A 72,089-nucleotide genomic window follows, 5' to 3' on the forward strand; every position below is an offset into this window, starting at 1 on the left:
ATCCTGCCAACTACAGGCCGATTTGCTTTATCGACGTAGTGCAGAAAGTGGTTGGCAGGGTCCTCCTTACGAGATTGAGGTCTTGAATAGACGAGGATGAGGTTCTGTCTCATTTCCAGGCAGGATTCAGGCAGGGGGTGGGCACGATGGACCAGGTCTCCAGATTTTTCATGATTTACTGGAAATCTGTAACAATCGAGAAAGGCAGCCTTTATTTGGCATTTATTGACTTAAGAACAGCCTTCAACCTGGTCCCTCGTGTCTGGCTCTGGCAGGTTCTGTCTGCCTTGGGCATCCAACCTGATCTTGGATCTGATTGTACACCTTCACGAGGGGAACTATGCAAGAGTGAGGTGGGGCCAACAGGAACACCTGACCGAGAGAGTAGCGGTAGAGAGAGGGGTTCGCCAGGCTTGTGTTCTGGCCCCGAATTTGTTCTCCCTCTTTGTCAACGGGTGGTGGAGCACCTGAGGGAGGACCCTGCCGATGCACCAACCCTGGCAGGGGAAAAATCGCCCAAGCTGCTCTTTGCAGAAGATACCCTTCTGATCTCTAAAAGCCCGATGGGTCTCCAAAAACGGTTGGATCGGTTCATCCAGTTTTGCGAGTCCAGAGGCTTGTGCATAAATACAACTAAAAGCTAATGGCTCTGGCCCCATCTAAGCATTTTAGAAACACCATCAAGTTGGATGACTCCCCTTTAGAATTAGTCAAAGCTTTTGACTATTTGGGTGTACGGGTCAACAACTTGATGAAATGGAACTCCCATCTGTCAAAGATGCTACTAAACCACAAACGTGTGTCGGGGCTATTGCAAGACACCAGCGCCTCTCCCATAGCCAACCTGTTGCCCCGCCATTAAGGTCTATGAGTGGAAAGCCTTGCCCTTGTCCCTGTACAGGGTGGAACTGTGGGGTTTTGAGAACATCATGGAGCTAGTGAGATTGGAGAACAAGTTTTGCAGGGACCTGGTCTCGCTTCCTCCATCTACCCTTCTGGTCCCTCTCCGTCATGACCGTGGGAAACATTCAATAAGGGACATAGCAAGGTTGCGCCCTCTTCTATTCTGGGTAAGCCTTAGAAGGACCCCAGAACTGTGCAACTATGCCTCCGGCCTGACTGAATTGGTCCGCCTAGATACAGGCCATAAGATATCCTGGGTATCCAAATTGAAACAGTTGGTGGGGGCCATCGGTCTAGCAGATGCCTGGGAAAGCCAGACCCCGTAACCAAAGCAAGTAGTCAAGAAGGCCTATGGGAGTGGGTGTCTAACGAAGTCACACACAATTTGAAACATGGCTCTCTGACGGTGAAGTTTCTAGACTTCAAACCTACCCCCAAATTGGAACCCTTCCTAGATTTTATTGAATCCCCGAGAGACAGGGTACTGTATCTGAAGTTGAGATCTGGCACACACCCTCTAAACGACTTTACAGTGGGGTGGAAACACACGAGGTAGAGGGTAAGTGGGTGACCTGGCTGTGCTTCTCCCACGGAATCCATCCCCCATTTTCTCTTTGTCTGTCCAGGGTACAGACAGGCGAGAAGAAGATGGCTGAAACCTGTGTGTTCCAATCTGGGGTCTATGAACTACAGGGGGCATTGCGTATTCTCACAATGAACACCTCTGTCCCCAGTGTAATCTGTGGGACAGGAAAATATTTGGGATGTGCCTGGCTAATTAGATCTAAGCTCCTCTGGGTGAACAATTTGTAGATTATGGAGCTCCAGCAATGTCCCTTTTATTGTTGTGGTTTTTATTGTACATAATTGTTCTTAAATTCCGTGCAACTTTTTAACTGACTGTTTATATTTTCTATACCCTATTTTTAATTCCATTGTACTGTATGTATAGCTAAACAATACTCTTTCTTTTTATAACCTTGATGTCTTTCTAAATTGATGAATGGCTTGTGTACACTTTTATGATATTTGTATCGAATGTAGTCATACAACAACAACGAAATATGTGCGTCCAGGGTGTAAATGTGGGGACAACTGGTCTGCCAACTCCACAATCAGTGGTCTGGGGAAGCCCTATCGTCTGATGCTATCCCGTTCTTCCATGTTCTGGAGTTCGGGGAAGGGTCTGTGGACAGCTGGTCTCCTGCGGTACCTAGTTTACAAGTGAAAACATATTGAGGACACTTTCCAATGTACTAAGGAACATGCAATTACACACATACAACATTAAATCAAGACACAATGGAGTCAGATGCGTAAGGTTGAGCCTAGACACAGAGCACAGCTATATGACCCTTACCAGATATATCATTTTAATATGGTTAGGCACCAATTGCAGTGCTGTACTGTAACCAGTCACTGGTGTCTGTCACAGTCCATGTGATCAAACCTCACATACTCAACACACATCTAACAAAGTATCCAAGATATACGTCCGAGACAACTATCACATGCTTGAAAGGTACACAGAACAGGATCATGTAATGCTAGCTATGTGGGACACTAGAAACAGACCGCCTGTCATCATGCACACCACTGTCACTGTGTGGACACTCTCATGAAGTCATGCCTGTCAAACGTACTATCACATACATGTATGCCTGTGATACACAGACACAACAGCAACTCACATGGCAAAAACAAGCTGATGTGGCAGCAAAATATCATTTTAAAGTGACTAATAAAGTGTCTGCGTTGTACAATACTCAGAAACTGTTCATTTACAAACATGAAATTACCACAATGCACTTTTTAACACACAGTCCAACAAAGCAGTAATTGTGTGGACATTACATGTCTTAACAAACTGATCCCCTGGGACTGTGTCAAAGCCTAGAAGGGTGATCTGTTAAGTGGTCAATCAATGTTGTGATGTGCCTCAAAAAACAGTGTGTTGTATGCCCATCAAGCGTGGATATTCATGGGAGTGTGAGCTATCAAGTACTATGTCCAATAGGACATGTTAATCACTGTCAGCACAACTGTAATGCAGCACAACATCAAGATTTGCTATACTGTCTGCCCTGCTGACTGATTAGTGTAGAGTGCGTGAGCCGCATCCGAAACGTGTGGTTCTCGTTCTTTGGTTGTATACTGTAATGGTGAACGACGCAGTTGAGTATTGAATGGATACGTGAGCCACATCCAAACCGAGCCAGATGCATCCTTTGGCTATTTACTGTAAAGGTGAACAATGCGGGTGAGTATTGAATGGATGCATGAGATGCATCCGAACTAAGCAGGACGCATCCTTTGGCTGTTTCCTGTAATGGTGAAAAACGCCGGTGAGTATTACATGGGCGCTTGAGCAGCATCCAAACAGAGCTGGAAGCATCCTTTAGTTGCTTACTGTAATGATGAAAAAAACTGTTGAATAGTAAATGGACGAGTGAACCGCATCCAAACCGAGCCGGATGCAGCCTTTGGCTTTTGGTCGTCACGGTGAACGTAGCTGTGAGTATTCAAAGTACGCGTTAACCGCACACAAACTGAGCCAGAAGCACACATTGGCTGTTGGTCGTCATGGTGACAGACGCTTGTTTTGTTTCTTCTACGAATCGTGTGCAATCCGAATCAATTCGCTTACAACACCAATGTATCAAACTCAATATTGTTCGGATGCCTATATTTTGAACATCGCTGTATTCATGTACGATATGTGCAATGTTATGGATTGGACAAATTCAGATAATGTGAACGACTCAGACCTATCGCTTTGGCTGCATGGAACAAAGTCCGCCTCTGCTGCACAGATGTATGTCTGTCTTTTCCCAACAGACTTCACTTGCCTACACTACATGCAACTTCACTACAATTCAACATCTCTCTGCTGCTGTCTCTGCGTCCTCTGGGAGCTACCATGACATGTACTGTGGTGAGAGCACCTGCTTTCACAGAAGAGGAAAACAAGGCCCTGCTGGAAAGCCTCCTTCCACAGTACAGCCAACTGTATAACCAGGGGAGCAGGTGAGAGGTGAATACACTGCCTTTTTATTGGCTGTGTGTAAAAACATGCACTACTAGCATTAGGATATCCAAGGGCAAGCATGCAAACATAGTTAATGTAAGTCTTACAGTGTGTAGATGTTAGTACTGGACAGGTGCAGTGATGTAGATGAGTGTATACTGGGTTTGACTTTTCTGCACCTTTCACATGTTTTTGAGGGAGAATTGCACCGGACAACAGCCCATGTTGATACTTGCCTACCCCTTAAACATCACCTGCAATTCTAACCATGACCTATATGTACAAGTGTGTGGTCCATAAACATGTAGCATGTGGAGTAATGGTGTGCCACCATGTCATCCTTACAGGTTGATGCCCATCAGAAGGCTGAAATATGGCAGACCATCATCCGGGCAGTAAGATCCGTGGGGATCTTCAACCACCGTGCCTGTCACTGCCAGAAAAGGTGGGAGAACCTCCATGGCTGGACACAGACAATTGCATGCATTCAGCTGACACTGTCACCGCCTCACAAAAGCGGCACACAGTGGACCCTGACCCCCACATGCTCTGGATACTGACGGTGGTCTACCCTGACCTGGATGGGGAGTTGAAGGTCAGACAGCAGCAAGGAGGGGGTGAGTATGTGTCATGTTGCAGAACTATGTTTAACATGCATGTTGCACTCCCTCAGCTGCTACCCCTCTCACAGGTCGTCTGTCTGCTAAGACATAGCTTCTGTGGTATAATGTAACTATGCCCCATTAACATCTGATGCCCAAGTGTGTCCCTTTCCATCTGTGAAATGTGTGTCACTTAGGTCCTGTGTATTGGCTATAGTCCAATGTTCATGTGATCAGCACTATATACAACATGTGCATGGAGTTGACCATCATGAGTGATGTAATTGTCTGACATGTGTCAGCACATTGACTGATGTATGACCTGTACTCAGTGTGGTACATACATACATGTGCAAAATGGTGCTATTGGTGCACACAGGTGTGCTTAAACAGTGCTACACATCCGTGCAGCAGGTGAGACTAATGTCGTTCCCTCAGACAAATCATATTGATTTGTGTTCAAAATAACCCTGAGCGGCCAACTACGCTACGCACGCGAAGTTTGCGTGGTTTGTGCTACTTCGCACTATGCAAATTGCACGTAGCACAGTGCAAAATTGTGTAGTGTAGCCTAGTTGGCATTTTTGCTCGCTCGCAGTCCTCAACATCAAGTTGGCGACCGCGGGCGAGCAAAATGATATCCCGGCGAGACTTTTTCCTCGTTCGCGATCAGCAACATCGAATGGCGATCGCGAACAAGGAAAATAAACCTCCCGGCGAGATTCTCAACACGGGCAGGTCAGGTTTCTCATTGCGAGTGGTCGCGTATGTTCGCGACCGCTCGCAATGAAAAAACTACCAGTCCGAGTTGAGAAAGCTGGCGCTCGAGTAAAAATCTATTGGAGCGGCAGAAAACGACAGCTCGCACTGTGCAAGTTGCCGTTTTCAATGATTGCACAGTGAGGACAAGCATCCAGCACAGTGCAATCATCGTGGGACAGGGGGACAGGGAGGATCCTGCCAACTACAGGCCGATTAGCTTTATCAACGTAGTGCAGAAAGTGGTTGGCAGGGTCCTCCTTACAAGATTGAGGTCTTGGATAGACGAGGATGAGGTTCTGTCTCATTTCCAGGCAGGATTCAGGCAGGGGGTGGGCACGATGGACCAGGTCTTCAGATTTTCATGATTTACTGGAAATCTGTAACAATCGAGAAAGGCAGCCTTTATTTGGCATTTATTGACTTAAGAACAGCCTTCAACCTGGTCCCTCGTGCCTGGCTCTGGCAGGTTCTGTCTGCCTTGGGCATCCAACCTGATCTTGGATCTGATTGTACACCTTCACGAGGGGAACTATGCCGGAGTGAGGTGGGGCCAACAGGAACACCTGACCGAGAGAGTAGCGGTAGAGAGAGGGGTTCGCCAGGCTTGTGTTCTGGCCCCGAATTTGTTCTCCCTCTTTGTCAACGGGTGGTGGAGCACCTGAGGGAGGACCCTGCCGATGCACCAACCCTGGCAGGGGAAAAATCGCCCAAGCTGCTCTTTGCAGAAGATACCCTTCTGATCTCTAAAAGCCCGATGGGTCTCCAAAAACGGTTGGATTGGTTCATCCAGTTTTGCGAGTCCAGAGGCTTGTGCATAAATACAACTAAAAGCTAATGGCTCTGGCCCCATCTAAGCATTTTAGAAACACCATCAAGTTGGATGACTCCCCTTTAGAATTAGTCAAAGCTTTTGACTATTTGGGTGTACGGGTCAACAACTTGATGAAATGGAACTCCCATCTGTCAAAGATGCTACTAAACCACAAACGTGTGTCGGGGCTATTGCAAGACACCAGCGCCTCTCCCATAGCCGACCTGTTGCCCCGCCATTAAGGTCTATGAGTGGAAAGCCTTGCCCTTGTCCCTGTACAGGGTGGAACTGTGGGGTTTTGAGAACATCATGGAGCTAGTGAGATTGGAGAACAAGTTTTGCAGGGACCTGGTCTCGCTTCCTCCATCTACCCTTCTGGTCCCTCTCCGTCATGACCTTGGGAAACATTCAATAAGGGACATAGCAAGGTTGCGCCCTCTTCTATTCGGGGTAAGCCTTAGAAGGACCCCAGAACTGTGCAACTATGCCTCCGGCCTGACTGAATTGGTCCGCCTAGATACAGGCCATAAGATATCCTGGGTATCCAAATTGAAACAGTTGGTGGGGGCCATCGGTCTAGCAGATGCCTGGGAAAGCCAGACCCCGTAACCAAAGCAAGTAGTCAAGAAGGCCTATGGGAGTGGGTGTCTAACGAAGTCACACACAATTTGAAACATGGCTCTCTGACGGTGAAGTTTCTAGACTTCAAACCTACCCCCAAATTGGAACCCCTTCTAGATTTTATTGAATCCCCGAGAGACAGGGTACTGTATCTGAAGTTGAGATCTGGCACACTCCCTCTGAACGACTTTACAGTGGGGTGGAAACACACGAGGTAGAGGGTAAGTGGGTGACCTGGCTGTGCTTCTCCCACGGAATCCATCCCCCATTTTCTCTTTGTCTGTCCAGGGTACAGACAGGCGAGAAGAAGATGGCTGAAACCTGTGTGTTCCAATCTGGGGTCTATGAACTACAGGGGGGCATTGCGTATTCTCACAACGAACACCTCTGTCCCCAGTGTAATCTGTGGGACAGGAAAATATTTGGGATGTGCCTGGCTAATTAGATCTAAGCTCCTCTGGGTGAACAATTTGTAGATTATGGAGCTCCAGCAATGTCCCTTTTATTGTTGTGGTTTTTATTGTACATAATTGTTCTTAAATTTCGTGCAACTTTTTAACTGACTGTTTATATTTTCTATACCCTATTTTTAATTCCATTGTACGGTATGTATGGCTAAACAATACTCTTTCTTTTTATAACATTGATGTCTTTCTAAATTGATGAATGGCTTGTGTACACTTTTATGATATTTGTATCGAATATAGTCATACAACAACAACGATATATGTGCGTCCAGGTTGTAAATGTGGGGACAACTGGTCTGCCATCTCCACAATCAGTGGTCTGGGGAAGCCCTATCGTCTGATGCTATCCCGTTCTTCCATGTTCTGGAGTTCGGGGAAGGGTCTGTGGACAGCTGGTCTCCTGCGGTACCTAATTTACAAGTGAAAACATATTGAGGACACTTTCCAATGTACTAAGGAACATGCAATTACACACATACAACATTAAATCAAGACACAATGAAGTCAGATGCGTAGGGTTGAGCCTAGACACAGAGCACAGCTATATGACCCTTACTAGATATATCATTTTAATATGGTTAGGCACCAATTGCAGTGCTGTACTGTAACCAGTCACTGGTGTATGTCACAGTCCATGTGATCAAACCTCACATACTCAACACACATCTAACTAAGTATCCAAGATATACGTCCGAGACAACTATCACATGCTTGAAAGGTACACAGATTAGGATCATGTAATGCTAGCTATGTGGGACACTCGAAACAGACCGCCTGTCATCATGCACACCACTGTCACTGTGTGGACACTGTCATGAAGTCATGCCTGTCAATCGTACTATCACATACATGTATGCCTGTGATACACAGACACAACAGCAACTCACATGGCAAAAACTGCAGCAAAATATCATTTTAAAGTGACTAATAAAGTGTCTGCGTTGTACAATACTCAGAAACTGTTCATTTACAAACATGAAATTACCACAATGCACTTTTTAACACACAGTCCAACAAAGCAGTAATTGTGTGGACATTACATGTCTTAACAAACTGATCCCCTGGGACTGTGTCAAAGCCTAGAAGGGTAATCTGTTAAGTGGTCAATCAATGTTGTGATGTGCCTCAAAAACAGTGTGTTGTATGCCCATCAAGCGTGGATATTCATGGGAGTGTGAGCTATCAAGTACTATGTCCAATAGGACATGTTAATCACTGTCAGCACAACTGTAATGCAGCACAACATCAAGATTTGCTATACTGTCTGCCCTGCTGACTGATTAGTGTAGAGTGCGTGAGCCGCATCCGAAACGTGTGGTTCTCTTTCTTTGGTTGTATACTGTAATGGTGAACGACGCAGTTGAGTATTGAATGGACACGTGAGCCACATCCAAACCGAGCCAGATGCATCCTTTGGCTATTTACTGTAATGGTGAACAATGCGGGTGAGTATTGAATGGATGCATGAGATGCATCCGAAATAAGCAGGACGCATCCTTTGGCTGTTTCCTGTAATGGTGAAAAACGCCGGTGAGTATTACATGGGCGCTTGAGCAGCATCCAAACAGAGCTGGACGCATCCTTTAGTTGCTTACTGTAATGATGAAAAAAACTGTTGAATAGTAAATGGACGAGTGAACCGCATCCAAACCGAGCCGGATGCAGCCTTTGGCTTTTGGTCGTCACGGTGAACATAGCTGTGAGTATTCAAAGTACGCGTTAGCCGCACACAAACTGAGCCAGACGCACACATTGGCTGTTGGGCGTCATGGTGACAGACGCTTGTTTTGTTTCTTCTACGAATCGTGTGCAATCCGAATAAATTCGCTTACAACACCAATGTATCAAACTCAAATTGTTCGGATGCCTATATTTTGAACATCGCTGTATTCATGTACGATATGTGCAATGTTATGGATTGGACAAATTCAGATAATGTGAACGACTCAGACCTATCGCTTTGGCTGCATGGAACAAAGTCCGCCTCTGCTGCACAGATGTATGTCTGTCTTTTCCCAACAGACTTCACTTGCCTACACCACATGCAACTTCACTACAATTCAACATCTCTCTGCTGCTGTCTCTGCGTCCTCTGGGAGCTACCATGACATGTACTGTGGTGAGAGCACCTGCTTTCACAGAAGAGGAAAACAAGGCCCTGCTGGAAAGCCTCCTTCCACAGTACAGCCAACTGTATAACCAGGGGAGCAGGTGAGAGGTGATTACACTGCCTTTTTATTGGCTGTGTGTAAAAACATGCACTACTAGCATTAGGATATCCAAGGGCAAGCATGCAAACATAGTTAATGTAAGTCTTACAGTGTGTAGATGTTGGTACTGGACAGGTGCAGTGATGTAGACAAGTGTATACTGGGTTTGACTTTTCTGCACCTTTCACATGTTTTTTGAGGGAGAATTGCACCGGACAACAGCCCATGTTGATACTTGCCTACCCCTTAAACATCACCTGCAATTCTAACCATGACCTATATGTACAAGTGTGTGGTCCATAAACATGTAGCATGTGGAGTAATGGTGTGCCACCATGTCATCCTTACAGGTTGATGCCCATCAGAAGGCTGAAATATGGCAGACCATCATCCGGGCAGTAAGATCCGTGGGGATCTTCAACCACCGTGCCTGCCACTGCCAGAAAAGGTGGGAGAACCTCCATGGCTGGACACAGACAATTGCATGCATTCAGCTGACACTGTCACCGCCTCACAAAAGCGGCACACAGTGGACCCTGACCCCCACATGCTCTGGATACTGACGGTGGTCTACCCTGACCTGGATGGGCAGTTGAAGGTCAGACAGCAGCAAGGAGGGGGTGAGTATATGTCATGTTGCAGAACTATGTTTAACATGCATGTTGCACTCCCTCAGCTGCTACCCCTCTCACAGGTCGTCTGTCTGCCTAAGACATAGCTTCTGTGGTATAATGTAACTATGCCCCATTAACATCTGATGCCCAAGTGTGTACCTTTCCATCTGTGAAATGTGTGTCACTTAGGTCCTGTGTATTGGCTATAGTCCAATGTTCATGTGATCAGCACTATATACAACATGTGCATGGAGTTGACCATCATGAGTGATGTAATTGTCTGACATGTGTCAGCACATTTACTGATGTCTGACCTGTACTCAGTGTGGTACATACATACATGTGCAAAACGGTGCTATTGGTGCACACAGGTGTGCTTAAACAGTGCTACACATCCGTGCAGCAGGTGAGACTAATGTCGTTCCCTCAGACAAATCATATTGATTTGTGTTCAAAATAACCCTGAGCGGCCAACTACGCTACGCACGCGAAGTTTGCGTGGTTTGTGCTACTTCGCACTATGCAAATTGCACGTAGCACAGTGCAAAATCGTGTACGTAGCCTAGTTGGCATTTTTGCTCGCTCGCAGTCCTCAACATCAAGTTGGCGACCGCAGGCGAGCAAAATGATATCCCGGCGAGACTTTTTCCTCGTTCGCGATCAGCAACATCGAATGGCGATCGCGAACAAGGAAAATAAACCTCCCGGCGAGATTCTCAACACGGGGAGGTCAGGTTTCTCATTGCGAGTGGTCGCGTATGTTCGCGACCGCTCGCAATGAAAAAACTACCAGTCCGAGTTGAGAAAGCTGCCGCTCGAGTAAAAATCTATTGGAGCGGCAGAAAACGACAGCTCGCACTGTGCAAGTTGCCGTTTTCAATGATTGCACAGTGAGGACAAGCATCCAGCACTGTGCAATCATCGTGAACAGCGCACTACGCAGCTCGTGTAGCGCTACGCGTATCTTGTATAGTGCGAAGTGCACTTTACACAGCTACTAGTAGCGCAACTACGCAAACTACACCCAGGGTTGTACCATACATAGTGCTCTGTATAATCACATGTATCACATAGACCAAGGACAGGTATGCCAACTCAGGCCATCCGAGACACTGGCACATCAGATATTTTTTGTGTCACACAAGTCTTTCACCATTGTAATGTGAAAATCCTTGGGTCTGAATTAGTGACAGTGAATACATTTGCCAATCTTTGAAAGACACAGGTGGGAAATATAGAAAACATGGACAAATATCTAATGTATGGATGTTGGCGCACATGCACAAGACAAGACATGTGTGTATTATCACTTGACTGTGCATACTGGTGCATTGAGAGTTGTAAAATGGTCATGTAGACAGAAAATGTATTACACACAACACAGTGGCTAATAGAACAACGTGAGCTTGTCAAAGGGTAAAATTTGACTCTATGACATAGGGGACATGTATACTTGACACCTACAAATGTGGCTTGAAGCACTAAATACAGCATTGTGACAGTGCTGACTGTGCACTTGAGACGTACCTGTCCTGTAACAAGAGTGCGTATAGACTGTTCAGCCAGACAGGCCAGTGGCATAGTGCCACATGAATTTTTAAAAGAATGCAGTATTTGTACTTGGCATTTGTATTGCATTCAGACCATTAGAGCATTTATGTTAAAGACATAGGTGCACAACATGATGACTGGGGATGTGAGTATATTTACCACGTACAATTTAAATTGTGTGCATCCCATCCCACCATCACCACCATCTCTACCCTCACAGCTGCTCCCATTTTGAGTGTCAGTGGATCCTCCCATTTTAGGGAGCATGTCTCCTTCGGGCCAGGCACTGCACCCCCTGCATCTGTCATCACTTCTGCCCTGAGTGTGGAGGCAGTGGATTTTCTCAAACAGATCAATGTGGGGAAGACATCCATACTGAGTGTCACCCATGCACATATAAATCTTTTGACACAATTGGTGTCATACATGGAGGGTATCTCATCAGACATGTCTGCCCTTAAGCTAACTTATCAGACAATTTTGTGGACTTCTAACTCTCTCCACCAGCTTCTACCGCTAGCATGATGTACACAGCTGTTTGAGAAGCATGGCGTCCAATAACGTTTTTTGTATTGATTCATACATCGTGTGTGACCCTTAGATCAGGGGATCATCGAGAAAGTTTATTGTGAACATAAAGAATTGCATTTATTGTTCTTTTTCATTTAAGATTGTTTTGCTAAATATATCCCCACTATACGCCCTCACAGCACAACCCCCCCAACCTCCTCTCCCCCTCCCTCTGTACATATGGGCATTTAATTATAACAAATTGAAAAAGGTATCTGTTTTACTGTGTAGCCATTAAACATGGTTTCCAGTATATTGTGAATTAAAACATTGTACTTTAGATTTGTATTGTTTCTTTTATGTATGTACAATTTGTCTTTATTAATCGCTTTAATCTTTTTCCCTTTTTCCCAGTCTTGGACCCCTCTGTCTATAACGTTCAATTACCCAGGTCCCAGTGACATATATGGGTTAACCCTGTGTTTTATAAAGTTTTTGTGTTTGGCAGGTGTCTGACTTACCGTAACAAACATGTCAGCTATGGTTGTTTAATCAACCATAGACGTACAGTATAGGGATGACATGCACAATTGGATACATGGTTTCTTCATCTAGTATGCCGTGATCGTGTTGTGGCACGAATCAGAGCTGAAATACTGCTCTTCCGGATGCTCTGACATGCTGGAAGTGGCGACCTGTTCGGCGCATAGGAAGAATGCATCGTACTTGACTGGCCGGAATTTGATTGGGAAATGCCTCTGGATGACTCCATTCAGCATTTATTGAGCCTGCTCATACAGAAAATAATCAGAGCAGAATTGAAGACATTTGCGCATCATACTTCGTCACTTGAATGGACTGGCTCCCGGAACGAGGTGGTTGGAAGGTAATGCTATGGACGGCTCTTGGAGGGTCTTCCAGACAAGATTGGAATCGGGCTCTTAGTGTCCAACATCTTCTTCAAAAGTATATAACACTTTCCCCAGATTGGTTTAGTATGGAGTGAGTACAGTGAATACCACTCCTTTAGTGTCGGACATAGTCCTAAAATGGTCTATGTTGAAGTCTGAATATTTAATTTGATATTTTAGTCTGAAATCCTTTGTTTTAAATTTATCTGTATGTAGTAGAAATAGTTTGTGTTCATTCTTTTGCATTTTTAGTGTTTAGAAATATAATAAGAAATTGTTAATAGTATATCTATAAGTAATATTTATTAAATTTCTGTGTCAAATAAAGCACTGGAAAACATTTTTCACACTTTATTATTCTTGTTTGCAAAGTTTATTTAATGTTTATTTTTACATTTTAAATACATATTTTAAACAAAATGTACATTTATATTGTTAAATGAATAAAATAATGTTTTGTTTTCTTATTATTAAATAAAAAATTAAATTATATTTAAATACTACTTAAAATCAGCATTCGATTTCGACCAAGGGAGAAATGATGGGCTATTCTATTAGACCAGGGCATTCCTCCATGTCTTTGTCACAGTCTGAAAAGATTGCGCAAACATAACTTTGCTCAAATTAGATTTGGAAAGAACGGCACACTAACTGATCGTATTCCCATTGAGCAAGGTGTACGACAAGGGTGTGCTTTGGCTCCTACCCTCTTCTGTTTATTTATAAATGGTCTAATGGATGCTCTGATAGCGGGGGAAATAGATGCCCCTAGGTTGGCGAATCACAAGGTATCTGCCTTAATGTTCGCGGATAATACCCTCCTACTGTCTAGATCCCCTATGGGAATACAAAGGGTTTTGGACATCTTTCACTCCTTTTGCAAGATTAGGGGTTTGGCAATAAATACCCAGAAAACAAAACTCATGGAATTTAATGCATGGCATTCTACTCGCCCCAACCCCAATCTGGACAGAGTATTCCTGAACAAAGTCTTGGTCTTTGAATATCTGGGATTATCACTGACTGAGAAAATTAGAGTGGGGAATACAAACAAAGAAAGTTCATGTAAGATTAGCCCAGACCACGGGGGGTTAGCAAAGTTACAGAGGAAGTGCACAAGCAAGATGATTAGGCCAGGTCTGGAAGTGTATAAGACCCAAGCCAGAGGGGCAACTTTGTATGGGGCAGAAATCTAGGGGTTTTGGCCGTCGGACCATCTTTCTAACATTAAGAATTCTTTCATCAGATAACTCCTGGGTCTCCCGAATAGCTTGCCACTGACACCGCTCTGTATGGATTTAGGAGTAGGGCCGATTGCAGAAGAGGTTGCTCTTCGCCTTTTGTTATACTGGTGTCGCCTATGGATTACACCAGAATTATCAGTGTATAGAGAGGAACTGAGGGAAGTAGTCAACCTCTATGGAGCAAGCAAAATCCCATGGCTGGCTCACATGAGGACCTCTTTAAACTCCATGGGAAGGAGTAACCTATGGGATAGTGCTGAAGATAGCTGCCAGCTAACCCCCAGGAAGGTTCTGTCCAAGAGATATAGGGATCACAATGTAACCTTACTGCAAGGTTGCTCCAAGACGGGAACATTGACAACATCTTTTTTAGAAATAAAATCTCAATATTGGCTAGACCCTGTCATCCACGTCATACAGTTACCTCTCGATAAATGGCTGTATGTTCACTTTAGGCATGGTACCCTCCCCTTACGTGTTTTTGTTAGCAAGTGGGGGGGGGGGGCACCGCCACTAAGGGCTGCCTGACATGCATCCATATACCGGAGTCGGACCTACACGTGCTATTCTTCTGCCCCATTAATAAGAAAGTGAGATACTGATGGCTAGTACAGCTGTGTAAAAACCTCTGAGTATTCCAGTGTGCACAGGCCTTTAGGATTTTTAAATATGATACCAATATGCCTACAGCGTACTCTGTGTCCCGCTATCTGCTTGCAATGTGGTGCATACGCCGAGCTGTCAGCATACGTCGAACAGTCAGCACAGAGAAATTGCCCCACCCCCCACTGTGATTTTTTTTATATAGTTTGATTTTATTGTATTTTATGAGCTATAAATATGCATCTTAATTTTAATATATTTATAATTATTTCATTTATTTCTTGGGAAATTTGAGACTATTGTATATTTATTAACTTTGAACAATCCGACATTATCGGAATTGTATCTTATATGTTTTTATCTGTGATTTTATGTCCTAGTCAGGCCGAAATAAAGAAAGAAAAGAAAGAATACTACTGAATGTTGTGCATTGTCCAATTTTTTCCATTGGTGAACACTTTAACATTTCTTACATTTTTGATATACATATTTTCAACATTATTTTAACATCAGTTTTTTAGTATATAATACAGTATTCTCTATATTTTCATACTAATATTTATTGTATACTTTACAATCTTTAAAGTTTTTTTTACAAAATCTTTCCACATGTTTTATGTGTTTACGATTTTTTCATATTTTTTCATACACTCTTGCAGCATTTTCACACATTTTCCATTAAGTTCTAGGGGGGGATAACCTTCTTTATTTTCATTTTTCCACAACTTTCTATCATGTAGTGTTCAGTTTTATGGTACCAGGTCACAGTAAAATGTTGCTGTTCGTTGGAACATGTAAGCCCTTTTTAAAAAATATCAAGTGCTCAGTGGACATCATACATAATCAATTCAATAATGACCTTATAAACATTGTAGGAAAAAGTTGCAATACAATACAATACAATCAAGACATCCAAAATAATAGACTTGGAAGTTAGTTGCAAACACATCCTCAATCAGTATATTTGGGCCATTTCTCACCAATAACCTAAAGCTAAAATCCCCTGGTGTCAGTCATTTCCCTACAAATGCATTCCATTATCCCCTAGAAGCATTCCAGCTGCCCCAGATCTTCTCATAACTCTTTTTTTATTATTTTCATTAGGATTTTGAGTTTATACGGTTGATGGGGGATTCTAGAAAGCAGTTATAGTGCTGTTTGTTGGTTTGTTGTATATTTAGATGTATTAATAGCAGTAGTTTTCACGAGTTTGCAGGTTTAGGTTTTTGTTCATTGCTTTAGTAATGTATTGTACGGTTATGTTCCAGTGGGTTATGTTACTTATATTTTAATTATTAAGTATGATGTATATGGGTTTTTGGGATGGTACTAAGTTTTGTGGGTTGGATTTTTTATTAACTTTACAGGGTTTTGTCTACAAACATGTCGAATGGGCATAGGTAGTTTACATTTTTGTTGAAAGTAAATCAGTTTTACTTGATAATAAGCCAATGATATTTACCTTGATTTCCTTTTTTTGGGTTTCCGGGAACAATTCTTTTTTTGTAAACATTTGTTCATTTATAATTGTTACTACATACTTTGGATTACTTCAAGGGGTCATTATTGGATTAGTTTTAGTTAAAAAAAATGTTTTGGGCTGTTTGGATACTATTTTTGGTGGATTGGCTTTTTGAATACTAGGATATAGAAGAATATTTGCAGCTACTCAACAATAGGTCTTTTCTATTTAGGGGCTTATTATGATGTCAAGCAGGCTTGCGTCCACCCAACACCTTCTGGAAACTTGACCGGCCGACCTTGGGTCAGCGGTCCCAACTGCCTAATTACAATGCAACTGCACATGGTGCTGTTGCATACTCACATTTCCCCATGGGAGTATGTGCTATGGCCGTAAACCAGCCATAGATCAAGCTCCCACAGGGAAATGAGAGGCTGTGCTCATGCTTGCATCGCGTGACAGGTACCTCAGGGTGCCTGCCACACCGTGCAGGGATAAACAGGGGTGCACCATAGGTGCCCCCTCAGCCACCAACCGTAGGCCTCTGTTTGAAGGGGGAACTGCTAGGGGCCCTCAAATTCACTATGAGACAGTCGTTCCATGTTGGAAAGCCTGGCATGGAAAGCCTGCCGGAAACCAAGCATCATTATCCAGATGGAGTAAGACGTCATCCATATGGATTACATGCTGTTTCAGACTGGTTGAAGGACACCTTGAGGCCATCAGAAGCCAGCCGGTATGACCGGCCGTTTTCTCTTCTGAACAACTAAGACCCTCATTATGATGTCGGTTGGAAAGCATTGCGACTGCCTCTGTGTTAGAATCGTTTCCGCCCAACTCGGATTTGGGAAGTCTGACCAACCAATTACGATGCTTCTGAACACCGTTCGGTTGGACTCCCTTTGACTTCAATGGGAGCCTGTTTTCTGACCAAAAACACAGGCTCCCATTGAAAAATGAGGTAATTGCGGAAAACCTTGCACCCTGAGACAGGCACCCCATGGTTCCTGCCACCCTGTGCATGGTTGGAAAGAAGAGACTCATGGGTACCCCCACGGGCTTTGCACAGCTGTTCCATTTCAGACAAACTGAGTCAAAAGAATGTCTTAATCTGGCTTTGTAATTGCTCGGTCGGAAATGCGGTCCGTAGCACTGTACGAGTTGGCTCCGACCGACTCTGTTTTAACGAATGCCGCTTGGAACGGAGTCACTTACCTTTCATCGTAGTCATCATCGTAATCGGGCTATCAGAAATGTTGCAGTAGTCGGTTGGAAACATGGGTTCCAACACAGGTTCAGACAAACTGAATGTCATTCGGAGCCTTTCCGACCGACATCGTAATGAGCCCCAAAATTAGGCAGTTAGAAGTGAAAGCGACAATGTCGGTCAGAGGCTTTCCGACCGTATTGGTAAACGGCGCTTCATTTTCTTTTGGGTGGTAAATGTTACATTTTATTGTTTGTTTTAATAATATGTGATTGCTATTTGGAATTGTGTGGTTTATATGTTGTAATCATTTTTTGTGATGGCTTGATTTAGTTCTTTAGCTTTTTAGTTGGTGATGGTTACATTGTTTGTTAATTTATATAATGTGCTATTATCTCAGTCTTTATTAGCATTGGACTTTTATTTAATTTTTAGACTGATGTAATGACATAATATGATTTTTATGTTAGTTTAGATTTTGGCATAGCTTTTCTTGACTTGGGTAACTTATTACTTATTTTATAATATGCTTTTGGCTATAATTTGTAAGTAATCTATTCCTTTCTTATTCATGAAGATTGTGAGTTTAGATTGTAGCATAGCAAACATTCTTTCAATTTGTTTGCTAACTTTAGGGGCAATTTGGCTAACAGATGCTCCATTTATAGTTGTTGTTAGCTTTGTTTTTTGTAATGCTGCCATACGTTTATGTAGTTTAGATTGGGTTCTGCCTAGAAAGGATTGGAAGGCATTATGCCATCCTCCCACTGCACTGTGTATTTTGGCTTCCTGTGCCAAGGTGCTGTCATTGACATTCGAACATGGTATTGTGACTTTGGGTTAGCATCTGTGTCCTGAGCGATGCAGTCTGCCAACCCAATAGTCTACGAAATGGTCAATCAGGGGGCTTAGTTTGTCTTTGTTTTGTTCTGTAGAAGATGCTTTCTGTTAGTAAATTGTAGTGGTTAACTACATATATGAAAGGAGCTCAGGCTAATGCTATCATTTTTTTTATTTCAAAGGCAAGTTGACAACATTCTACGCTCAGTGACGATTGTTGAAGGTGACTCCATATACTTTGATTGAAGCAATAGTAACAGTAACTACGACACACATTACCATGCAGTAGGTTACAACGCGGACGTTACATCGTCCGCGTTGTTACCACGCATGGCTTTAGATCGCAAGTCGTTTCTACGACTTGCATTAGATGGCGCGCTGGATTTAGGAATAGTATAAATTACCATTCCTACTCCAGTTAGCGCAACAGTAGAAATGACTTGCGTTGTAAAGCCACGCATGGTAACAACACAGACAACGTAACGTCTGCGTTGTTACCTACCCGCTTGGTATTGACAGCATTATAAACATTGTTTCCCCTGTGTGGCGGTAAATTTTTAAAATGGTTTGAATCATGGCCTGCTCAATGCCTATGATTATATTTTGGGGGTAGTAGGTATTTGTTTTATATTTAATATGGTTTAAGAGGTTGTAGTGAGCGTCGCCATGTTTATTTGGAAGTAGGACATATATATAAGCAATATTTATGTAATCACCAGGTATGGTGTATATCTAAATGAATGCTTTAGGACACAGCTCCCATCCATCATCCAGGTTTTACATTGGCTTGGTTTTGGTAAGTTATTTGCTGTAGAGAATATTAGGATGTGTGTATCACTATTTAGGTTATCATGTACATGGAAAGGTTCCAACATATTGGGCCTTATTACCATGGGAGTAGGACGAGCATCGACCGCCATAGCAGCATGTTTGCAACAGCCTGACAATTAGTCGGTGGCCCCATCCGCCATATTATGATACGACTGCCATGTAGGTGGTTGTAAACATGCCTTTTCTATTGCTGTAGCCTGGAAAAAGGCAGCATCGCAAACCACAGTAGAAAAAGAGATGTTTTTAACATCCATGCTCCATGTGTCACACACCATGTGGTGCCTGGCACACATCGCATAAATGTTTAGGGGGGCAGCACATGTGTCCTCCCGGACACATAGCGTTGGCCAATGGGGGATAGGTGGCCTGCTATGGGCCCTAAAGTTCCTTTCTGACAGTCTTTCCATGGCAGTGGGCCCACAATGAAAAGGTTGTGGGAAATTGACAAAATACTCCTACAGTAGTGCATGCAGAGGCATCGCCTTCAGTGTTGTGATTACTATTACTATCTTTCCCCCTGCCCTCTGTGCTTCGGCTGCCAGTATTGCAATCCAGCGGTTGGACTGTTGCCCTAAATGTTGTGTGGACCGCCACCGATTGCCTGTCAGTAGCAACCCACCCAATATCATAATGAGGGCAAATGTGTTATTGTTAAATATTCAGGTATTTCTTTGCCTTAGTACCTTCTAGGGGCAGGAGGAATTTCACTGGTGGCTTTTCTTAGTTCATGCAATTACAAGTTTTAAAGTTGGTATAGGCAGTAGTTTGGCCTGTGAAGTATTTGGGGAATTTAGGCAGTATGTGTTTAAGGATTTGGGCTGTCAGTTCCTGGGAGGTAGTGCAATCCCTCCTTAACTTCTACTTCTGTCACATTTGGGGGGTGTTTGTGCTCTCTTGCATGAATTAAACCATCATCTTTTGTAGTTGCAATCCCACAGCATGCTTTAGAGTACCATATGCTACATTTACAATGTATATATTCTCTGTTGATGTACTTTTGTGGCTGCAGGTATTTTACATGTGATTTAGTAATTTCCTTTTTTAATAATATTTAGGTTGTTATCTAAGTGTTTGAAGCTAATCTTAATATATTTTTGGATTTCATTTTTGTTTTGATTTAAAGTATAGAATCTTTTAGGGTGAATGCTAAATATTTTGATGATGGTAATATATTTATATTTCATGTGTTTGAAACGTTTTAGGTGCAGTTCTAAAAATTGTTTTACGGAAAACTTTTTTATATTTATTAATGATGATCTAATTGTATTGGCATTATTAGTGTAGTCCATATTGAATTAATCAAAAATGTTGACATATGATATGCTTATTTAAACGTCAATATAATTGTTTCATATGTTTTTGTTTGAAATATAAATAAAATTCAATATTTTTAGCAACATTTGTGTTCTTGATATTTGTAGTATTACTAGTTAAGTATAAGAAGTCGATATTTTTATCAATTTTTTTCCATTATTTTTCTGTTTCAATATTGTATGCATCAATATTATATCAATGATCCCTAAGGACACAAACATTAGACCTATAACTTCAACTATCATGCCTGTTGAGGTGACACACTGAACATGTTTTTCTCACTGTGTTATTTAATCATATTCTCACTATCTTTACACTTAGACAAAGTGAGAGATACATAGACTGTTATCAGTTGACTTGGTTGGAGGGTTTACAAGGCTCTGACACCCATCTGGTGCCTGAGGTTAGCCCACTTGGCCACACAGACACTTTAGCAAGAGCACATATACTGAATGACAAATGGTCACTTGTTGTAAACACAGGAGCTGCAAGTGAGAAAACGTCAGATGGGATAAGCATATTTTAACCCTAATCACTTACATTTTAACTAAGTGATGAGGACAATTTGTTGCCATAAACAGACAAGATACATTTATGGCTAAAATTAAGTTTGACGATCAATGATAGAGACTTTTCAGGAGAGTGACTGCAACAGTGACAGTAGTTAGGCAAAGTTGGCTCGTTGCTAGAGATGCATTTTGATATCAGTCCTGGTTGTGGCTGTGCCACAATAGATTGTGTTGATGATATAGCTGTTGCCTATAATGCAGCAGGCAAGAGGATGTAGAATGTAAAGGATAGAGAAATTCAAGATTTGCACATTCAGTCTTCAGGCTATGAAGCTTTATGTGATGGGCGATTGATGCCTATATGTGAAGGGTCAGATGTCCGTTGTTTGAAGACAGTGTGACATGTGTGGTAAGTCAGAATCTAGTTGAATCATGGAAGTGTTTTATTCTTACCTATCTAGAAGCCAGGAATCACTGGAACAGGCAGGTCTAACAGGAGGCCAGAGTTCATGGTAGTGAGCTTGCGCTCATCTGGAAGGGTTGGAGTACTACTAATGTATGCATTAAGGTTAAAAATATTTACTTTACTATTGTATTTTGAGTTATATGTGTTCCCATCCTCTTATTTAGGGAGATTGTGTGCTGCTTAGATATTTTTGACTTATCTTGAATGCAATTTACAAAGTGTTGATATCTGTTTAGAGTGGTGAAACTGGTTAATGACATTGCGGAAGCTGAGGATTCTACAATGATACTGGACTGACTTCTGAGATCCAAAGAGTCGCCTAAGTAGATCTCTTCTCCTCTGCACCTCCTCAAGTATCCCTGTGATGACTACTGTGCTTATCCATACATTGGCAACACATATGACAGTCAAAAGAGAGTTGTCAGACTGTATTTGGTCCAGGTTCCTAACAATATTGCGTTTTATCAGGGTTAGAGGACACTTCCCATTGAGAATGTCTACCAGTAATTAATGAGCCACAGATACTCCAACCGGTCATGCGAGTGTAGAAAACAGACAAGTGTTCAAGATCCACGCCTTTTATATTATACATATGAAATCATGCTATCAGTTCCCCCAGAAATCAGAATGTTAAATATTTGGCTCCCCTTGGCCTTCCCCTAGCGTGCCACACAATTACGTGAGACATATTTTTCATATACTGTTGATCTTTATTATACACAAACCTAGTACACAACATCGTACCAAAGATCATAATAGCATTGGCAATAGAAACCTTAACTAAAGTATACAGAATGTAGAAATAAAGCATGAACGTTGTTTGTATACTTCCTGTGTGTCATTGTCCTAACTTTCCAAAGAAATATTCTACATTAATGAGAAGTGAGCTAGAGACTTGCAACACTGGGCCAGGCTGGGTACAGCCTTTAGTGTGCACCACCCACAAACAGACCTCAAACAATGCAAGGCAATTACTGTGCTGGACACCAGACATCCTTGGGGACACAGCTCACTGGAATTCTTTGGTCTTGCTCTCTCGGAATGTACAAAGAAGAGAGGCTTTTTTGTATTAGTTCTGATAAGATGTCTGAAAGTGTGTCCTTCATTTTTGTGACGTATGATGAGAACATTAGCCTGCACATTTGTAGTGAGAGTGTGCCTATTTGATCTGATTAATATATTTCTTGTATTTTCCTTGAAAGACTAAAGGCGAAAATATATCAGTAATGACTAATCACTACATAAATGCATTGTGTATACACAGAATACATGCAATGTAAGAGTACTATTATGTGTAACAGTAGCTAAAACATTGAAAAAGGCCTAGTCGTGCATCATTTTACAGGCCTTATTAAAAACCTTTTAGCCAGGACAAGATGTCACATGTTAGAACCAAGGTTATATGTCACATGTCATATGCCTTGTAAATCTTAAATGTTAGAAATCAATCAATCAATCAAAGCATTTATATAGCGCACTACTCACCCGGAGGGTCTCAAGACGCTAGGGGAGGGGGTCCGCTACTGCTCGAACAGCCAGGTCTTGAGCTGCTTCCTGAAGGCGAGGTGGTCCTGGGTCAGGCAGAGGTGGGTCGGAAGGGAGTTCCAAGTCTTGGCGGCCAGGTAGGAGAAGGACCTTCCCCCTGTGGTGGCTCTTTGGATGCGGGGGACGGCGGCGAGGGCGTGGACGGTCGATCGAAGCTGGCGTTTGGGAGCGTAGAAGTTGAGGCGGCTGTTGAGGTATCCTGGGCCTTGGTTGTGTAGGGCTTTGTGTGCGTGGGTGAGGAGCCGGAAGGTGATTCTCTTGTTGACCGGGAGCCAGTGCAGGTCTCTCAGGTGTCCGGAAATGTGGCTGTGACGGGGGATATCCAGGATGAGTCGTGCTGAGGCATTCTGGATCCGCTGGAGTCTCTTCTGGAGTTTGGCGGTGGTTCCGGCGTAGAGGGAGTTGCTGTAGTCCAGACGGCTGGTGACGAGGGCCTGGGTGACCGTCTTCCTGGTCTCGGTGGGGATCCATCGGAAGATCTTACGTAGCATGCGCAGGATGTTGAAGCACGACGAGGAGACGGCGTTGACTTGTCTGGTCATGGAGAGGGAGGAGTCCAGGATGAAGCCCAGGTTGCGTGCGTGGTCTGTTGGTTTGGGTGTGCTGCCCAGGGTGGGGGGCCACCAGGAGTCGTCCCAGGCGGAGGGTGAGGATCCCAGGATGAGGACCCCAGGATTAAATAATGGTGTGCTCAAGCAACTGACAAACTGGGTTAATTCTCTCAGTATGTTTGATTCACTTCCTCATTCCTGGTTTCAGGTTGCAATAATTCCCATTTAGAAACATGTGACAGAATGCTGCTGAACAATGATTGATTCCTATCCTAACTGGATGGAAGAGACACACTGTATGATATGGGTTCATGTAAAAAAGCTTAATGAGAAAATTGATACAAAAACGACTACTGTGGATTGTGAAGTGGGATTGAAATATCAATTGATACAATTTAACAGAGCATCAGGCTGATGCTGCTCATTGTGATATTGTGTAGTTCCTATTGAAAAAATACAGGATCTGCTCGTTTAGTCAACATACACTGTAGGATTGGTTTCAGACAATCTCTGATCATCCCCACCGGGTATGTTGGCCTTCTTGCACCAACTAGCTCACAGTGCCACTAGAATCTCCTCTTACCAAGGAGAGAATAGTTCTTGGCAACCATTGAACATGACAATCCTGACCTCTGAGGATTGTGGAAACACTCACTACCTTTCGCTCAGTCACTCGTGCTTACTTAGTCTGTCTCAGAGAGATACACTGAATAAAACAAGCTGGGCGTTTTCAATAATCATTTATTGAACAGTTGTTATTCTGGTATAGGGTAGATGTGCTGCAACAACTGTTAGAACGTATAAGATATACATGATCAACAGTACTATAAATGTAAAAGGATGGTATAGTTTTACCATCTTACTAAAATCTTGAATACATTTAAGTATATAAAACACATAATAAAAGATGCATACTCCTACGATGCCTCCCTAACTAGATGTACCTAAGTGTACCTAGCATGGGTGTAGGTATTGCACCAAGAATTCCTCAAGGATTTAGTCAACCCCATTAACTGAAGTGAGACTATGGGACCCCATCCTGGTCTCGAGCTGGTCACCCTGCGAGGGATGTTAGACCACTACGAGCTGGAGTGTCTGCATGCAGGAACCTCAGAGTCTCTGGTCAGTGTGTTGGCTGGGAAGTCTCAGTCTCCTCTAGGTAGCTTAGCAAGATGTGATGAATATATACCCATAGGTCTCCCCATAGGCCCTACCATGCTGCATTACTGAGTCGTCCTAAGGATGACGATGGGCATGAACTTTATACCCTTTATACATAGATTTTATACTGGGGGATGATAGTCCTGCTGTGCTTCCAAGAAGCCTCATGAATAATGTATGAGATTTCGAACTAGGGAAAACCTGTGTTCTGAATGCAGAGTCATATCTAGGTGAAAGGTCAGTCCCTGTAAACTGTGACAAGTGAAATGTAGGGAGATAATTTAGGGGAAGGATAACAAGTTTACAGAGGCCTATCTTATGGTACCTATATGGAATATAACACCCACTGAATGGATGACATAGTGAAATTCTAAAAGTACTACTAGGTGGACTAAATACTTGGACGCAAACATACAAAACATTACTTTCTTATTGTGTTAAAAACATTTGTTTAAAACATTATTCTAGAAAATCCACAAAAAAACAACTGATAAAGGAAAAATTATTAGAAATTGACAGTCTACTGCTCTAATATGTCCGTAGGTATGGTCCGAACTGCTCCAAGCATTTTGTAAGCCATACATGTGTAAAAGGAATGTCAATTTTGATATAGAGTTTTAATTTTCTGTTTTGTTTTTAAAAAGCCAAATTTCTTCCCAGCATACAAAGGGTGAATGAGTCAAATGTTTATGTGTACTGTCTGGGAGACGCAACATTCTCGTTGCTTGCTTCCACAGTTGGTGGTCCCTGTAACACCTTGCAGATTCTGTCTATTGAGCACAGATGATTTTCTGTACCGTCCGCAGCTGGTGCTGGGGCAGCCTGTGCAGACCTTGTGCCATCCAAGGCCTGGATGTCAGTGGAGGATCCGATGTCCATACCAAAAGGCCCTGATGTTACCTGCAGTGGCTCCAAGAATACCGACATCAACATGGGAATACGCTGGGGACACTGCAAAACATGGGCCGTTATCGGGTCCAGTAAACCTTCAATGTACGGTATGCGCACATGATGGGAGTGTCAGACAGTGATCCAACATACATTCTTCTCAGCAAAACAGGCATCGGAGGATAGGTAAGATGCAGTCAATCCAGACTGGTCTAAACAAGAAGAACCGAGAAGCACTTAGTTCCCTTAGGCGAGGTGTGCTCAGAAGTTGTACCATGCGATCACTGTATTTTCTCTCCAGGAGTGACTGGGACGTCCATTGCGTAGCAGTAACACGACAATCAGGATACCTGCTAATAGAAACAGGATCAGCGGCAGTCCCCCGAAAATGCTTCCAAATACGGAGTGTATAAAGTTTGGTATAACTCTGAGGACCGTCTGAAATGTGCTTAACAGTCCAGAGCCTATGTTCTTAAATAGGTGGACAATGCCTGTCATATCAGACATGTTAAAGATACGATTTACCAATTCTGCGAAATGGAAAGGCGAGTTTGTACATATAAGTGTCTGTATCTCTGCTGAAGACGTTGCTACTTGGAGATCAAAAGTCATGTTCATAGGTCACTTACATCTGGTTTTATCGATTACTATGATCATGCTCATATAAGAGGTGCCATGAGTGCCCAAAAAGGATTATTGGGTCTGATGAAGGCTACTTATTAATGTGCATACAAACAGTTTAGACACATTCACAAATGATCTCAATGAGAAAAATGCAGACTCATTTGAAGTGAACCAAAATCAATATTGCCATCAGTAATGTGACTTTTGCCACTTGAATGGCGTCTTGAGATGTCCCTAGAATCAGTGAATCCTTTGATTATCTCTCTCTTTTGAGTCCTTCTGCGTTGAGGAGAATTTGAAAATCAAAGTACAAGTGAAATGTATTTCTTTTGGCCAGGAATATTCTTATAAGGCTAGAATCTCTGCAAGAAATTGGAAAGTGCAAGTCCAAACAAATAAACTCAGTCTTGCTAACACAGTTCGAATTTTTTCTTATTTAAAGCTTCAGTATTCCTAGTTGTCATCGCTCTGCACCAATTTAAAACAATGGTGCTAAAGCTGTTATCCAGTTTATTTAATTGACAGTGATTACCAAGCCACTCCTTAATATCGTGGACCTAAAATCTATGAATATTTTCACATTCTATCCAAAGCACACATCACATACCCTTTAAAATCTGCATGATGACTTGAGTACGTTAATAATCATAATTCTTGGTATTCACATTTACCATAGTTTGGGCCTATTGACTCTACAAAAACGAATATACATTTTAGATAGGCCAAAACGTAGAGGACATTCTTTGATGCAAAAGTAGGTAGAGAGGATGGGAAAATCTAGAGTATTGCTGGACTTTCTCCAAACCAAAACAGATGCTAGCCTGTACCACAGACAGAAAGCACGAGTTATTAGACCATTGATGCCCCTCTTTAAGGACTAACACATAAAATAATTTTACTTGGGAGTGAGGAAATACTGTTCCATAATTATTGGACACAGATCTCTTCTGTTGCAAATCACAATAAAATGTCTAAGTTTGAGTGATGACCTATGATGGGATCTATTTGGATTTATTGTAGCGACAAATGCATAAACAACAAGGTGGTAGATGGAACGCTAAACTCAATCTCAGTCACTGGCAATCACTTGGGGCTGCATTTCAATCCATTGTTTTGCCTACCATGCCACCTCAGTTTGGACCCAGCCGTATGTTAATCAGTTTTGAACCTGTCCTTATGGGAAGAGTCAAGTTCGAACTGCCAGAGCAGGTCCTCCTTGAACTGGAACATAGCAACCAAGAGCCTAACTAGGTTTCACCCTAGTTAGGGCTCTTCAGACAGGTATAGCTTGGTTCCAGGGGCAGAGTGAGCCTGGAACTCAGGTCTGGGCCTACCTAGTACACTTAGAGCGTCACATGCAGAAACAACAAGATGATGGATGCAGTTCTTGAATTAATCTCGTTGGGTAGACCCAATTACATATGACCGAAAGTGTGTTGTTTTTCTTACACCTCTGTCAACCTGCTACCTCACGGCAGAGATGGTTCAGAAGAAATGATTTTTGTGTGGGTGTATATCGTGATCTAGCAACTAGTACCACATGAATTACAGAATTTATTTCTTGTAACTAGGTTGTGAGAAGTGGTATCTTGAAAGTAAAAACACTATAGTTTCGATTTTCAAGTCTTCCTTACCTAACACACATAAAACATTTAATGCTCATGGAAATTAAACATTCTGTGTGAGAAGAAAAGTCACAAGTTTGCCCAACTCATCGTTTCTGTACCAAATTGTCAAAATCAACAAATACAATTATTTTATAATAGTACTGTGGCGACAATTATTTACCTGGACATATTACAAAAAAAAGAAGCAGGTAATGGCAAACAGTCTTACATTTGAAAATAATTAAAGCAAATATTCCATGACATGCAACAAATGATAACACCTACTCTTTGAAGCAACATCTGCAACTTGACCAGATGGTCAGATTTAAATGTATGATCGCAAATAACCAGATTTACGAATATAAGTGAAGTTTTTATACAAAATTAGTAAAGCACTGTTATGGAAAGAACATTCTAGATGATGCCCAGGCACAAACAATTCAAATTGAGAATTACAATTACAGAAAATGGGAACTGCACATGTCTGCAATGTGCCAATATTATCATCATTACATAACGTTGAATAATATATATTCCAAACACAGGAGAAAACACCCTATCAAATTTTTTTTTACATTAGATTTTTGTTACGCTTTATGCAATTATTTACTCTGCTTTGCATACAGAATTTATAATATGGGGTAAAAGGATCGCAAATTAATGTTAAAATGGGCTCTAAATCGAGTTAAATGCAAACACTTAGTGAAAAAATTACCTTTCCAGGCACTTTAATAAGAGAACCCATCAAGTAAACCAAACGAGATTTAAAAGCCTTAAGAATGTACCAGGACTACCAAGCAGAGGGAATCGCAAAATAATTTGTTATCAGATTAACGCAGGCAGAAACTTAAAGAATTGAAACATTAGATAATTAGTACCCTTGAGAAGTAAATTAGTTTCATGATATGCCAGTTTTATATAAAGTCGTGTTTATGAGATTGAATTCCAAACAATGATAGTGACTTAATAATAATACTTGTAAAGAAAAAATTAAATGATGCAGCTTTCTAATATTAGCATAGAAAGTTAATCCATAATCAATGTAAAATACTGATGGAGTGCAAGACAAACACTTCCTATGCAGTTAATAGAAGATACTTGTGAATACAGTTTTAAAGCATTAAAGCATTAAACTAACTTTGGGGCATATTATCAAGAGGGTTTATCTCCGCTTTTTTGGCTTTAAAAGCCAAGAAAGCGAAGCTAAAATTATCTCCCTATTACCTAGCTGTCGCTAACACCAGTTAGCGACAGCTAGCAGGAGATAGCGACCATCTTGGGCCCCACTTTGCATGTCAGTGATATTTATCAATTATGACATGCAAAGTGTGCGTGCCAAGATGTTAGCGACTGGAAACAGTCGCTAACATCGCTATCTCCTTTTACCAACTTTTGGAGATATTTGCGCTAAGCGCGAATAACTCCAAAAGCTAACGCCTGCCCTGAGCAGTTCCTAGCCATGTTATCCAATGGGAGGCGGATAACATGTCTAAGAGCATTTGCTCGGTAATGCATGAATATTGCTGACTTTTCAGCGATATTCATGCATTTCGGACGATTTTTATCGCTTAGAAGATAAACCTTGATAATATCAAGGCTCCTAAGCGATAAAAATCGCCGCAGCTCGGTGATAAAAATATTGCCGCTAAGCCAACCTAGCGATAATTATCGCTAGTTGTTGGTAATATGCCCCATTGTGTTTTAACAATTCATTATTTATTTTTATTTTATTTTATTTTTTTTTTTTCCTCTAGAATAATGCTTTAGAAACAGACTACATAAATCTTGATGATAGTATAAACCAGGGGTCTCCAAACCGGTCATGGAGGGCCGGATCCATGCCAGATTTTTGGGATATCCCCATTGAGATACATGTAGTAATTTTAAAAATCTGGCATGGATCCGGCCCTCCAGGTCCGGTTTGGAGACCCCTGGTATAAACTATTCTAGAATGCTTTAAGAAAGTCTGATAACTAAGGGACTCATTTGACGTTTGGTGGAATGGAAGCTTCAAAAACACAAAAGGTGATGGGAGGAATATTTGCAGTTTGTCTAACCATTGGTGATCGCTCGGGGTATCATCCCAACCCATCATTCTTATGCTCACCATGCCACCTGAATTTGGACCCAGTCGTATACAAATATGTCTTGATCCTGCTCCTCATGGAAACAGTCCAGGCCGAACTGCCAAGCCAGGTAAAAGTAAAAAATATATAAAGCGCATGAATGCCGAGGCGTCTTGGCACTGAATTAACAAGTAAAATGTACTGTTTTGGGAGGGCAATGCTTCAATTCCCTATGTGGGGAATAGCTAGATCTGAAGCATATCCCTATACAGGGGTCTTGTAGGTTGAAACCTAGTGTGGTGACTGGCATTTCATTCCAGAGCATAGCCGCCCGATAGGAAAGCCTTCAACTCCCCCATCTGGCTGTCGGGGTTTTGGGGACCTGAACTAGTCCTATGTTGGTAGATCTAAGGTTCCGACGTGGGGATTGCCATCGGAAAAAAATCTGCATGTCCCACGACCCCCCCACCATATACTGCTTTATGCACCAGGCATAGAGCCTTAAATTCGAAGCATGCTTTTTTTTTTAAACCGTTTTTATTGGCATTTTCTCCAAACTGAACAGTGCAGTCATCTCTACAGTAAAGTGCATTATGCATTTCCCCCCGCTCCCGCCGCCCTCCCCCAATCATTACCCATAGTAAGGCATACAATTCACATACAAAGGTGTGCTCCAGATGGGTTCTCCACAACATCATCAGCATTTCAATTATCATAAAGTCTCCTTGTCCTCCAGTATAGACCTCTCGTAATGAACCCTTACAGTCCGGCATCAAGTCCGTGGTAATTTCGCCATTTCCCCCACACTTTTCCGGAATTCCTGGGACATCCCCTTGCCTTATATGTAACCCTCTCAGCCGCCATATACATATCTAGGCCTCCCCTCCATTCCTCTAGATGTGGTATTACTGGTGCCCCCCAGTATTTTGCAATGTCCCTCTTAGCCACTACTAAAGCCAGTATAAGGAAGGTCAGAAGAGGGCGCGGAAGGTCCACATCAATTGTCATGCCCAATAGAGCCAGCTTGGGGTCAACCTGTAATTGAATCTCTAGTACTGCAGACAGTTTCGTGAAAACATCCGACCAGTACCCCTGTATTTTAGGGCACGACGACAGGACATGAAAGAAATCCCCCCAGGGGTCCTGACATCGCAGACATTTGGCATCATCCGCCTTTCCTATCTTTTGAAGCCTCACCCAGTCGAAGTATGTTCTATGTAGCACGTTAAATTGGATAAGGCGGAGTCGAGATTTAACTGCCACCTCCCTAGGATGTGTTAAAACCAATTCCCAGTCAATGTCTTCCATGCCTCCCACGTCTCCGTCCCATTGTTGTCGTAGCCTGGCCAGATCCCCCAACATGTTATTCGTGAGGGTTGTATAGGTTAGAGATACCGCCTTCTGCTGGATATGTTCCTGTAGGAGCCTGCCTTCAAGCGGGGCAAATTCTGCCAGATCTACAGTTTCAATGTTCAGGGCTCCCCATGCATGTTGTAATCTAGTGTATTTGTATCGCTGTGTGGGGTGTAGGCCGAATTCCGTGGCCAGGGCCGTGAATGTTTTCAGTTGCCCTTTGGCAATGACATCTCCCAACGTGGAAATCCCTATGTTGCCCCACCTACTGTATCCCGTCAGTTTGCGGAGCTCCGTCAGCCACGTGCAGTGCCAGATTGGTGTTTGTTTTGTTGGCTTCCCGTCCCACCCCATGCGTTTCGTGGACGCCCTCCAGGCATGGATGGTGATTTCAATTGCCGGTAGAAGACGCTTCCGGCCATGTCCCCCATATAGATAGGAAACTATGTGTCTGGGTTCTAATTTGTGGCACTCTAGTGCATAGGAGGGGTGGTCCGCCTGCGCATGCAACCATTCGTTTATCGGGGCGAGGTGTTCCGCCCAGTAATATGCTTCTAGATTTGGGAGCGAGATCCCCCCGCTATATTGGTGCCTCTGCAGGGTGGTCAGAGCCACCCTAGGTTGTTTGCCCAGCCATATAAAGGCACAGAGGTCCGCATGTATCTTGGGGAAGACTTTTGGGGGAGGGGGTAGTACTCTTTTTGAAGGGCATATAGGTACTTGGGGAGAACAATCATTTTATACATGGCCGCTCGGCCTAGGAGGGTGAGCGGGAGCAGTCTCCAGCGGTCCATATCTGCAATGGAGTTCACCATGATACGCTCAATATTACGGGTGTAGGAGATATGTCTATCCAGGGTGAGGTAGACCCCTAAATACTGAAATCCCTCAGTCGTAGTGAGCAGCTGTCCTGGCAGATCCGACCACTCCTCTTTCCCTGCGGGGTCGTATAAGACCGACTTATGCCAATTTATTCTGTATCCGGCATGGTCACCGTACAGTTCCAATTCATGAAATAGCTGCGGAATCGACGTCTCCGGCAAAGTTACATACAGGAGGACGTCGTCAGCATATAGTGAGATCTTTTCCTCGTTTACTTCTTCTACGGTCCGCCGGAATCCTCTGATGGTCGGGTTCTGGCGAATTCTGGCCGCCAAGACCTCTATCGTTAGAGCGAATAAGAGTGGGGAGAGGGGGCACCCCTGTCTGGTCCCTCGTCGTATTTGGAATTCCCGCGAGAGGACTCCATTTACTCTCACCCTGGCCCTCGGTTCAGTGTACAGCAGCTCCACCCATTTCTGGAATTTCGGCCCAAAGCCGAATTTCTGTAGGACACCCTCCAGAAAAGGCCAGTGCACCGCATCAAAGGCTTTTTCCGCGTCCAGGGACAGGAACCAGTGCGGGTCCCCCCTGTCCCTGACCTCCTGTAGCCAATTGTGAGTGCGCCTAAGATTCAGTCTGGTAGCCCTGTCTGGTATGAACCCAGTCTGATCAGCTGCGATATCACCCGTCTCACTCTCATTGCCAGGCTAGTGGCCAATAGATTAGTTTCTGAATTCAATAAAGAAATTGGACGATAGGACTCGCAAAGCTCTTTCGGTTTGCCGTCCTTGTGGATAGGGACAATAGTGGCCATGGTCAGATCGGGAGGGAGCCTACCGTCCTGGAGGGCATCCTCATATAGGCCCTTCAGATGTTTTACTAGTAGGTCAGCCTTTCGTTTAAAGAATTCCGCTGGGAAGCCATTGGGGCCTGGCGATTTCCCCGGCCTCAGTTTGGCCAGTGCCTCTGATATGTCGTCGAGTGCAATGTCAGAGTCCAGCGCTTTCACGTCCTCTATGGACAAAGTAGGGAGGTCAGTTTGGTCCATATACTGTATCGCCTCATCTCTTGTCCCTAGGTCTCTAGACTCATAGAAGTGTTCATAGTGGTCTGTGAATGCCTCAGCTATATGTACATCTGAATGGTGTGTCGTTCCCTGAGGGTCTGTAATCTGCTCCACACATCTCTCCGCCCGTTCTTTTTTGCTGAGCCACGCCAGGAGCTTATCAGACTTATCCCCTACATCGTATAGGCGATGTAAGGTAGCCAGCGCCTGCGTTTTCGCCTCTCCTGTCACCAGCTCTCTATATTGTGATTGTCTGTCTGCGAGTCTCCTGATTGCCACTGGGTCTCTTGAGTTCTGGCATTCCCTTTCCAGATCCAATATGTCCTGCTCGATGAGTTCGGCCTCAGAGTAGAGCTTTCTACGCTCCTCCGCCAACCTATTCTTAGTCCTACCCCTCATAACTGTCTTCAAAGCCTCCCAGAAAACCAGTTTCGAGGACACCGAACCCTCGTTTTTGGCAATATAGACTTTTATGTCCGCTCTGAGTCCCCGTATAATGTTTGGGTTTTGCAGATCTCATGCCGTTAAGTGTAGGTGTCGGCCATCTCCCTGGCGCTTCGCCACCAGTCTGACTAGCAACGGTGAGTGATCCGAGACCCCTCTAGCTTTATATTCAGCTACCTCTTGTATCGTCAGGTGTTGGCGGGCCATAAAGACATAGTCCAATCTCGAGAAGGCCTGGTGAGCGCCCGAGAAGAACAAGTAAACCCGTACCTTAGGGTGCAGCCACCGCCACGTGTCCGTGAGTCCTAGGTTGGTCGCCCATTGTGACAAGGGGGTCTGCGTCTCTTTCCTCTGTGCTGTGCTTGATCTATCCTTAGAGACCTGCATTACGTCATTAAAGTCTCCCCCTACAATCTGTATAGTGTCGGCTGTTTCCAGCAGTATGTCTGCAACTTTCTTAAGTGTGGGGGCCTGGAGTTTCGGTGGTGCATAGACTGAGACAATAGTGTAGGCGCATCTGTTCCATATCCCCTTGATTGCCACATATGTTCCCTGGGGATCTGTCCATGTTTATGTTATGAGAAATGGGGTGGTCTTTTTCAGAATAATGGTGACCCCTCTAGAGTCCAACGTATACCCTGCGTGTGCTAGGAGCTTGAAACGACCTCTAGCTAGGAAGCCGCACTTAGTACCTTTGAGATGTGTCTCTTGTAGGAGCGTGATATCTGGGGCTGCACGTTTCAGATACGAGTTGACCAGTCCCCTCTTGATCTTACTACCCAATCCATTCACATTCCATGATAAGATACTAATCCCTCCCCGGCCTTCCCGGTGTGTGTCTTGGTCAGCTATCATGGCGTGGGCCTGAAGTGGTCAGGCGGGCAACCCCCTCATGGTAAGCGACCCGGGCATTCATAAGGTATGTCGCGGTGTACCCAAGGGCATTTCTGGGCACGTGGGAATGACTTGTGGTGCGGCGGCGCGGCACAGCATACCAGTAAATTTGACTGCAGTTAACCAACTGTCCCCCCCTCCCCCCAACAGAGACCCCCCAACAGAACTATTTCAACTGTTTCCCCCTATCCTCCCCCCTCCCTACCATTCCCCCCCCTTCCAGCCCATTCGTGTAACCCTCAACTGGTTGGACTTTCAGGCGGCGAAGGTCTGTCGCCCACCCACAGGATCCCAGATCAAACTATGTTCAGGATTCAAACCAGGAGTATAGTCCTTACTGGCGCCCTGTGGAGCGTGTCCCGCCTCTCCGGAGATAAGCAAGACCACAAGGGCACCAGCAACACCCCATGTACAGTGTTTCAAGTCAATAGAAAAGGTAATGAAATATGAAAAGGGGTTATAACTTGCGCGGCACTAGCAGTGGCGTGCTGCTACTACTACTACTACGGATGTAAGGTCCAAGCTTCCTCACGATTGTGAGTCCTGCATTTCAATGTCCTGTTCCTCTGTTCCGCCAGTTGCACCCTGCTCCATCTAGCGGATTACCTCGACCAGCGGGTGTGTAGAACGGTCAGTTCGGTCCTCCGCCTCCGATAACAGTTCGTTGTCGAGGCCTCCGGTGTTTGCCTCTTGTGAATGAGCCAGTCCTCCAAATCTACATCTCTGATCCCTGGGGTCAACGGGAATCATGTCGCGGCCTCCTCTGCCTCGTCCTGCTGCATGCGGGTCCGGATAGGGCGACGGGTGTAAGCCCCGCTGCATTCTAGGGATTTGGGATCTTTGCGCCCTAGGCGAGTTCCTCCGAAAGTTTGCGGCCGCCATTTCTGTTCGGATTCTGCGGCCCTCCTCCTCGGCTTCTCGAAGCAACGGTCTTTCCTCCAGCCAGTGCCAGGCTTCCTCCGGGCGATTAAAGAAATGCGACTTCCCCTTGAACATTACTTTCAGTTTTGCCAGGAAAAGCAGCATAGTCGAGATATGGAGTTCTCAAAGTTTCGCCTTGACAGAGTCATATGATCTTCTCTGCTTTTGGACATCCTGACTGTAATCAGGGAAAATCACGATGTTCACGTTTTCAATCCGAAGCTCTACTTTCCGCCTAGCTTCTCTGAGGATAAGGTCTCTGTCGGCGTAGTTCAAAAAGCACGCAATGATCGGCCGCGGCCTTGCTCCTTTGGGCGGTTTCGCTAGTAGTGCCCTATGCGCCCTTTCAATGACAAAGCAGTTAGAGAACTGGGCCTGTGGGAAGGTTGAACGTAGCCAGTCTTGTAAGAAGGCTGCAACATCTGTCTTCTCAATGCCTTCAATAAATCCTACAAATCTGAGGTTGTTTCGCCTTGCCCTGTTTTCGGCGTCGTCCACCCTCCATAGCACTTGCCTGTGGGACGCCTGCAACTCCGCCATTTCTTTACGGAGAGTAGTAATAGAGTCTTCCGTTCTGCTAATTCTGTTCTCCGCCGTTGTCACCATTTCGGTGAGATTTCGGAAGTCCTGGCGCAGCAACAGAACCTCGGAGCCCACCTCTCCTATTTTGGTCTCAAGTGCCGCTCTGGAGTCCTTGATATCAGTCCTGGAAGCCTGAATTGCCTCCAATAGCATGGCCGTGTCTGTGAGCGTTTCCGGGGGGCTCTGGGGCATCTCCTTTTGCGCACTTGCCGTGGCGTAGATTTCAATGGTTTCCTGCCGGGCCGACCTTGCAGGAAGGTCTCTCTTCCCCATGTTGCTCCCCTTGGACGGCAAGGCGGTCCTGCGGGTACGGAGGGTGCCTGGTTTGTATCGGGCCGCTCGTCCCCCACGAGTATATCGTGTTCTCACCCGGAATAGCGATGGAGTGCCTCCGGAGGATTCGATGGGAGTTCCTCAGGAGCCCCGCAGGCCAGGGCAGGGTTTCCTCTCCATGGACGGGGGGTGTCCCGCCTGTCTTCTCGGTCGCGCCGCCCGCCAGTTCCACTCAATTGGCTCGGGCTTATTTTCCTGGGCGAGGGTCCTCGGGGGTCTCCCCAGGCCGGCCGCAGCGCCAGTCTCACTCAGGCTCCAGCCGGGCACTCGCAAGATGTGTCCGTGCGATGCGGTTACCCCATTCTGTCAGTATCGTTTCCTCTCTGGCTCCGATGTCATGAGAGGCCCTCAGCAAGAGTCTCTGGTGCTCGGGCGGAGTCAGAGCCGGGCCGCGGACTCTCGCCCGGTCGCCATTTTGTTGCGTCCCCACCGCTTCGGAAGTCTCCTTTCCCCGGCCGATATCCGGTCGTATTCCGCCAAAGTACTCGAAGTTTCCGCGGCTAAGGTATCAGTGCCAGGCTGGGGCACTGATTTGGGCTGTTTTTGGAAGCTTTGGAGAGATATAATCGTCGGATTAACGCAGCACGCCGGGAGCCGAGCTAAGGCACGTCTTACTCCTCCATGCTGCTGGCCACGGCCCCCCCAAAATTCAAAGCATGCTTGACCAGAAGCAAATGAAGCTCCCTAATGCTGCTGGAAATTGGATGGTATTTGGGAATGTTGAGCAGCACTCGTGCTGTGGCATTCTGTAAAGATTTACTCTCTGGTGCTTTTCAATGCAGAGAAAAAGCATGTTGCAGGAGTCAACATTTGAAAGAATGAATGCTACTACTACTGATTTCCTGAGATCCGGGGGACTAAAACACAACATTTTGTGCCTGGTCTTTAGTAAAAAAAAAGCAGGAGGATGTCAAGAGGTTGATCTGACCTGCAAAGTTTAGTTGGTCATCAAACATGAAACCTAAGTTCCTATCTTCTACTGACTGGTCAGGCAGTGACCTGCTTTTGCTGGCCACCATAATTGTTTACAAAGGTGTAGCCCTTTTCCAAACTCCATGAACTCAGTTTTGTCTGTATTCGATTTGAGATATTTCTGATACATCCAGTCCCTGATGTGCTTCAGACACTTGTGGAATCTCCCAGTCACAGTTTCTACACTCGAAGAAATAGTATTAAAAATCTGTGTGTCGTCAGCATAAGATACCTACTAGAAACTGTGAGCTTTATTCAGCTTGGCCAGAGAAGTGACATATATATTAAACAAGGTCAGTGACAATGCTAAACCTTGGTGAACTCCACAAAGGAGGGAGAAACTCTCCAATTGAAAATTGTTCCAGCACACCATCTGTTCCCTAGAAGTAAGGAAAGAGGTGAGTAGGGTTAGGGCTGTCTCTTTAATTCATATATTAATTCATATTGCTTCAGCTGCTGCATTTATACCAGATGGTTAACAGTTTCACATGCTGCTGATAGGTCTGCATATCTCCTCTGTGGCCATAACTAAGTCAGACTCAGTGGAGTGACGTGGTCTGAAGCCATGTTGTGTGGCGTCGAAAAGGTCATTGGAGTCATGGTAGCAGGTTAAATCTTTATTGATTGATTTTTCAAAGATGTTAGCCGCGAGCGGTAGGCAGGATATAGGCCGGTGGTTTTTCACTTCAATGTGGTCCCAGATGGTTTCTTTAGAATAGGCCCAATACAGGCTTTCTTCCAGGAAGTGGGGAGGGTCCCTGACTTGATCACATTGTTCAGGAGTGGAGCCAATTGGGTACATATCTTATCCGAGGCAAGATGTAGTATAGCAGGAGGACAGGGGTCTGTCGGGGACCCTGATTTTGTGGATAGTAGCAGATCTTTTACTTTGTCCACTGTTAGAGGGCAAAACAAACCAATTGGCAAGGGATGGTGCCCAGGATAGTATCCTCTAATGGTGGGATAGTGGCCGTGTTAGGGGCTCTCCCTGCAAGTTCATCTTAAAACATTTGAACTTTGGTTTGGAAGAAGTTGCCCACTTTATTACAGAAAGCTTGATCTGGTGCAAATGTTTTCTCCCACTGCAATTTGGACAGGAAGGTGACAGTCTTAACAAGCATTTACAATGCAATGGTCTCGGCATTATTAAAGGTAGAGCTATTGACATTGCCCATGACATTTTTTTTTAATCATAAATAAATGGCATTGTCATTTATATTGCCAATAGCTTAATCGTTAAATAAATGGCATTGTCATTTACAACGCCAATAGCTTAATCTCTCGCAAATGCATGACCTATTGCATTTACACCCACACAGAGCCACACACACACAGTCATTCACATAGAGCCACCTAGACAGAGCCACCCTCACACAGACAGTCCATAGAGCCACCTTCAAAAAAAGCTATCCACACAGAGCCACCCACACAGAGCCACCCACACAGAGTCATTCACATAGAGCCACCTACAAAAAAAGCTATCCACACAGAGCCACACACACACACACACACACAGAGCCACACACACACACACAGAGCCCTAGTCCCAACACTACAATGATTGAATCACAGACCGAGAAACCAATCAGAACTCTCAAATACCCAACCAATGAGGACATTAACCCTAGCCCAATAGAAACACCAGATACAACCACCAATCAGTGTACACATGTGCCAACCACTAGCAGACCATATAAGGTCCCAGCGACCTCAGACAAGGTTTGCTGGCCAGGGAAACACAAAATGGTGGCTGGGGGTGCACTGTTTTAGCACACAGGTCTACGCACAGAGCAAAGGAGACATTTGGAGGGAAAACAGAGTTGTCACCAAGGAATGAGAGGGACAAACTACAGAGGTTGGACTGCAAATCCCACAATTCAACACACTAAATGGAGGCAATCATGGGCAGGGAAAACCACAAATTTAAAACACAACACAGGTGATAAAATATGCAATTACAGGCAGGCTAACACTACCATTTTTAACTGTAACAAACACAGGCATAGACAGTGAACACAGAAAGTGAAAATCGTTTTTTAAACAACTTTTTGTCTTGTGAAGAGACAGCACTAGCCTGTCTCCTTACCACTTCCTGGACTCTGCTCACTGCAATCTGGGGCAGTAGGCTGCAACTACACATCTGGAGGGTGGTGCCCCTTGTAGGGAGCAGGGCTAGAATACCACGACCACTCCTCGAGCCACATATGGACTCACTTGTGTGGTCATGCCTGGAGCTCAAATCTGGGGCACTCTACCCCGCGCCTTTAGAAGGAGTAAAGCAGATTAGCCACAGTCTGGAACAGAGCTGTCGAGGTGCAGAGACTGGCATTTTGTTAAAGTTGTAAACCAGGGAGACAGTGAGCGGACCGCGGTAAAGAGCCGCCTTTGTGTCTAGAGGGCATGGGTGCAGACATGTTCCGCGATCCTACGACGCACGTGGACGTGCACGCAGGAAATAGAACTCAAACAGGCCGGTGACAGGCATTTTATGGACTGCAACAAATAAGTGTGACAGTAAAGCACATGCTGGAGTGAAATGTTCAGTTTGCATTTTGTTGTTTTCGTGTCACGCATACATGCCTGGGGGAACCAGTAACACATGTTATTTGACCAGTGTGTTGTCTGTCCTCTTGTGTGAAAGAGATACAGAGGCGAGATCAATCTATTTATTAAATGGAAACACATTCAAATAAGTAGTAGAACTATGTGCAGGCGAGGTCCGTTGAAGCAAGCCACAGAGAGAAAACACGACGTGCACAGGATCAAACAAACAGAGGGTGGAGCCGAGACTCGAAGAAGCTCGTAGTTCGGAATTCAGTTCCTCCAGTGGAAAAGAATGTCATCTAGCAGCATTGGGGGGAGGCGGTGGGGTGTTAAGGCCCCTAAGAGGCCACCACGCCTGCTGATATTATGAATGACATTAACTCTCCAGTGTCCTCCTGTTTCATCCTTCTCTTAGTCTGCAGGGTCGCACCCCTCCCCCTCCTAATTTGAACTTCAAAGCGTCTGCTTGTGTCTGTTTGTGCCCCTCCCATTGCCTGTAATTGCCCCCACCCGCCATCAATTAGCTCACTCTCGGGCAGCCTAGATAGCTAGTTGTAAACTGTGGCTTTTATCAAACCCAGGGCTTCTAATGGCTGCGCTGCTCGAACACGCTCTTCGCTGAGCTCCAAGGGCCACTGGGCCGCCCCGGAGGCCGCTTCCCTACCAGGTTTCCAGCTTTACCCTTGTGTCTGTCCTGATCGGTCCTGATCGGACGTAGGTACATTCTCTGCTTTCTGCCCCGTCTGCTTGAAGGTTGCCCACTGAGCTTAGAACTCACCTCACACGATACTCCAGATTTGAACTTCGGAACTGCGCACTTGACTCCTGATGTAGATCTTGAAAGTGGATCCAGTACCCCCAGATGCGCAGCTTGTGGCTGCATATTACTTCAGAATAATATCTAAACTGGACACAATACTCCAGATATCCACATCAGAGCTGGACACAACACTCCAATGTACATCTTTGAACTGGACACATCTCTTACAACTTGACGTACTCCTTGGGAGTGGATACAACTACAGATGTGCACTCCATAACTGGGCCTAATACTTTAGGTGGCCTCCACATCTGGGAGCAATCCTAAAGACGAGGACCGAGAAAACGACAATGTGCTCCATAATGGGCAAAACACTGTCCATGTGTGCACCACCGAACCAGACACTGCATTTCAGATGTTCCACAGGGACGAGCACAATAGTCTACCCGCGGCTTGACAGAGCTAGACCCAATACTCCACCTAGAACTGAACAGAACAGCACACATGTGGCCCCGAAAACATTGGTATGCACGTGCTAATTAAAAACACTCAGAATTTAAACAAAAGCCACAAATTACTTTTTCCCCCCCAACAGTTCCTAGTGCGTGGAGCAGCGGGGAAGCCCTTTCCCGGCCAGGGCAGTCGCCTGGCAGTGGCGCGAGGGGGGGGAGGGCGAAGACGCACAGAGGAGACGTGGGCAGACGGGCATAACCAGCCCCGCTTCAGCAGCTTCCCTGGGGGGGGGGGGGGGGGGGGGATGAAGAGGAGACGGCGGTATCGGAGGCAATCGCCCAACAGTATGAATAGCTTATTTTGCGCCAAGGTACTTTCACGAGGCTGGTATGCACGTGCCAATTAAAAACACACTCCAGAATTTAAATAAAAGCCACACATTACTTCCCCCCCCAACAGTTCCTTGTGCATGGAGCAGCGGGGAAGCCCTTTCCCGGCCAGGGCAGTCGCCTGGCGGTGACGCGAGGGGGGGGAGGGGGAAGACGCACAGAGGAGACGTGGGCAGACGGGCATAACCAGCCCCGCTTCAGCAGCTTCCCTGGGGAGGGGGGAACGGGGATGAAGGGGAGACGGCGGTGTCGGAGAAAACACTGAAATAAAATAAAGCATATCAAATTACAAACGAACCCCAAAGTCTGCCAAGTTAATTGCAATCGCCCAACAGTATGAATAGCTTATGCGCCAAGGTACTTTCGCGAGGCTGGTATGCACGTGCTAATTAAAAACACTCAAAGAATTTAAACAATCTACAGGGTGTCACCAAGAGAGGAGCGCTCCACACCACGACCACGTTTCTCCGAGGCAAAGCAGAAATGCCTCGGAGAAACCACCGCCATTTTCGGGATTGGGGGGCGTGTTTTCGTTCTCTCTTCTTCCCATTGGCTGGAAGGTAAAATTCCAGCCAATGGGAAGAGGAGAGAAAGAAAACAAGAAAGAAGCCTAAAAAAACGCCCCCAAATCCGAAAAAGACGGGGCTTGGACCGAGTGACGCCCCTCTCCTCCAATGGCTGGCCAGCATTTACTAGGCTAGCCAATGGAGAAGAAGGGCGGGTTCCAAGCCCCATCTAAGACACATTATCTCTTCGGCTCCGCCCACTGCTTCGCAGTGCGACGGTAGCCTCGACCTAAAAAGTTCTATTGAAGAGTTTTTTGCTGCCTCTATTTTGTTTGTAAAATGGTATATTTAAGTCCTTTTAATAGCTTCCTTATATTCAGCTAGAGCTAGTTTAGAAGCAGTTTTACCACGCTCGCTGTAATCTGCTCTCCACGTGAGCTCTAATTGCCTGCATTTTGATTTTATAAGTTTAAATCTGAACTATACCAGGGAGCTGAGCTTGAATTTGTTGCTGTTTATTTATTTTTTCTGGGACCAAATGATCAATTGCTGATCTAATCCAGCTGTCAAGATTGTCGACAGCCTTGTTATTGTCTAGAACTGGCAGGGGAGGATTTCTTTTAAAAGTCTCTATTAAATCATTTTTGTTAATTTTATGGCATGGTCGAAACTTGGCGGAGGGTCACATCTTTAACAGAGCACATTACTCTCCCGGCAGGACAGTTTCAACAAAATGGTTTTATAGTTCGTCCATGTTAGGCAGCATATTTAATCCACTGTAATGCTGAAGTTATTGCCTTTTGCGCATCTTCGGTGTGCCTGCTGCACAAGACTGGAGTGTGGTCGCATCAGCATACTCGTTTTATCCCCAGTGTGCTGAAACGACTAGCACGTCAACCTTGTAAAGGGCGAACTCGCTCTCATATACGGGCAATGCAGGTCGAGGGGAAAACACAAAAGCAGCCTTAAAAAATAAAGTGCAATGTGCAGTTTAAAACATTATAAATACTTGCAATTACAGAGTCCAACAATATTAAACAGTTTCACAAACACGTTCAAAAGCGTTCTGGTTCAGGTCCTCCCTGAACCAGAATACAAGCAATGTGGGAATGGTTTATGGGATATCACCCCTCATCAGCCAGGCTAGCTTAGTTCCAGTGACACAGTGAGTATGGGACTTATGTCCGGGCATACCCGTTCCACTCAGGGCAGTACATGAAAAAAACAACAGGTGATGGGAGTGTCACCATGAATTGATGGTGCTTTCACTTCTCCATACTCGAAGTTACCATACTCATTTTAGAGTCAGGCTTAAGTATACAAAAAAGTGATGGATGGACTGCTTAAATTAATATTAACAACTGGTAACCACTCGATAAAGCGTCCCAGTCCACAGTTATTTTGCACACAATGCCATCTCTGTTTTTACCCTGTCATATGCAAATCAGTCTTGACCCTGTTCAAATGGAAACAATCCACAGGAACTGACAGGTCAGGTCCTCCGTGAACAGCAACACAAGCAATCCAGGGCCCTTCTTTCCTTAGTCCATGCACATCAGCCAAGAATAGCTTGATTCCAGTGACACAGTGGGCACAGCACCTACATCTGTGCAAACCCGACCCACATAGGGCAACACGCTTAAGTATACAATAAAAATGATGGATAAAATGCTTGAATTAATCTCAGCCACTGGTAATCACTCGGGTCGCATCGCTGTCCATCATTATTTTGCACACCATGTCACCTCAGTTTTTTTGTATACTTTAGTGAGTTGCACTAAGTGGGACGGGTATGGCCTGAAGTGGGTCCTATACACACTATGTCACTGGGACCAGGATATAACTGGCTGATGAGCCCTCTGTAGGGCAAAACTGGTCCTGGGTTGCTTGTATTCCAGTTCAGGGAGGATCATGTTTTTGGAATTTCAACCTTGTCAATTCTAATTATTCAGAACTCTTTTTGGTTGTTATGTATCTGATAATGATTAATAGTTGTCGATACTGACACATATTTGCAAAGCCAATAGGTTTGGCTTGTGTTAGTGGTACTTGTAGTTAATGTACGATCTGTCTGAATCTATAAACAGAAAATCCACAGGCAGACACCGAAATTGTAGTTAGATAGCACGTTGTGTCAAACACAAGATTTCAGTTCCAATGTTTTACACCGAGTCCTTGGACAGGATTTCTAGTTACACTTCTTTTGGAACACCTCATTAAGAGACTTCACACCTTTTTCATCCCACTTAAAGCACTGGTTTCAGCTATAGTTATGTGCCTCATCCTGTGACAAACACAATAAACGATGATGGTTTGAGATCATAGCACTGGCTACGCCTTAAATATATCAGTGTTACATGATCCCCTAAATTTGCCACTTTTGTAGTTGAATGTTGGAGATCATTAAACATACGTCTGTCTTGATTATCAGACTTAAGGTGATGAAATGAGTGGCAACAGAGGAACCCAACATACAAGAGGTAGGATGTAGGTTTCACTGTCTCGGTGAAGGTATAGGACTATGCAACATCATTCTTTGACAACATTTCAATACAATGCTGTAAATTGCTTGCAAAATGATCATTTTAAAGTGAAATGTGATTTACAATTACCTGTACTGACTGAGCAGTCTTTAACAGTGCAATACTGTTAAACATTAGCAGTGCACCCTTCTTATCTGAGCTATCACTGATTTATAATAAAACTCTGAACCTAACCCATTATTTGTAATCATTACTTTAAAGACGCTTCATTTGCTTAAAGTGTTGCTGTGACATAACACCTACAACAAATGATGCTGCGATTTGGAGAGGCGGGATATTTGAAGGAATGACCCAATGTCACGTGACGGAAGCACTCTCAGCACTGGTGGTCTAACCCCTCCTAATGCTACCAGATTCCCACTGCAGCTCTCTCAATCTCAGGATTCTGTGAAAGGGGCTGTACGTACTGCCATATATGGTGGGAAATGGCATTACCGATCATTATGCTGGACACTTAGGGAAGTGAGGAGTGTTGCTCAGGAACATTGAGCAAGGTGCAGACAAACATTGCTGTACAAGATCTTTGCAAAACACTGAGGGGCAGATTTACAATAAGTGGCGCATCCCTGCATAATATTTATTACTTTAGGACATTTATAATGAGCTACATGTACTTCATGTGACCTTTAGGTTACTTCAGAGCATTGTCCAATCCGAAGAAGGAGAAACGTAGGAGAGGAATGCGTCCATTCAGGTAGGATTGAGCCCAATGCTGATGGTTTGTGGTCCCATAGCGTCCAGGCCCAGTCTAGAAAGTGAGTCTGAAGAGTTCACTTTTCAGAGGTTGCCTAAAGTACATGTGATTGATATCTAATCTCAGGGAGCGCCTGAGGGCACTCAACTGTCTTGAGCCTTGTTCTCTCACAAATCTGCCTGTGTTTCAACAAATTGGACAACCGCTACAGAAAACGTCAGAAGGTACGCGTGTTCACCTTGGTGGATTCAGAAAATACACCACAATCAGGTATATAGGGGCATATTATCAAGGGGGTTTATCTCCGGTTCTTTGGCTTTAAAAGCCAAGAAAGCGGAGATAAAATTATCTCCCTATTACCTAGCTGTTGCTAACACCAGTCAGCGACAGCTAGTAGGAGATAGCAACCATTTTGGGCCCCCTTTGCATGTCAGTGATATTTATCACTAATGACATGCAAAGTGGGGGTGCCAAGATGTTAGCGACTAGAAACAGTCGCTAACATCGCTATCTCCTATTACCAACTTTTGGAGATATTTGTGCTAAGCGCGAATATCTCCAAAAGCTAACACCTGCCCAGAGCACTTCTTAGCCATGTTATCCAATGGGAGGTGGATAACATGGCTAAGAGCATTAGCTCGGTAATGCATGAATATTGCAGACTTTTCAGCGATATTCATGCATTGCGGCCGATTTTTATCGCATGTGCGATAAACCTTGGTAATACCAAGGTTTATCTGCGATAAAAATCGCCGCAGCTCAGCGGTACATTTTGTCTCTAACCAAGCAATAGAGATAATTATCGCTGTTGCTTGATAATGGTATACACCTGTTACAACGCAACTTTTACAACTACCTACCATTACAACGCAACTTTTACAACGCATACCATTACAACGCATTGCGCTGGGGGGCGCTCTAGGATAGGGAATAAGTTTAATTTACTATCCAACACCTTCCCTAGTGTCCACGGGGACTGGAGTTGGAATAGTAAATTATACTTACCACTATCCAGCACCTCTAAGCGCTATGCGTTGTAATGGTATGCGTTGTAATGGTCGCGTTGTAATGGTAGGTAGTTGTAATGGTATGCGTTATAACGTCATACATCCCTTGATAATATGCCCCATAGTTTCTCCTATTCACATTCTAAATGAGCTGTAACACGCCCAAGCTCAGCCAATGTGACTCAAAGAGCATGCGTTGTATGATTCAGCCCCACCTTTTTACTTAAACAATCAACGTAAAGTTTTAGATCAGAATCGGCTGGAAATCTTCAGCCGATTGTATCAAAAGGAGACAAAAATATATTGGGCAAAAAAATTCTTTAAAAATTTAAGAACAATTACTGATAACTACGATCAATGTGCATCATAAGAACAATGTGATGCCAAATATAACAAATACAAATTTAACAGTAAAATAGTCCACATTTGCTTTGAATATTCACTTTAGTGTTGATATTTTGAGCTTTTTGGTGCCTAGGAAACTTCCCTGTCAACCTTACTGTACCCCTATATCACTGTCCCTACATTCTACCTGGAATCGATAGAGAGAAAAGAATGCAGGTGTGTCCAAATTTAAATTCCAATGACAATCAACGCTTTAAGACAGATGATAAGAATTTGAAGGGAAACAACACTTTTCTGTTGCAGCATATCCATATAGTTAGAGTTTGTTTATCAACATTTCATTACAGGCAGTCTTATATATTTGTATTGAAACTCTGACATTTTCTAAACTAACGAAACATGAACAGACAAAGGACGAGAGGCCACCAAATGCTAGCTATTTTAAAATGCTGTCAAAATGGAAGCAGACATGTGGCTTTTTCTGAGTTGAAAAAGAATAGATGTTCTTAAGCAGACGTTTGTATCTTTGATACAAAATCATCGTTTCTTCCGTTGCGTATTCCAGACATGTTTTAAGGCCGGCGTTTGGCCAAGAATGTAATGATTGTTGTTTTCAATTACTGTGGTGCTTATACTGATTTGCCGTTCTGTCTGATTGGTGTCTCTTTGAGATCAGAACACTACTTTTTGTTTTACAGATGGTTGAACATCGGACAATTACCTTGAGTACCAGGACCGGCTTTATAAACTGGCTCATTCTTGTTGTACTACTTCTATTCACAATGTTCCCTTTCTTGAGAACAATTATTTTCAAACCTCTTCAACTTCATACGACGAAGGGTTTATTCGAGGTCACTTCGCTTTTGTATTCAATGTGTTATTCTCTGTTTCTGTATTCCATCCCTTTGAACACTGAAGAGGCCTGCACTTTTTGCTATCCACTTACAATTGCCTGGAGCCTTCACTCCACATGTACTGACTTGCAGACACTGCAGTTGAAGCTTTTTTTTATTATTTCTTTTTATGCTCCTCGATCCACGTTTACTTTTGGCTCACTTGCCAGGCTAAAGGTGCTGCCAACCACCCTTCCAGACTCTATCTTAGCTCCACTAAAAATCATTCTGCCGCCAACCCCTTTCTGATCACCTGCCAGGAGAAACACGACTGACCACACCAACCTTAAAACAATTCCTCTGCGTTCCTCTCTCAGCACACCTCTTGCACAGATGACGAGGCATAAACTACAAGGATGTCCGGGCAAGCCAAGACTATCTCACATGCAAAATTCTCATCTTTGTAGTGCCCCCACAGCATCCTGCACTCCCATTTCAAGACCAGAAATTCATAAGACATTTAAAGCTTGCACTCAAATCAGATTCCTCAGTGTACCTCCCACTTTATCTACCCCCATATCTCTGTTTGACCCCTTTTCGCAACATTCCAGGAAAAATATAAACGCTCTTTCTCATTTCCTGCCATCTATGATTGGATGGCCATTCCCTGCCATCTAGGACTCAACCTTGTTGCAAACCCTTACAAGGACCATCTTTTCTCGGTGCTCAGTACACTTTCCTTCATGCGACCTGATCAGTTGTGTCACATATTCAAGCATTTATGTAAACACTCTACTACCCAAGGCACCAGGGTCGGACTGACCTATGTGGCGATCTTGCAGTGCCTGACCTGCTGAGTTTACAAGTCAGTGTGTGGTCAAACACTAAGAGAGAAAAGGGTACAATGGAATGACTCCTAGTCCTCTTGGGTAATTCAAAAAAGTCAACAATAAAGGAAGTTATTCCACCTGATGCACAGGGTGGTGCATTGGATGAAAGGAGGAAAATAGAAATGTACATTTCTTTAAAAAGAACCCTCACTCACCAAACTAGGGGTCGATTAGGATGGCGGACGGATTGCCCCCGCCGGGCCGGCGGTAGACTTCACCAACATGACGGGGCAATCCGTCCGCCATCCTCACAGAAATGACCCCCGCCACATTAGGATGGCGGGGGAGTCCGCGGCGGACGGCACTACTGTCTGTCACTTTTCCGCCGGTCGCCTTTGGGACCGGCAGAAAAAAGTGCTTACATATGGTGGCGGTGTCTGCGAGACACCACCAACCATATTAAGATGCTGGTGGTCCTATGCATTTAAACGGCGGCATTGCTGCCATGGAAAGGCATACAGTCTTTGCTTTGGGGGGCCCAATGTGGCCCCCCAGGGTGAAGGGAGGGTGGGGGGTGCACATGGTGGGTACCTATGGTACCCCCCTGCGTTTCAAAGTACAACATGGCAGGCACCGCCATGTTGTACTTTGACATTGTGGCGGACGGTGCTTTCAGCACCGCCCACCGCAATGTTAAAAATGTGGGATGCACCCGCCACTGTGGCGGGTGCATCCTAATTCGTCGCACGGGACCTCGACCCCTGTGGTGGAGGGTCCCTTCCTACGACGGGATGGCGGACGGATTTTGTCCGTCCGCCATCCTAATCGGCGCCTTAGCTGGTTTCATGCTTCATCATAGGGTCCCCAATGAGTAGCCGAATGCCGCTCGAGTGTGCTACAACGCCTGATTACAGCGGAGCTGGTTTTTTGTGCAATATGAATAGAGGTGAGAAAAACTTAAAATTGCCTTTATTGCTCCATAAGACTTTTTATGATGGGGCAATAAGGTAAGTTTAAAACCAAGGGGAATGTCCTGTCAGGCATAATTTGGCCTGTGACATTCAATGTGTGAAATAAGTGACAAAACTACGGTAGATTGATACTTGTATAGCGCACTACTCACCCGCAAGGGTCTCAAGGCGCTTGTACGAATACCGCTGTGGAACCCATCCTGGCTTTCCCTGTGAGGCGTTCACTCCTGGGCACGCCCAAGGTGGAGGCCAGGCATCCTTAGCGTTGTGGGGGCCGTTGTGGAGATTAAGCAAGCTATTGCCCAGAGTTGCAGAGTGGGACTCCATGATTGGAATAGGCACGAGGCGAGAATTATCAGGTCCGTGGAATTTTTGAGCCCAAGACCCGCCGAAGCGGGTGATTGGGTCTACATGTTTCAGCCTCAGTTTGCATATTCGCAAACCTTTCTTCAGGACCAAAAAGGACACAAAAGGTATTCACAAGCTTAGGTGTACCCATCCCTATGTCACAATGAAACTGCACACTTATGGTTTTAACTTCTCAGCTGAAAAGTTAATGTAATATGGGACAAAGGTGTATCCTGCCCCATGAATCACATTGGGGGCGTTGCTATAGTCAAACTTTTGTCAAGCGCAATCGCCCTCCTTGTGCAACTATTCTATGCCCTTGCCCGGAATCCCGATTCGGTTTCATTGTCACTTATTACAAGCAAGTTTTTCTCAACTCTATTCACGTTGCACATAAAAACAGCTCCACTGTAATTAGGCGTTGTAGTACACCTGAGCCGAATTCAGCTACTATTATGGGGACCCTATGATGAAACATGACACTAACTAGGTGGGTGAGTGAGGTTTCTTTTTAAAGAAATGTACATTTGTTTTTCCTCCTTTCATCCAATGCCCTGCCCTTTGCATCAGGTGGAATAACTCCCTTTATGGTTGACTTTATTAAATCAGTGTGTAGACCAGTTATTTGGCTGGATTGGACCCTTTTAAAGCTTTGGGCCAGTTTTTAGTGTCCACTTACGCGATATTACCACAAACATTGCCTGCAGCAACCTCAAAACCATGAAGTCTTCCATACCTTTAAAAACTATTATTCAGTGTGTACATACAAGTTCAAAACTGCCCCCATTTGCAAATGGGGGCCACTTTTTTAGCTTTCCAAATTACGAATAGGGGCAGTGGCGGCTCCTCCGCTACGGCGGAGGAGCGTTGCACCACTGATCTTAGTGCAGTGAAAGAGAGAACAAAATTATAATAACTGAACGTTATGATAATTTCATATTTGGTTGCTGCAGGGCTGGGTTAGGGCAGGGTGGGCTGGTGGCTCATGGAGGAGGAGTGGACTATGTACACTAAGTGCGTTTCACTGCTTGGTCGGCCGTTTTAGCAGGCCAAGCAGTCATGCGCACTTTGCATATTTCCCACCAGGCTGTAATGGACAGCCTGGTTGGGAATATGTACAGGCTCTCTGTCCCGATCTGAGCGCTGATCCACGGCGCTCAGACCAATCACAACGCTGCATTGCAGCATTGTGATTGGCTCAGGGGAGCCTGTGTGCCCCGGTGCTTCCTGCAGCTTCTTCCAAACTGGAGTCAGGAAGAGGAGAGAAGTGGAGGAGAGATGCGGCCGGTGGACAAGGGAAGTGCACTTTTTTAATATTTTCAACTCCCCTGTTGACCCTCTGCCCCCGTTCCCACCACCCCCATTCCCTAATAGCCACCACTGATAAGGGGCCATTTTTATGTTGTGCCCAGGCCTATTTTCCGTCCCAGTCTGCCCCTGCCAGGGACAGCAATAATCTCCGCAGCCAGCACAAAATAAAGGGATCTATATATGAGGAGGTTTGCATTTCGTTGCACCCTATATGGTGCAACATGCAAGATGCAAACCTTAGAGTAGGATTTATGAACCCACTCACATTCACTTTGCGTTGCCCTGAGATTCTTCATATATCTGGAGTAATACAAAGCAGTGCAAATCATTGCATTGCATTACTCTGCCCTGGGAAAGCATTTCATGAGCGTTTAGTGGGTGTTCATATGCAACTCCCATGGTTTTTGTCACATTCCCAGATTTACCAGTTCTGATAAACCAGGGAATGCATCAAAAAGTTACACCTTCCCAGAGGAGACGTAACAAGGAGAAACATCTCTATTTCTCAAAATTTCTTCCTCTTTCTATGTATGCTGTATTCTCCAGCACACATAGAAAGAGGAATATACCTCCCAGAACTGTGCAGAAAGGTGTTCCTTCCTGCACAAAAAGAATCCTGCATGCAACACAGGCACCCTGACCAACAGTGGAAGGGTGTCTACATTGGCGCTAGGCTGCCAAAAGGGCACTGGTACGGAGTAAAATGCAGGAATGTGCTGTATTGGCTTAAAAATGGCACTTTCCTGCTCTTTCTCCACTGCATGATTATTTCATAATTAGGCACCTCAGTGCTTTGTGCATGGTTGAAATTGCACCTTGTTTCACTACTCTGGCTAGTCTATGATTTCCGAATGTTTTCCACTACATTTAGGTCTGCCATGTGATATTTTTGTCTATATCCAGATTAAAAGCAGACTTAAATTGTTCTGGTTAAATTAAAATCCCAACTTACACATTTAGAATCGTTAACTATTTTGAAGATGGACACTCTTGAGGTAGGACCCACTGATTTCAGTTCACAACAACTGAAAAAAACTGGGTGCAATGCCTTTATTATAAAATATGTAAAAGGACCTCAAACATAATTATTAGGGGACCCCAAGAAGAAATTGGATTTTTCCCATGGCTGCAAAATCAGTAAATGCAGCACGTCACACTTTATTGACATATAGGCATGCATGGTGTTATGCCTTAATATCACAGAAAAACTATTTAATGGCAAGTATATCACAACTATAATGTCAAGTTCTAAAACATTATCTCAAAAGAGTTAATAATAGTAAATGTGCACTTACATTAATGATGTTATAGTGACATTCTAGCTGCAAGTTGACACAAATTAGTGACACACAACTAGCATGCATTAATGCACTTTGCAGGGTAGTTCCCATTAGATACCATGGAAGTGTTCCACAAATAACTAAAGGCCTCATTACGATGGTAGTCGGATGAATGCCCGAATGCTCTAACAGTGGGATTGAGACTGCTCTGCAAGAAGTCTTTGGTCCCACCAACCACATTTTGATAAGACTGCAATGTAGGCAGTTGGAAACTGCATTTGTCTACTGCTGCTTGTGCTACGGCCTGGAAAAGGGCCTCAGCACAAGCCATAATACAAAAAGTCATGTTTTCAAACCTTCATGTGCCAGGCACCATGTGGTGCCTGGCACAAGGTGCATGGATGTATAGGGGGCACCACATATGCCCCCCCCCCGGTCACTTAGCAGTGAAAAGCAGTGAAAAGGCTGTGGGAAATGGACACCCTAACCCCTACAACAGGGCCTGCACAGGCACCACCTCTATTGTAGGGATGAGTGTCCAACCGCTGCCCCAATGGTCTCCTTGAGCTTTTTGGAGGCGGCGGTCTGCCCCCCCAGACTGCTGCGGTCCGACCATTCGCAACGTAATGTGGTGGATGGACTGATGGCCTGGATGTTAGTGGGACTGCCACAGACGGCTTGTTGGTGGGAGTCCAACCGATTTCAAAATGATGCCTTATGATTTTAACTAGCTGAGCCCTCTGGTTTCATTCATCATCATCATCAAATATCTTTATTTCGGCTGCAACCATCAAAGATCCAATAAAATCCTACAATACAAAATGCAAGAAATAAATGACATATTAAAACAACCTGATACAAAGAGACATCTAAATGTTAGCAGCAAGAACATAAAAGGACAATGCATAAAATAGTACAGTCTGGTTAATAAAAATTATACAACATCCATAGGTACGTAACCATGGTGTGCCAATAAATGAGCCCATAGATACCACCACGTCTTGCATAAACTAGCCCTAGGACATTTTATCCACCACATAGTTCCATGGAACTTTGCTACCCTGTAGACAAGGGACAAAAATACGCTTTCAATATCCTGGTTTCTCTGAGCAAGTGACCTCCACACACTAAACAAACAATTATGGAGCAGAAACTATGTCACATGATGGGAGTTTTGGAGGAAAGATACACTGATATTGAGGCAATACTACTCAGGAAACACCCATGGAATACTTTCCCAGGACATTGCAAGCCTCTCTTCCTAGTATAGTAAACTAAATACTCACATTATAGCAACCAACTATCACCACATTTAGCAGAACAAACATTCCAGACAACATCAATGTACAACACACTCTCCTTATTACAACATCCACAAAATAAGCCGACATAGGTGTATGCCTCAGGTGGTGCACCTGGTAGAATGACAACTAGGATACCTTCAGAACCCTATTCCACTCATCTTGGTGTGATAGAGGAAGCCGACTTTTGTTTCTGCTCCCCCTGGGATACCAAATCTTTGTTTCCTGTCTGCAAGTACATGGGCAGGGAATAAAGCTCTCGGCTTCTGCCTTCTGGCAGGAGGGAGTTAACACTTAACTAAGCCTTAATTTCCCCAGGACACTGTTCCAGAAGGGTCACGGGATGGGCACCCAGGGGTGGAAGTAAATACAAGAAATGGGCTCAATGCTCCGTTCTAAATAAAAATAGGGCAGGCTTTGGGGATTGGCCCCTGGGGCTGAAAATGGCTCAGGGAGGATAGCTCAAGACCCCACTCCTGCCTCAAAATATATGCACTGGTCCTTGGGGTGCAAATCAAGCTCAGAGATAGGGGCCCCATGCATGCCTATCTCCCCACCAATTTATAAATTAAATAGGGTTTACCCCCAGGCCCTTAATCAACCTAAGAGACATATATTTAAAAAAATAGGCAGCCATAATTATTATTTTTTTTACTTACTGAAATCGTGCAGAAAAACTGCAGCATCATGGCAATTTTTGTTAACTTTTAGCCATGGGGGTGGGGGGGTGGCTTGGCCGGCTGCAAGATGGCCACACCTTGAGTAGGCTCTGTGGCCAAGTCGTTCAATCCGCCACAATCCTGTGGACCCTGGGTGCACTGACCCTCCTCTCCACACTGCCGCGATTCCCTGCCTCTGGAGGCAACGATCGGTCCCCCAGCTGATTCCCGCCGCCAACGGTGCACCAAGATCCGCCACCATTTCCAGTCCCAGGTGCGACTGCCGGGCCTACCTGGTGGTGTGCAGCTGGTGGCTGCGCCGGGCTCTGGTGGAGATGGGGGACTGCTGATGCCGGCCTGCAGAGACTGGGTCCTGCTGCCTCTTCTCCTTTGTGGGTTGCGCTGCTGCTGGAGGCATATTGCAGCGGGGCTGAGGGTGGGTGTGTCGCACAGTGGGGACCGGGGCACTCCTACCGCTATCTGGAGCCAGCCGGCACCTGAAGTGTCCTTAGTCTCATACTTCCCCGCTGCTTTTCACCTCCGCCGCACGGACCTGCCGGAGCGCTCTCTTCTTGCGGCCTCCCTGATTTAGGCCTCGTTGCGGCTTTCCTTGCCCTAGTGCACTGAGGGGCCTGCCTCCATCATCCTGCATGCTGCACTCTCTACATCAGCTCATACTGGCTTCCCGGACCGGCCGTCCTTCCTTGGTGCCCTGCTTGTCTAATACTGCATGCGGTGATGCCCTCCTGCTCTCGTAGTCCTTCTATTCATCAGTGGACACTCTTGCAGCTCTGGGGCTTGGAACTGTGTTGCTTTCCTGGGGCCCTACTCACACCAGCCTGTGATTGGGGATCGCCTCTCCCTACCTGTCCCTCCTGCCTCCGGCCCTGCTCGGCCTTTTCACTGAACGCACTGCAGGCGCCTGCTGTTGACCCTCCAGCTATGAACCAACTTGCAGGACTTGGCACCCTGACTCCTCTTCCTTGGAGCCAGTTGTTTGTCCCGGACTCTGATTGGACGCTGCTCTCCCTTGCCAGTTTGGGACCTCACCCTACGCCTCTCCTGCATTGGCCTTCCCATTGGGCCTGTGCCTGCTATGCCTTCTATATACTTCCATAACTCTTTTTGCTGGCTCATGCCTCCTCCTGCGCTGCACTTCTGCTTCCAGATCATTGGCGGTTCATGTGGTGGGCTGGGGCGAGCGGTGGCCCGACCATGAGGAAGGCTGACCCCAATGAACCTAAGCTGGCCTTTGACCAATGCAGGCAAACTCAGCTGGATGGGGTGGCCCCGGATACTGGCTAGCCTGCAGCCCTGCATAAAGCGGGTCTGACCCGAGAGGATGACCTTAAAGCCATCATGCTAGATGTGAAGGCCACAGTCCCCGGCATCGCCACCCAGCTCAATTAACGATATGCCCATTTGGACACTGTTAAAGCCTGGGTGGACTTGCATGACGCACAGCTGACCCACTTGGAGGCAAGGGTGTCCGATGTTGAAGACGCCGCAACTTGGGATCACCACAAATTTTTCCAAATGGACAAGGTTCTAGAGCTTATCAAGAACAAAAATGAGGATTTGGAGCTGCACTCCTGCAGAAGCAACCTCGGTATCGCTGGTGTGTGCCAAAAAGCTGGACAAGCCACAGCGCTCCACACCTTCCAGCTCTCAAACGGCTGCCGCCAGCAATCTGAGTGACAATGACTGATGGTAGCCTCTCTCCTGGATGCCTGTCGCTTGTGCCTCATGGCACGATGTTGTCTGTTCTGGCTGCAGCGCCAACTACTCGGGGAGTCATTCTTTCCCCCGCTCGCATTGGATGCTCTCCTGTTCCCTGGCATGTGGGCCCATTGATTCATCCTTATAGAAGAGGATCCTGCTGCCCCTACTGCACCAGTCCTACACTCTCCTCTTCCTTCATGCAGAACCTATTGACTCCTGTTTAGGGCCACCTGGTATTATGTTTGCATCCCTAGGATATGCCCTGGTATTTGTGGAGCCCTATTGGCCTCTTATGTCTTCACTCACTGTCCGCGATCATCCGCGGTTTGGCCACCCTGTCCTAGTGGCAAGGGTGTTCGCTGAACAGAGCCATGCCTTCATGGGTATTCTTCCCTCCATCTTTGACTTTGATCTTCCCCTTCCTTGTTGGGGTTTTCCTGGGTCGGGATGGTTTTTCAACCTGGTTGGGGGGTTGGTGTGGGTGGTGGGGGGGATTCTTTGGGTACGTTGCCTCCATTCCGAGGCCTTTTTTTGTTTTGTTCTATGACACTTTCTGTAACGTGATAATTGCTATACCGTCTTCTGCACTGTACATCACTTCTCAATCACATCTGATTTCTGCTCCTCACCTGTCCTCATCCACCATTCACCTTCATTGCATAGCAATATGATGACTACCATGCTATGGACTTGGAACGTTCGCGGTATCAATGACCATCGGAAGGCCCGCCTAGTACATGCCCACCTCATCAGACACAAGGTTGATGTTTTTTTCCTCCAGGAAACCCCCCTCTTACCCACTACGGCCTCTAGGCTTCACTCGAGACATTAGGGTGAAATTCACTCCTCCTTTTAATCCTGTTACTCTCGCAGGGTTTCAATCCTCATGCGCAGAGGGCTCCCCTGACACACATCCCAAGTCATTATGGACCCTGAGGGGCGTTTCGTCATCCTGCATGGCACTCTCCTGGCACAACCCTTGATCCTGACAGCATTATATGGCCCCAATACTGATGACCCTAACTTATTTGCACAAGTGGGGCGACATATATCTTCCCTGGGCCCTGCCATGCTGCTCTGGGGAGAAATTTGAACATTTCACCCTCAGCCACCCTTGATTGCTCTAGGATCCGCGCTCTGTATCCACATGCTACATCTCTCCTGCATTCCATACTATCTGACAACTCCCTGCTTGACGCGTGGCAGCACACTTTCCCGGAAGCGCGCAAGGGCACATGCGTAGGGGTTCTTTATGCTGCTGGTCACGCTTGGACCGCTGGATCGCCACTCAGGACGCATTTGTGTGGGTCACCTCCGTAAAGCACATGGCGCGTACTCTCTCTGACCGCACTCCCATCCACCTCAGCTTGCTCCCCTGCACACCCCGCGGCGCCTGTTTGCCTGGCAGCTGCCCATCAATGCGCACCGCGATTCTGTGTTTTGCAACGAGATTCAAACCCACAATCACAAAATATTTTGATCTAAATGTTGGCTCCATTGACTCCACTTTTTACACTTTGGGAGGGATTCAAGGTGGTGATTTGGGGCGAATGTATCTCCAAGCAGGCTGGTGTCCTGCGCTCTATTCATGGTGCCCTCGAAAGCTTGGAGGGAGAAATCAAGACCCTTGACTCTTTACATTCTCTTAGTCCCAGTCCTGACATTCTAGCCCAGCTCCAGGGTAAACTTTCTGACTTCAATGACGAGGCCGATAGGTAACTCTTCTTTCTGGGCAGGGAGGCGAGGGCGCATCATTTTGGTGAGGGGGATCGCCCGGTTAAGACTTTAGCCAATGTCCTCCTATATCACTAGAGAAATAGAGTCTTTTGGACGTGCCTTAATTATTGATACTTTCAAAGATAACCACCTTAAATCATTAGGTGGTTATGGTGCTTTTATTTCACCTTTTCTTATTTCATTCAAATACAAACATGGTCAATATTTGATTTATGTTATAGAGAAAGATACTACACAATACAATTGAAAACACAAGAAAATGACATAATACACATTCGGAACAGAAACACATCAAAAAGCATACAAATGTAAACAAATGTCACAATATACCAACGGAAAACAGACCAGTCCTTATTTGTAAGGCAGTGCAAAAAATGGATACTTTTTAAGAATGCGACATGCTAGGTACAGCTAGACCACACAAAAATTACAACAGGCTAAATGTCCTGTTTGTATACAGAACGTTCCATAAACTAGTAGTGGCTACTGAGAGGGGTCTACGCGTTTCTGAACCCTATTCAATTTGGGGGTTCTCCTCAGGACCAGGACATGGTCAGATGCAAATGGTGGAGGAATCAGTGGATACCTTTAAATTGCAGGAAGTGACAAATACAACCACAGGATTGGAAGGTTTGCCCCTGTGTGTCGTTTGGTCCCAACTGTGAATATTGTTTTTTTCTAATCCAGATGATGTGGCGGCTATTCAACTGTGCGTATTTTGCAATGAACTGGGCGTCAGTGAAGCTGCATTTTGATGATCAAGATTCTTGAATGTTGCCTCAACTTGGTAATATGATAGGAAACTCACTTTTCCGTCGGCCACACCAGCTTACTTATATGGGCTTTATGTGATTTTCAAATAGTCAAGTTCCGCACCTTAAACTGCTGGTTACTCTGCAGCATTTCTCCCTTGCAGAGTCTTTCCAACATCACCGAAATGCGGAAGTAGCAGTGTATTCACAGCGCTCTAGGAAAGGGGCCCTGAGCGAATAACTTCTCCTGATGAGGTGGTGATCAGGTTCACCGCCTTTTATTCTCAACTCTATACTGCTGGGATTGTTCCTCCGTGCGACATCCTTGACCAATATTTCAACACTCATGAGCTCCTCTGCCTGGGCAACAGCCATCTGGAGTACCTCAACAAACCCTTTTCTAGGGAAGAGATCCTGGCAGCCATTAATAGTGTGCCTGGCGATAAACCTCCAGGCTCTGATGGTCTTCATGCGTCCTTTTACAAAGCCTTCGCGCCCCTCCTCATTCTGCACCTTGCCGCCATGTATAATGACTCCTTTGAGTGCGGCCACTTTCCTCCGTCTCTCCGCGAGGCCTTGCTCACACTGCTCCTGAAACCGGACAAATCCCTGAGGCTCCTTGACTCCTACCGCCCTTTATCTCTCATCAACACTGATAATAAGATGTTTGCCAAGCTGCTGGCCTCCTGCCTCCTTCCTCTCATGCCCTTGATAGCTCGCCCAGACCAGTCCGGTTTCAACCCTGGTCATTCTACATCGCACAATCTCCAAACCATATTCGCTGTTCTCTGCCACTCTTAAGGGGCCCTTCCTCTTTTACCTTCTCCCTCGCTTGGGCTTCAGCCCAGTTTTTCTGCGCAAAGTCCACCTTCTCTATTCTCTCCCTACAGCACGCCTTCGGATCATTGGTCAGATCTCAGAGCCCATCCCTGTTTCTAGGGGCACGAGGCAGGGGTGTCCACTCTCACCCTTGCTTTTCACTGTAGCTATGGAGCCCCTTACTGCTAGTCTCTGGCAGCATCACATCCAGAGGGGTCTTGGATTTGCGGGCCGAGCCTTTGTCGTCTCTCCAAATACGCAGACAACATTACACTCTATGTCCGCAATCCCAAGAAAATCTCATCCCTATGGTCCACGAGGTGGTGCACTTCGGGGGCTTGTCTGGTATTCAGGTTAACTGGAGTAAGTCTATTCTCTTTCCTCTGACGGATGCCACTGTCTCTTTCACTCCGGACTATCCATTTGTATGAGCATTGGGCCCACTAGATATCTGGGTGTTTGGCTCAGTAGGAACGTGGACGAACTCTGGAGGGCAAAGTTCAGCCGGGTGTTTGACTGGCTGGAAACTAAGATCCCCCTCTCGCCGCGCTTGACCCTGTCAATGTTGTGGCACATAGCCATCGCCAAGATGGTGGTGCTCCCTAAGTTTTTTATTTTGTTCCTGAACATTCCCATTACTCTCACAGCTCATTTTTTTGGTACACTTCGCTCTCTCATTATCTCTCTTGTCTGGGCATCAGCCTAGAATTGCAAATGACATTCTCACACTCCCCTCATCGTGTGGCGGGCTGGGTGCTCTGGATTTCAAATAGTACACCCTCAGTGCCCAAGCCAGCTTCCTCCACTTCTGGCTACATCCGATGCCTTTTCAGCCTCACGTGGCGGTGGAAGCTGACCTAGTGGCCCCCCTTGCCTCTCCAGACCTCTATCTTTGCCCCTGCCAAACCCTCTTGTGGGGATATGAACACGGTGGAGACCCTGCACTGGGCCTGGGACGGTCTTCAGAGATGCTCTGGCTCCAGATTGCTCTCTGCAAACGCCATGCCATCACACATAACCCAGTATTCCCTTGATTACAAACGGCCAGGATGGTAAAACGCGGAACCAGCATGGGCAGTCCACGTTAATGGACCTTTACCCTGCTGCCGGCTTCTGTTCTCTCCCAGCCATGTCCGGTCATATGGAGACTCTGCTCTATTACCAACTTAGAGTGTCCTGCTGGGAGCTGCACCCCACATTCCCCAAGCCCCCTCCTTTGATGGCTGCCCTCGATCTTGCATACACTTCAAGCCCCCCTTTCAAGCTGGTCTCCAGACTCTATGCCCTCATGCTAGCGGCGTCCTCGATCTCTGATGTCCGCACCAGTGCTGCTTGAAGCAAGGACCTAGGCACCGATCTTTCTCAGGTGGTCTGGCTGTATTGTTGCAATTAGACCAAACACCTGTCCCCGAACTACCGCCTGCTCTTCATACACTTTAAATACATGCATAGATTATACCGCTCCTCTGCTCAGCTGCATAGAATGGACCTCGCTTCTAGCGATAGATGTCTCTACTGCCATGCCCCTGCTGCCGACTTTTCTCATCTTGCCTGGCTATGCCCCAAGCTCTCTGCGTATTGGCTCGATGTGTGCACTACCATCACTGAAATTCCCTCCACAACTGTCAAGCCGGACCCACTGATCTGCCTCTTAGGCTTTGTGAAACCTTGTTCTGACACCTCCCACCAGCTCACTGCTATGCTGCTCGTTTTCATGCGATTCAGGGTTGCCATGCATTGGGGTCGGAGACCGTTCCCCAAGGTCGAGACTTGGCTTGAAGATGCTATGCGTTGTCAGATGCTTTTGTCCAAATTCTGGGATTTGACATTGGCTAATTGCCAGCCGCTTGACATTTGGGCTTCCAATGTCTCATACCTCCTGCGACAGAGTACTCCGCCCTCCGCTGCCTCTCCCGTGCTCGCTGCCAGCTCATTGCCTGTGGTGGCTGCCGATGTTGGCCCGTAGAGGATTGCTTCCCCACCTCTTCACACTGCTGGTTCTGCTGGTTCTCTGCGGCCCCTCCTTCCAGTACTTTGCCTCTCCTGGGCGCTCCTCCTTGTCCTTCATGCTCTATCTCTTGTCACTCTCTTTCGAGTACAGGTGTTGGCTACTAATGCATAATTGTTCCAATGATGTGTGTAACAGATGTGTTTTGTTCCTCCTTATTTGCGGAATCCCCGCCTGCTTATTTTGTAACTTGATATGCACGTTTCCTAATAAAGGTCTTTGAATTTTTTTTTTTTTAAAACAACTTTTAGCCCCAGGATGGGTCCCTCTGAAACTTAATCACAAGGGCTAGGGGGTATCTCTAACCCCTTACATTACACATTTTTAAAACTTTCAGGACAAGCGGCCTAAATCCTGTAATGGTCACCACAACATTTCTTGTTCATATTGTGGTCAGACAATCAGAACTGCCGTTTTGAAAAAAAGCACCATCAACCAATTGGAAGGCTTCAATGGTTGAATTTCAGCCCAACGGTTCAGATATACAAATACTTTAACCCCTTGTGTGCTTGTGACGGCACCGTTCCGTCACGAGCCTCGGGTGGGCTGTGCTGGTGACGGAACGGTTCCATCACGGCCCGCTCGCCGCGCTTGCGCGGCGCGAATTCCGCGCCTGCGCTGAGCGTTCTAATGAGTGGGCGGGACCATGACGGAACCGTTCTGTCACAAGCACAGCCCACCTGAGGCTCGTGACGGAGCGGGTCTGTCACGAGTACGGGAGCGACGCGCAGCCCCCTCCCCCTTAGCACTGTGGCGGAATAGCCACCGCAGCTAAGGGGTTAAACCTTAATTTCTCCAAAAACACTTGAGCATACCATGGTGGTTGAATTTGCGGCGGATGCATCCGTGAATGGGAGGGGTCCCGTTTTTGTTACACAAAAGCACTTAGGATCATTCATCGGGTGATTTTAATGACATTGTTTTTGCAGATGTGTTTCAGCTATATGCTTTCTTCCATGCAATCATGTCATTTAAAAACACCCGCAGTGTTTGGTTCCTTTAAAACCTCCCATCTATTGTCCCTATTGGTAGATCTCAAACCAATAAGCAACAGCAAGGTTCAAATTTGTTCCTGTAATTCACACAGGTGAGTAAGACTGTGGCCTCAATAATAATGTAAATATTGACATTTAACTTTAATGTCCAACATGCATGGTATTTTCAAATGAGCAATGATATGCCACTGGCAGTCCCCAAGTTGGAATTTCCACTTTGTCATGTCACAATCTTGCTGTGAGAGCCCAATCACTGTGCATGTGCCCCTCTCCTGCCGCTGGATATTATTTATTCACAGGATCTCCCGAGGTGTCCGGCGAATTACTGGGCACCCTGGATTTATATAAACCGTGTCTGACTTTGGTGGATATATATATATGATTTTGAGTATTTATACTGTTATTTATATATTTCTATTAATAATATGTTTTGTAGACGATATTGAATTGAGTCACAGAGTATTTGCACCATTATTTACTTTATTACTGCTGCCACACTCACAATATGCTAAGCTTTGTACGTTGCCAATGCCCTATAGTGAACTTTAAATTGGATTTTTTCTATGTTCATTATTAGTTGGGTGTCGTCCCATCACATGACTTTCTGGGTGGGTTTTAAATACCTGCTGTAAATCACATTGGCGTTTATGTGAGCAAGGCGACTTGGATCGCCGAAACGTGTCATGAATTGCACTGATAAAAGAATAAAGCACTTTACATTGCACCAGAAGCCAGCGTTTGAAGTGTCCGTTACTCTCCTGTCGGTGCTCGTCATAGCATTTGGAGTGTTACCTGATATATATGTATACTTCCATTTATGTTGGCGTTTCTAAGCAAAGGAAACTTTCGTGTGTGGAAATTAATTGCTACGCTCCTCACAGCAGAAGCGCCCCGACGCTTAACCAGCGGACCACGGCTCCTGGATTATTGTGAGCCATGTGGATTTGGAAGTCTTGTTGTGGGGTTGAACAATCTCAGGAACGGCGTGCCTTTTCTCCTTGCAACCCACTAAGGGGAATACAGAAGTGTATGGACAATGCACACGCCAGCACTCACTATGGATTTTAATGAACTACCCTACCTAGAATGCATCATGCAGAAATCCCATGAGGGCGGGATCAAGGGCTTACAAAGTTTGTACAGCTGCGTGCATGTTCAACACAGCCAGTGCCTGAAACGCGTATGGCGCAGTGTATGGGAGATCAAGCCCGCTGTATCTGCTGCCCACAATAAAATGACGGAGATTACTTCCATTTGTGTTGGCGTTTCTAAGCAAAGGAAACTTTTGTGTGTTGATATATATATGTATATATATTCACTGAAAAACCATAGGTTATAGACCATATATAGTTAGGAATTCGCATTTACAAAACCTTATTTTACTCACACAAAGCCATTGAAATTCCATATATAGTTAGTTGCACTAACTATATATCGCGCACCCGCAATCCACTGCTGATGATGTCACATATTACATCATTCATGACATCACTGATGACATCACTGATGACATCACTGATGACATCTCAAATGACATCACTGATGACATCTCAAATGACATCACTGATGACATCACTGATGACATCTCATTTGACATTACTGATCACATCACTGATGATATCATTCATGTGATAATACGATGAACCTCTTCAGACTCTAATATAACCTTAGATACAATCAGTGTAAACAGATATTCACAGACTGTCACTCATCCATGGAGTTACTCACACACCTAGTCAGTCATGCAAAGAATCAATCACACCTCCATTTCCTCAACTATACAGTTATACAAACTTTACTTATTCAAACATATACTAACACATATTTACTCTCTTATACAATCCCTGATACAAGTTCACAATGATCCATACAGCCACTCACACATTCACTGGCTCTTATGCACAGTTATTTATATATGTCAACTCTCACATGTACTGTGTTTTACATATGTACTTACTTTGACATGTAGCACTGAGATATCCATTCACTCACCAATACACTCATGCACACAGTCAACCGCCCATACAGCTGTTTCCACATGCACTTTTGAAACCATACATCTAGTGAATCAACTGCTCACACATCTATGCACAGAGTCATACACCTCCCAGCCACCCACACACACACTCAGTCTCCCATACAAATACTTGGGCAACCAATCAATAACCCATATAGTTACTCATATAGCTACTTATCAACACATGCAACAGTTTACAGAACAACAGACATAATGATGCACAAATTAAGACAGTTTAGTCACTAACCCATGCACTCAGTGAGACACATTTAATCACTCACTCATACAGTCAGTCATGCACCTACTAAATCCTTCATCCAGACACTTATACATCCACTCATTCTTCAATATGTAAGACATATTTTAACTTTACAGAAACATACAGTCACTGGATGTTGTCATCAGTGATGTCATCAGTGATGTCACTGACCATGTCATGAATGATGTAATATGTGACATCATCAGCAGTGGATTGCGGGTGCGCGATATATAGTTAGTGCAACTAACTATATATGGAATTTCAATGGTTTTGTGTGAGTAAAATAAGGTTTTGTAAATGCGAATTCCTAACTATATATGGTCTATAACCTATGGTTTTTTCAGTGAATTTTCAAAGTTTTGTAAATGCTAATTCCTAACTATATATGGTCTATAACCTATGGTTTTTTCAGTGAATTTTCAAGGTTTTGTAAATGCTAATTCCTAACTATATATGGTCTGTAACCTATGGTTTTTTCAGTGAATATATATATATACATACATATATAAACATATATCATCTGTATATCTATATAGATACAAACATAAATGCATGCATACATATACTTATATGCATACAGATGCATGTTATTTACATGAAAGTTGAAAAAACACTAATAAAAGCAAAGCTAAAAAGCCACCTCATTACAAACAGAATGGCTTTAACTTAAACGAGGGCAAGATCTATTGCATTTTCAATGCTTGTTTACTTTGGTTCCATCAAGAAGGCATTCAGATGTGTCACACATTTGCCATAAATTCTGAATGTTAGCACTCTAGTTGCACATTAGATCACTGTAGTAAAGCTACTGCTCACCAGGGACGTCTGCTGCTGGTATTCAAAGTGCATGTTTCAGTCTGCATGTCAGAATTTTTTTAATGAAATAGAAGAGGATTTGAGAAGTCACTCAAAATGATCCCTAATTTTTCTTTCTGAAGCACTAATCATACTTTCTATGGCAAAATTAACCCCCTCATGTTGTTCCTTTTTAAATTGAGTGTTTTCAGACTTACCACTTCATTTCAATCAAGATGGCTTCTGGTGTGCCATACTTTTGTCATAAGTAAGACTGTTAGCGCTCTAGTTGTTCTTTAGAACACTCTGGGACATTCTGTCATTGGGCTATTCTTGGGGTACATCTGGGTGATATTTGGGCTACATTTAGGCTCTTTTGTCTCTGGTGGCCATCTTGGGAGACTGTATGTCAGAATTTTTTAATGAAATTGAAGAGGGTTTGAGAAGTCACTCAAAATGTGCCCTAATTTTTCTTTCTGCAGCACTAATCATAATTCATATGGCAAAATATACCCCCTCATTTTGTTCCTTTTTAAATTAAATGTTTTAAGAGTTACCACTTTATTCCCATCACGATGGCTCCAGGTGTGCTATACCTTTGTAATAAGTAGGACTGTTAGCGCTCTAGTTGTTCTTTAGAACACTCTGGGACATTCTGTCATTGGGCTATACTTGGGCTACATCTGGGTGATATTTGGGCTACATTTGGGCTCTTTTGTCTCTGGTGGCCATTTTGGGAGACTGCATGTCAGAATGTTTTAATGAAATAGAAAAGGATTTGAGAAGTCACTCAAAATGTGCCCTAATTTTTCATTCTGCAGCACTAATCATACTTTCTATGGCAAAATATACCCCCTCATGTTGTTTCTTTTTAAATTAAATGTTTTAAGAGTTACCACTTTATTCCAATCAAGATGGCTTCAGGTGTGCCATACCTTTGTAATAAGTAGGACTGTTAGCGCTCTAGTTGTTCTTTAGAACACTCTGGGACATTCTGTCATTGGGCTATACTTGGGCTACATCTGGGTGATATTTGGGCTACATTTGGGCTCTTTTGTCTCTGGTGGCCATTTTGGGAGACTGCATGTCAGAATGTTTTAATGAAATAGAAAAGGATTTGAGAAGTCACTCAAAATGTGCCCTAATTTTTCATTCTGCAGCACTAATCATACTTTCTATGGCAAAATATACCCCCTCATGTTGTTTCTTTTTAAATTAAATGTTTTAAGAGTTACCACTTTATTCCAATCAAGATGGCTTCAGGTGTGCCATACCTTTGTAATAAGTAGGACTGTTAGTGCTCTAGTTGTTCTTTAGTCTCTGTCCTTGTTGGATGTACATGTTTTACTGAGAATGTCAGACTTCATTTTCACATGACTGAGAAAGATAATGTGAATTTACAGAAAATATGCTTTCAGTTTAGCTTATAGATCCCCTTCCAAACCACTGTGGGAAAATCATGAGATATTAGTTTTCTTTCAAACAATATTCATGATATCACAGCAGAAGGTTTTTTCACATGGTAAAATCACCTTAGAACCCACAACAATTCCTAAAACGAGTATGGTACCATCAACAAATGATTTATAATGTAACTAAAGTCCTAAAACCCTCTATTAACTACAATGCTTTTTAATGAGGTGCTATCATGTATATTGGTCCCAAGATGGCTGCCAACACTTCTTGGATGAAGTGCTGACAGCCAATCAGATCAGATGTGTGGTTAGGCTCCGCCCAGATATATATCTTTTTTTGAACCTAAATTACTCAAAATCCACTGGAGCACATATATTGAGACCTAGCAAAGGCACATCGGGCTAACAGTCCCTACAATTTTGCCAAGTTTCGTGCAAATCCATTCAGCCGTTCGAGCTAAAAGTGAGGCCAACCGCCCTATGGAAATTAACATGGGAAAAACGCGTTTTGGGACCCCCCTTTTTTCTCGGCCCCCCCTTGATGAAACCCCCCCCAAATTGTCAGGGGCTGCTCAGAAACAAAATGTTCCATTTTCCTGAAAATTTCAGCCAATTCCGTCCACAAACGCCAAAGTTATTAGACATAGAATTTTTAAAAATCCCATAGAGAAAAAATCCTAACTATATATACCTACTGGCGACCTCCAGTAGGTATATATATATATATATATATATATATATATATATATATATATATATATATATATATATATATATATTACCTACTGGCTATCGCCAGTAGGTATATATAGTTAGGATTTTTTCTCTATGGGACTTCTGAAAATTCTATGTCTAATAACTTTGGCGTTTGTGGACGGAATCGGCTGAAATTTTCAGGAAAATGGCACATTTTGATTCTGAGCAGCCCCTGAAAATTTGGTGGAGTTTCGTCAAGGGGGGGCTGAGAAAAAAGGGGGGTCCCAAAACGCGTTTTTTCCATTCATTTTTCCATAGGGCGGTTGGACTCACTTTTAGCTCGAACGGCTGAATGGATTTGCACGAAACTTGGCAAAATTGTAGGGACTGTTAGCCCGATGTGCCTTTGCTAGGTCTCAATATATGTGCTTCAGTGGATTTTGAGAAATTAACGTTTAAATCAAGATATATATCTGTAACAGCGCTCTGGGCAGCGATCCGGTCCGCTTACTTTTCGCTTATCGGAACTTTGCGCGCAGAAAGCTGATTGGCTCTCCGGTGTCTGTCAACATTCTAAACAGTCCGGAGCGGCCGCCATCTTGTCTCTCGGTAGGATCGAGAGAGAAGAAGACGTGAAAAACGAAAGGGGAATTTAATGAAAGGGGGCAAGGTATCCCCCTCTTGACCCCCTAGGAATGTTGTTGGGGTTATTAAAGGGTCCCGTGGGGAAAATAAAAAAAAAAAGATTTTTCACGGTAGAAGCGCTTCACGGGCCGCGAACTGGGCCGCAAAGTGGTAGCGGCCGCCATCTTGTCTCTCGGTAGGATCGAGAGAGAAGAAAAGGTGAAAACCTAAGGGGGAATTTAATGAAAGGGGGCAAGGTATCCCCCTCTTGACCCCCTAGGAATGTTGTTGGGGTTATTAAAGGGTCCCGTGGGGAAAATAAAAAAAAAAATGATTTTTCACGGTAGAAGCGCTTCACGGGCCGCGAACTGGGCCGCAAACTGGTAGCGAAACGGGAATTCACCATTTTGTGCTTCGTTTTAATTGTTTAGAGACAAAAATTATCGCCGCACATCGGCCACAATGCATGAATATCGCTGAAAAGTCAGCGATATTCATGCATTATCCAGCAAATGCTCTTAGCCATGTTATCCACCTTCCATTGGATAACATGGCTAAAAACTGCTCTGTGCGTGAGCTTTTTTGTGTTTCAAAATTTAATAACATTTCTAACATTTAACTAGTTTATGAATTACATATAAAAATGATTAAAGACTCAAACAATTTTTTAATATTACATACAATTTTATTTTTCGGATTGTTTTTCAAAATTTAATACAACGTCAAGCATTTCACTGTCTGATATGTGTTCTTGTTCAGTGAACATAAGTTCCAACATTTGACCGTCATCATAATGATGTAAATGATCCACAGATTCTACACATTGAACTAATTCATGGTCCCGTGATTCATCCATGAAATCTGAGTCATCATTGTCCTCAATAACTTTTTCTGTGTTGTTCTCCAGAACAATTTCGAAGGAAACATTCTGCTCACCTTCCATTTTATTGCTGTAATTTGCATAAAAAATAAATATATCAGTAGAGATAGGGCACTGTTGGGTTTAAGTTCAGACAGGCACTTGTGATTTTATAACAGAGAAGTAATCTATGGGCACTGTATGGTTTCAGGCGTGAAGTAGTACTATTAAAAAGTGCCTGTGAAGAAGCCTAAGTAAATTCATAATTATACCATAGAAACCTAAATCAGTCCATAATTATAATAAAGAAGCCTTTCTCAATGTCTAACTCTTACAGAGGGATAGTATATAACTATCTGAAAAAGTTTACCATATTTACTTATAGTGCACAATATACTTCAGTTTTAAAAATAACAACTTACCTTTAGAAACAAGTTGATGTTATTAGTGATATTCTAAATGATATATACAACAACAAGTAGTAGTCAAAATGGCTGTGTTTCCTTCTCTTCCTTTATATATATTCAGGTATATAACCAATCAAATGTCAGGTAATAAAAGTAGAAAATGAAAGTAACATTTTCATTGGTTGTCAATTCCAACACTTCAGATGTGTTTTGTGAAGTAATTTACCTCACGGTACTTGGAGAGGTCTACAGGCTAAATGGCTAAATGAAATTTCAATGAAATTTGTGAGAATGGAAGGGATTGTTATGTAGTATGAGCTAATCTATATTTGGTGAGAGTGTCTCTAGTCGTTTTTCTGTAAATTACTTTCCCACTTTTTTTTAGGACCGCTTTCTGGAAAGCGGCCCGGTTAGCGAACCTTAAGCGTCACGGGAGTCCACCATTTTGTGTTTCGGTCGCATTAAGATACAAGATGGAGGGCAAATAATGTTCAGAATGTGTAGAAGGGGGCACGGTAGACTTATCTTGACCCCCTAGGTTTTCTGAGGGTGGCTGAGGAGGCTTAAATGTGCGGAAAAAAAACATTTTTTTAAAAAATTCCGCGAGGTTAGCTTTCGGTTAGCGAACCGGGGAGCGTATTTTGTGGAAAATTAGTGAAAAAAGTTAGAAAAAAATAATAATTGTGAGTGATTAGATGAAGGGTAGCTCTGAGAAGAGCTTTTGGGTTTATGGTACATTTAGGTACTTATAAGTAGGTACCAATGCACATTCTTAAATTCAGAATGAAAATTCTGTTGCCCTCATCTGAGAAGTGAACTCCATCTCCTCTGTAGATATCTTGCATGTAGTAACGCAAGTTATTGTTGTACAGAGAGCCCATTCCATGGTCTCTCATGAAAGCTGAAACAGATTTGTTTACATGCTTCCTCGCTTTCTCAATTTGTGGACAAAATTGGTTGGACCACTTCCATTTCTGTCTTTGGCATATATTGGAATATACCAAGGCAGTTTGAGGAAAAAGTGCCATTAATTGCTCAAAGGTGTCCTTTAAAAGCATTTCCAGACCTACCCCTGTCAAAGTGCCCAAATCATTACCTCCACAGTGCACAATTAACAGGTCAGGTTTTGGCAAATGCATAAAGGTTTTCACCAATGGTATCAATTGGTGACATTTTAATCCTCTTTGGCCCAACCACTTAATTTCCACATCTTGTAAATTGAGGTTAGGTAAATTTCTGTTCTCAGCATACCTTTGAGCCCAGTGGATGTAACTATGTCCAACAATCCAGACCTTAAACATGGTGGGAGAAGGTTGTTCTGCAGTCAGATGAAGTGTGGTAATGAAAGGGCAGTTGAAACAGTAGGAGTTTCTAAAGAAAAAAAACTGTGGATTTACAATGCTAATGAATCATTAGCAGTGATTGGTGCATTTCCATTTCTGAAAACAGAAAGTTAGGGTGCATGGATGTGTTCTTTGAAACATGTAATTTGAATGGTCAAGGAAGAAACATTTAATGAAAGATTGCACTGGATACGCAGGTGCACTGAGAGTTCAGAGTTCAATTGAAACATTGTTGTGTGAACTTGCAAACATGAGAGGTCTTCCAGGAGGTGGTTGCTATGGAAACAAGGCAGACAGGGCAGAGGGGGGAAGGGTTTTGATTTGAAAAAAGTGAGGGAAGAGGTATGATTGGCTACTATGAGAGATATGTGAAAGGAATATCTGTATTTCTGTGCTTTCAATAGCTGCAGCCTTTGGAGTGCATCCTTTTTCTTCTGCTGAAGACAATTTGGTGTATTTCTTTGACTGTTTTCAAAACTCAAAATATTTGCTAAGGTGAGAAAAGATTTATTTAATTAAGATAGAGAATAGTATGATTTAAGGAGAAAATGATGAAGAAAGCTGTGTTTTTAAAATGTGGTTTTGTTTCTAGTGATATAGTAATAGAATTAGTTTCATAGGTTGTTTGGGGTCATATTTAGAAGGCATTTTAGTGTCTTTGATGTTATTTTTCCCTTTTTAAATGGAAAGCGTTCCTCATGGGGCCCTGAGCAGTTCTTAGCCATGTTATTTAATAGGAAGTGGATAACATGGCTAAGAGCATTTGTTGGAAAGTGCATGAATATCGCTGACTTTTCTGTGATGTTATGTTTACCTTTTTAAATGGAAAGTGTTCCTCTTGGGGCAAGTGTCTTGTAAATACGCTCCCACTTGCGCTTGGAAAATTTAGATTTTGATTATGGGAGTTACCTAGCCATGTTAATAGTGTCCCAAAAATGGTGCAAGGGCATTCCAGAAAACACTTTCATGTGTCTCAAGGACATTTTTAGTCATTTCTTTATGAATGCAGGTATACAATTGATTTATATGCTGTGTTTAAAAACGAATTTTGAAATCAAATAAATTTCAGGATATGCACTGTTAGAGCTTCATAGGTTGTTTGGGGTCATATTTAGAAGGCATTTTAGTGTTTTTGATGTTATTTTTCCCTTTGTAAATGGAAAGCGTTCCTCATGGGGCCCTGAGCAGTTCTTAGCCATGTTATTTAATAGGAAGTGGATAACATGGCTAAGAGCATTTGCTGGAAAATGCATGAATATCGCTGATTTTTCTGCGATATTCATGCATTGCGGCCGTTTATTTTCACATTTGCAAGCACTTCTTAGCCATGTTATCCAATGGGAGGTGGATAACATGGCTATGAGCATTTGCTTCAAAGGTTGTTTGGGGTTATACACCATTTTTGGGAAATTATTAACATGCCTATCTAACTCCCATAATCAAAATCTAAATTTGCCAACCGCAGGTGGGTGCGTATTTACAATAAATTTGCACCATGAAGAACGTAAAATAGCATACTAGACACTCAAATGCTATGTTAAATAATTAGTACGGCATTCAGTTTTAGATGAC

The sequence above is a fragment of the Lissotriton vulgaris genome, chromosome 1_1, assembly GCF_964263255.1.
Source record: "Lissotriton vulgaris chromosome 1_1, aLisVul1.2, whole genome shotgun sequence".
Lineage (NCBI taxonomy): Eukaryota > Metazoa > Chordata > Amphibia > Caudata > Salamandridae > Lissotriton > Lissotriton vulgaris.